Consider the following 72,089-nt stretch of genomic DNA (forward strand, 5'->3'; position numbering starts at 1 on the left):
GCAACAAGTACAGAGTGCACGGTTCAGAATTCAGCCATGTACAAGGTTCATGGGTGCGCTATGTACAGAATGCAGAATTCAGGGTTATGCTGTGTACAGAACTCAGAGTTCAGGGGTGTGCAGAGTTCAGGGGTGTGCTGTGTACAGAGTGCAGAGTTCAGGGGTGTGCTGTGTACAGAACTCAGAGTTCAGGGGTGTGCTACATGCAGAGTTCAGGGGTGTGCTACGTGCAGAGTTCAAGGGTGTGCTACATAAAGAGCACAGAGTTCAAGGGTGTGCTACATAAAGAGTGCAGAGTTAAAGGGTGTGCTATGTACAAAGTGCAGAGATCAGGAGTTCCCTATGTACAGGGTACAGAGTTCAGGGGTGTGCTGTGTACAGAGCACAGAGTTCAGGGGTTTGCTATGTACAGAGGGCAGAGTTCAGGGGTTCTCTATGTACAGGGTACAGAGTTCAGGGGTGCGCTGTGTACAGAGCGCAGAATTCAGGGGTGTGCTGTGTACAGAGCGCAGAGTTCAGGGGTGTGCTGTGTACAGAATGCAGAGTTCAGGGGTGTGCTGTGTACAGAGCGCAGAGTTCAGGGGTGTGCTGTGTACAGAGTGCAGAGTTTATATAGTTGTATATAAAACACACTTTATCTTTGAAAAAAGCGTTTCCCAGTGTTAAACCTTTCATCCAATTTCTAAATTACTGCATTTGTAAATGTCAAAATGTCAAAATCAGGGTTCTCAGATCACTTGTTACATCAGAGTTCCCCTTTACACTAGAGGCCACAATGTTCCCCCTTACAGCAGAGTCCTCTCCGTACATCAGAGTGCTCAGTGTTCCCCCATTAAATCAGGGTTCCCAAAGCATCCTTTAGTCCCCTGAGTTCTCCCTTACCTCAGAGTCTGCAGAATCCCTTACAGTGAAAGGGAACTCTGTGGATTCAGATGTAAAAGGGAACTGTGCGGATTCTGATGTAAAGGGGGACTCTTGTTATTAACGTTATATGATTAGAAATGTTATTTAAATGCAAAATATATGTATAGATTTACTGTAAAAAATAATAAATTGCTGTGCGCTGCATGTGTTCGGGTTTGATTTGAATAAAAGGTGGCAATGTTGTGAGGTAACTGCCTAATACGCCTAAGGACTGCTTTTTAAATAGTGCTGCAGGCTTACTGTACATAATACAATACAAATAGCAAATTTATATCACTATTATTTTATATTTGTTCTTCTATTACAATTGCAGGTCAATGAGTGGAAAGCTCAGGGAAAATGGCCGCCTCCTGCACTGAGGACTCTCTGATTAGGAGAAGAAGATAGGAGTGGTTACTAGTGCCAGGGATGTCATGACTGAAAAACCAATAGATTGCGACGTTTAGAGCAGCAACCCGGAAGTGGAAGCATGTCTCCCACGTGTGGTCTTCTCACCCTGTGTACCTATAGAAGTGAATGTGTATACAACAGGCAGCCGTGTTGTGATCGGACATGAGCCCTCTGCACCCCACCATCACAGAAGACATAGCCTGTCTAAGAGGTACACTATGCATGGTTGGGAATTTGGCTTTTTAAATGGATAAACAAGTTAATAACAGCTTTTATGCACATTAGCAATTAAACAGCACAGCTTACGCTTACCACGTACAAACAGAAAATACTTCTACTGGAAAAATAAATGTTTTGAATAAAAGTGACTATGCAGACAGGAGGCTCTGAAAAACTATCATTCTCATCAGTGATGTCACCCTTATGCCCGGTACACGCGATCAGATCGTATGAAAAATGCAGATTTCGGAGCGATCGTATGACAAACTGATCGTTAGTACAGATCTTTTGAGAGCCAATCAGGACAGTTCATGCGATATTATTTGATCGGAAATGCACAATTTTTTTTTTTTCGTACGATGTTCATTTAATCAGTACAGCTGTCGGAAAATGAAATACAAATGCATTACAACACACGGCATCATTTCTGAATTCTTATTCTCTCATACGAGAATTTTCGAGACTATCATGCAAAAAAAAACAAAAAACGCAGACAATCATTCGTCCCATAATCTCATTGTGTATACCAGGCATAACGGTGTATTTTGGTTTTGTGCTGCCCTAGGCAAGACTAAAATCTGGCACCCCTCCCATCTAAATTTGTCCCGGCCCAGCCGCGTATACCGTTTTTGTCTCGGGTCTCATGAGTAGGGATGAGCTCCGGCATGTTGGCATGCTCCACGCGCAGAGCCCACCAGGAAGTCGGCGCAGCGCTGCGCTAATCACAGGCAGTGAGACATTGCCCCAATCTCTGCAGCTGCGCATTGGGGCAATGTCTCACTGCCTGTGATAAGCACAGCGCTGTGACAACTTCTTAGCGGTCTCTGCACGTGGACCATGCGAACGTGCCTGAGCTCATCCCTACTTATGAGGAAGCTGCAGCCGTTCACAGTGAACAGCTGTGGCTTCCTCATCAGAACATGAGACATGATTCGTCCAAGTGCCACATATATAGTCAATAGAGCCCAGGGGGGGGTCAGCAGGGCAGAGGATGAGGCGGCACTGAGGAGAAGGCACCGATGGGCAATTATTGGTGGCACTGATAGGCAGCTCTGATTACCACAGATTGGTGGCATTGACAGGCACTGATTGGTAGCACTGATAGGCGGCACTGATTGGCAGTACTGAAAGGTGGCACAGATTGGCGGCACTGATTGGCACTGTTAGGACTGCACTGATGATCAGTGTAGATGTCCTTTTTTACACTTGCCGGTTACTGACTCTCTCCTCTACTAATGCTGTGACAGCGTGAGGAAAGGAATGCCTATATCCGGCAAATGTGTTTACATTGTGATCAGCTGTGATTGGATACAGATGATCATGTGGTAAAGGGCCGGTGTGATTGGCTGTTTACCCCGACCTGTGATCAGCTGTGGCTATAGCGCTGTCGCCTGGGAAGTGCCACTCTCCTATAGTTGCCATCTCGTCCCTTTAGGCTAGGTTCACACTATTGCGATGCGGGAACGCCGCGAATCCGCGGCGTTTTCCCGCATCGCTCACCTCCCGCCGGCAGTTCACACTGCCCTATGCGGACGGCTGGGGGTGTCAATGTTATGTTAATGACACCCCCAGATCCGTCGGCATATCGCAGTGCGATCTGCCGACTCGCACAGGAATCGGATCGCATGGTGTGAACCCCCATGCGATCCGATTCCGTTGCGGACCCAAAAAAGGGTCCTGTGCGAGTTTGCTGCGGGACAGCTGCGAGTTCAGCCATACTATCTGTATGGCTGAACTCGCAGTGCTACGGAGATCGGATGTGATTTGCTGTGCGAATCACATCCGGTTCTCCCCCCGCAGCGGTGTGAACCCAGCCTTAAACCCGAACACATATGAATTACACAGGTTCTGAGGCTAATTAAATGCAGATAAGGCACCGAGTGAGTTTAATTACCACCTTAATCAACCACAGAACCTGTGTAATTCATATGTGTTCAGGTTTAAAGGGATGAGGTAGCAACTCTACACCCCCCACCCCCCTCCTGAAAATTGCCACCCAAGAAAACGCCTTGTTTGCCTCCTGGCAGATACACCCCTGCACCCTTAACCCTTTTGTTAACAAAGCTGTTTTTGCACACTTTTGAGCCTGAAGGGTAAAACTGAAACAAAACTGAAAATACACAAAATTTTAGGTCACATGAACGCAATATATTACCCAATTTTTGGTAAAATAGAAAAGATAAGGTTGTGCCCAGTAAATAGATGCCCAACATATTAAAGCAGTGTTAAACCCAAACGCAAACATTTATTATATTACAGCTTACCAATTCTAATGCGATGGAAAATGTTCGATGGGAGCTTTTTTTGTTTTTTAAACATGTTTTTATTGAGGAAAATTAACAAAAGACATTTATACAGGTTACCATCATTCTTTTTCCGGGGAGTACAGCAGTGAAGTAAATGAAACAGAGAAAAGCACAAAGGGTATCATCTGAGCAGAGCACGTAAGGACAATTATCGGGACTGGAGTACAAGCCAGAGAAGTTAACCACATAGAAGGATAAATAGCCTGAGTAGCACAAGAAAGCTCATTTAGTGAGACCAAAGTAGTCTTTTTGCGAAAACATAATCAATACTAGAATACCGTATCTAGGCAAATAAATGATGCATAGAAAACTGGATGGATCTGTGTACTAACCACTGAGAAGCGGGAAACGATTGACATGATAGAAAAGGTTACAACTGGGGAGAACAGGGAAGGCAGGGAAGGGGGGGGGGGGGGGTTGCCAAATGGAGAAAAGTCCTAATGGAGTAGTCCCAAAGATATGCAAAGAGTGTTGAAACGACAACCAGAGACAGCAATGGGCAGAGGGAAACATGGGTGGCTGCTATTTTTCAGAGATCGGATCATCAAAGGAGAAGGATAGAGTAGGAAAAACTCGTTGGTCGTCTGAAGAGAGGGCTGAAGAAATAAATGGTTGCCATCGGAGAAAAAAACGGGATCTGGTACCTTTAAAGTCCGTAAGGAGATGTTCTCTATCCACTTGCCGACCGCCGCACGACGATATACGTCGACAGAATGGCACGGGCAGGCATATGGGCGTATATTTAAGTCCCTGCCTTCCCGCGGGTGGGGGGCCCGATCGGGCCCCCCCCCGGTGCCTGCGGCGGTCGGGAGCGATCCGGGATGAGGGGGCGGCCATTCATTCATGGCCACCCCCTCGCGATCGCTCCCGACGAATGGAAATCCTTCGTGACATCACTTCCTCTCCTGTAATGTAAACACAGGCAGAGGAAGTGATGTAATCTCTCCTCGTGTCGGTATTTTTCGTTCCGGCACCGAGGAGAGAGGATCGGTGAGTTGCACCAACACGACACTTCACAGTAGAACATGCCAGGCACACTCGCACCCCCCCTTTACCCCCCGATCACCCCCCCAATTACCCCTGCCCCCCCAGTCACAGTGACACCAATGCATTTTTTTTTTTTTTTTGCATTGGTGTCATTTGTGACTGTAATAACTGTTAGGGCAGTTAGGGTTAGCCCCCCTTTAGTTCTAATGTACCCCCCTAACCCCCCCAATAAAGGTTTAACCCCGTGATCACCCCCCGTCACCAGTGTCACTAAGGCTGGGTTCACATTGCAGCGGTTTATGAGAACGGATGTGATTCGCACCGCACTGAAGTGCAAATCACATCCGATCTCTGCGATTCGAGTTCAGCCATTCGCCGCACCCGCCGCAAATTCGCACGGGACCCTTTTTTTGGTCCGCAGCAGAATCGGATCGCATGGGTGTTCACACCATGCGATCCGAGTTTGCAGATCGCACTGCGATATGCAAACTGATCTGGGGGTGTCATTAACATTTCACTGACACTCCCAGCAGTTCGCATAGGGCAGTGTGAACTGCCGCCGGGAGGCATGCGATGCGGGAACCCGCCGCGGATTCGTGGCGTTCCCGCATCGCTCCAGTGTGAACCCAGCCTAATAAGCGATCGTTTTTCTGATCGCTGTATTAGTGTCACAGGTGACGCTAGTTAGGCAGGTAGGTATTTAGGTTCGCCGCAGCTTTTTATAGCTCCGGGGACCCCCATATACTACCGCATAAAGCCCCCTGATTGCCCCCTAGTTAACCCTTTCACCAGTGATCACCATATAACTGTTACAGGTGACGCTGGTTGGTTAGTTATTTTTTTATAGTTTCAGGGCACCCGCCATTTATTACCTAGTCTCACTAGTGTACCCGTAAATTTAGGGGTGTCTACTTTCCAAAATGGGGTCATTTGGGGGGGGGGGGTTTGTGCCATCTTGGCATTTTATGGCCTTCAAAACTGTAACGCCCTTAGAAAGCCTGAAGGCAGTGCTTGGTTTTCGGGGCCCCGTACGCGGCTAGGCTCCCAAAAAGTCCCACATATGTGGTATCCCCATACTTAGGAGAAGCAGCAGAATTTATTTTGGGGTGTCATTTCACATATGCCCATGGCATGCGTGAGCAATATATCATTTAGTGACAACTTTGTGAAAAAATAAAATAAAATAAAAAAGTTTGTAATTTTCCCGCAACTTGTGGCAAAATATAAAATATTCCATGGACTCAACATGCCTCTCAGCAAATAACTTGGGGTGTCTACTTTCTAAAATGGGGTCATTTGTGGGGGTTTTGTGCCATCTTGGCATTTTATGGCCTTCAAAACTGTAATAGGTAGTGAGAAGTGAAATCAAAAATTTACGCCCTTAGAAAGCCTGAAGGCGGTGCTTGGATTTCGGAGCCCCGTACGCGGCTAGGCTCCCAAAAAGTACCACATATGTGGTATCCCCGTACTCAGGAGAAGCAGCAGAATTTATTTTGGGGTGTCATTTCACATATGCCCATAGCATGTGTGAGCAATATATCATTTAATGACAACTTTGTGTAAAAAAAAAAAAGATTTTTTTTGTCATTATTCAATCGCTTGAGGCAAAAAAATAAAATATTCAATGGGCTCAACATGCCACTTATCAATTTCCTTAGGGGGTCTACTTTCCAAAATGGGGTCATTTGGGGGGGTTTTGTACTGCCTTGCCATTTTAGCACCTCAAGAAATGAGATAGGCAGTCGTAAACTAAAAGCTGCGTAAATTCCAGAAAACGTACCTTAGTTTGTAGATGTGACAACTTTTGTGCAAACCAATAAATATACAGTTATTGACTTTTTTTTTACCAAAGACATGTGGCTGAATACATTTTGGCCTAAATGTATGACTAAAATTGAGTTTATTGGATTTTTCTAATAACAAAAAGTAGAAAATATCATTTTTTTTCAAAATTTGCGGTCTTTTTACGTTTATATTGCAAAAAATAAAAATCGCAGAGTCAGTCAAATACCTTTAAAAGAAAGCTCTATTTGTGGGAAGAAAAGGACGCAAATTTCGTTTGGGTACAACATTGCATGACCGCGCAATTACCATTTAAAGCAGCGCAGTGCCAAAGTGTAAAAAGACCTCTGGTCATTTACCAGCAAAATGGTCCGGTCTGAAAGTGGCTATACAGGAGGGCAAGAGATTCATGCTTGAGCTGGGAGATAGTTGGGCATTGAGGAGAGATCCAATTCCTGAGGATAAGGCGTCTAGCGATGAGTAGGCAAATCAGGATCCAATCTCTGGAGGAAGGATGGACGGCTGTTCTTGTATGGGTAGAGGCCTTTGAAGATAAAGACCAGGGCAGCAAAATAGGATCCCAGTAGCCAAAGATCAGTAGGAGGGGGTCCTTGGGCAGTTTCAATAGGGTGATCTCCAGAATAAAGGCTAAAACCTGATCCCAAAAAGAGGAGATGAAGGAACAGGACCAAAATCGGTGGGATAGAGAGGGTCTGGAAGCCGAGCATAGTGGGCAGAGGGTTCCATCCACGTTGGATTTCGAGGAGAGGAAAGGGACATACGCCCGATGAACTATTTTTAGCTGGGTTTCTCTCCAGGTTTCATTAGGTGTAAGGCGGAGGACCTCGCGGAGGCCATGCAGGAGTTTCTCGACTAAGCCCGGATCCGAGATGTCTTTGCGCCAATTGGCAACAGATGAAGACAAGAGCGGTGGAGAGAAGTCCCATAAGAGAGGTTTGTATATATCCGAGATGGAGTACTGTCCAGATTGAAGCAGACGGTCCAGGAAGCTAGGTTTGAATCTCAGAGAATCCGCTTTACATGTGCTGGAGATGAAGCTGATGCATTGTTTGTAATAGAAAGCGTGTGAGGCAGGTAAGGAGAACAGAGATGCCACGGATGAGAAGGGCAGCGGTTTCCCAGGTGAGGGATTGCATAGTGTGGAAAATTTGGAGAGTCCATGTTGCTCCCATAACTCGTAGGATTTGTAGTGGAGACCAGGGAGAAAGGCTGGGTTCCCTTGGATCGGCAAGTGACACGAGATGAGAGCCGGGAGCTTGAGGAGTTTTCTGACCTCTCTCCAGGCCAGTGCTGTGTCCCGCAGCAGAAGGTTATGCTGAAGCGGGGGAGGGACCGTTTTCCACCTGCAATGGAGGAGGGCTACTAAAGAATAGGGGTGAGCCATAGCGGATTCCAGAGTAAAGTTAGAGTGACGTGATTGTTGAGCAATCCAATCAAGACTAGTCCTAAGTAAACAAGCAAGGTTATACATTCTAATATGAGGTAAACTAATACCCCCTTCACTCCTAGGAAGGTGCAGTTTCTTGAATGCTATATGGGGCTTTTTGCCATGCCATAAGAATTTGGAGATTTGCAAGTTAAGGGCCAAAACATCTTTATGTTTAAGCAATAAAGGAATAGTTTGCAGAGGGTATAATAGTCTGGCAAAGCTAATCATTTTGACCAGGTGGCACCTTCCCAGGAGCGACAAGGGGATATCCATCCAGTTAGACAACTCCTGAGTAAGTAGTAAAAAGAGGGGGGAAGTTGAGGTGGTAAAGGGAGGAGGGCAATTTCCCTATCTTTATTCCCAAGTAAGTGATATGCGTCGGAGCCACCTGGAAAAGGGTTTTTGTGCGTCCAAGGGGGTGAGGGGTGGGTACCAATAGGAAGGATTTCGCTCTTGGCATAGTTGATTCGGAGCCCTGAGCATAACCTGAAGGTGTCAAAGATATTTCTAATGTGTGAAATGTCAGCAGCAGGATTTGAGGTGAAAATGAGGATGTCGTCTGCGAAGAGAGATGTACGGAGCTCAAAAGATCCAAAAGAGATGCCTCGCAAGGGAGTGACCTGGGAGAGATATCTGGAGAGGGGTTCTAGGGCGATATTAAATAGTAAGGGGGACAGAGGGCAGCCTTGCCTAGTACCCTTGTGGAGGCGAAATTCCTCAGAGAGGAGTCCCGCTGCCACCACCCTGGCTGAGGAGGTCGAATACATGGAATTAATGAGATGACAGAAGGGACCCGAGAAACCCATTTTGGTGAGGGACAGTGAGAGCCAATCAAAACTTACATTATCAAAGGCTTTTTCTGCATCCAGGGTAATGATGGCGTAATCCCCCTTTGGGTCCCGTTTAGCTTGTTCAAGGGCCAAGAGCACCTTACGTATATACAGAGTGGGCGTGCGCCCCTTAACAAAACCGGATTGGGCAGGGTGTATGAGGTCAGGGAGGATGTCCGCCAGCCTAGAGGCCACGATTTTTGATAGGATTTTAACATCCAGGTTAAGCAATGAGATGGGCCTGTAGGAACCTGGTTCCAAGGGGTCCTTTCCTTTCTTGGCAAGAAGTTTGATAATAGCTTGGTTACCCGTGGGCAAATATGGACCTCCCGACCAGATGCCAGAGAAAACTGAGTGCATTATGGGTACAGTAATATTAAGGAGAGTTTTGTAGAACTCGCCGTTAAACCCGTCAGGGCCTGGGGCTTTGAAAGGGCGAAGGGTTTTGATGGTGCGTTCTATTTCGGCTAAGGTGATGGGGAAGTTCAAGGATTCTAGCTGGGCGGGGGAGATGTGAGGTAAGTGAACTTTGTCAAGGAAAGAGCGGGCGGTAGGCTCATCTATCGGATCTGGGCCATAGAGGGCTGAGTAGAATTCCAACATGGTCTTATTGATGGCGGGGGGGGGGGTGGAATGGATAGTCCCCGACTTGTCCCGAAGGGAAGTAATGTGAGTCGGCCGGGTAGGGCCTTTGCAGAGTCTGGAGAGGAGCTTTCCGGACTTGTTGCCAAACTTGTGTAGGGTGGCGTCAAAATGTGCTTTTTTAGTGAGCTCAAGGGTAGAGGCCCAAGCGTCAAAGGAGGATTTGGCGGCAGCCCATTCATCTCTGTCCGCAGAGGAGGTAGAGGTGTTGAGGGAGATTTGAGCTTTGTGCAAACGAGTACTGGCTGATTTAAACTTGATCATGGCATGGCGTTTAAAAGTAGAGGCATAGGAAATGATACGACCCCTCAGGAATGCTTTGCCAGCATCCCAAAGGAGGTTGGGGTCACCCAGATGGGGGGAGTTGGCCAGGGAACGTTCCATATAGGCCTTGAAGTCAGTGTTGCCGTGCAGGAATGAGGGGAAGCGCCAAATGTTGGGATGAGGCGGAAGATCTAGACGATCCAAAGTGAGAGCTATGGGGGCGTGATCGGAAATAGCTATGTCCCCCACCTCCGATTCAGAGATCAGGGGAAGAAGATTATCGGAGCCAAAAAAAATAGTCTATCCTGGTCAGGACTTTGTGGGGGTTAGAATAGAAAGTAAATTCCCTATCTATCGGATGGGATAGACGCCAGATATCTGTGAGGTGTAGTGACTCTATAGTAGAGGCCAAAGGGGAGAGGGTGGCTTGAGAGGGATTACAGGAGGGGGTCTTCGGGGAGGATCTGTCGACCGCCGGATCCATGATGTCATTAAAATCCCCACCAATTAAATGAGGAATATGTAAGGCATCAAGGAGCCAAGTGGATAACTGACAATAGAAGGCTTTAGAGGGACTGTTGGGGCCATATATATTGGAGATCATGAGTTCCTTTGACCCTATTTTTACTCGCGTCGAAAGAAACCGCCCTTGGTCGTCTGTGTGAGTGGAGATAACGGAACAGGGGAGGTTCCTGTGGATCAGGAGGAAAACACCTGCTTTGCGACCAACCGATTCTGAGCCCAATACTGAGCCCACCCACAGTTTCTGCATATGATGGAAATCAGAAGCCGGGAGGTGGGTTTCTTGTAGCAAGGCTATGTCAGTCTTTAATCGTTTAAGGTGGCGAAGGATCTTCATTCTCTTATGAGGAGAACGGAGACCCTTCACATTCCAGGAAACTACCCTAAGAGATCACAGTGAAAAGGGAATAATCAGAAAGGCCATTTGAGCATTGTTTCATCAAGGGGAAGGCATACGAAGTAATTAGTTGGGGCTAATTCAATATAGAGGCAACCAGCCCACAGGCAAAGGGCACCTGGGGAGGGGCAGGGTAGGGAGGGGGACAGGGGGAGGAAAAACAAAAAGGTCAGGGTGGGAAGGAACATTATACAAATTACAACATCTATTAGTGCAAGCTTCACTTTTTTCCGCATGAGAACACTGTGCGAGACTGCTCCCCACACGGGACCCTGTGCAAAAAGGGATGTCAGCATAGCCCGAGTACCCGAGAGCCACTGGAAGGACATAAGAGCAGTTTGGACCGGGTCCTCATGATAGGAGATGGCCGGGAACGGTGCACAGTGGACTCCTGTGGAAGAGACAAGGCACAAGTCTAACATAGATCATAGCAATACCTGTATGGCATAACTTAACAAGAGAGATAACTTTGAACCAAAAAGGATCTAACAACAAGTACAAATAAAATAAAATATAATATGATAAGGGGCCATGTAATATAGACTAGAGATACCGACCGAGTTGGCTACCAAGTATGGTTAGCTACTATCCCCAGGGGGGGGGGCTAAGCCCGGGACAAGACAGACCCCTTTAGTCCAGCAGGGAGCCGGAAGCAAAAAGTCAGATCCCGGCTGCAGCAGGAGGGCTGCAAATTCAGGTGGAGACTAATCAGTTGCTCTGGAAGAAGCAAATAAAGGGAAAACACATGAGAAAAAAGAACCAAGTCATACGACCTGAGGTAGAGAGGTGGAAGTCCAATGGGCGAGCCAATGGAGATCAGCGTAGGGTGTTGCGGTTCCGATGATCAGGAGCTGAAGGCCTGAAACGTTTAGGAGAATCTTTGCGCGGGCTGCGTTGATCCAGAGAGCGGAGGTTGGTTCCAGATTTGGAAGGCATATGGGGGTGCAAGTCCGGTCTGAGCGAATTAAGGTAGGATTCCGCTTCCGACGGGTCTTGGAAAGAAAGTTGGTCTCCTTTAGGCGACTTTATCCGTAAGGTAGCCGGGAAGGCCAGAGTAAACTTTATTTGTTGCTGGAACAATTCGGAGCAGATTGGCTGGAAGGCCTTCCTCCTCTTGGAGACATCGATGGAATAGTCAGCAAAAAGGAGTATTTTAACCCCATCAATGTAGAGGTCAGGAGACTGCCTGAATTTCTGGAGAATGAGCGACTTGTCAGCATAGTTGAGGTATTTCGCAATGATGGGACGAGGGGACTTTCGTTCGGCATTGAAGGAACCCATACGGTGAGCACGTTCAACCGTAAAAGGGCCCGGTAGGCCCATGGCTTCTGGAATGCGTTTGGAGCAAAACTCCGATAGGGCAGTTGCAGGGAGCGACTCAGGGATGCTGACAAAACGCAGGTTGCTCCGTCTGGACCTATTTTCCAGGTCTTCTAATTTTTGGAGGATGAACTGGTTGGTTTTATCTTGGGATTGTTCTGTGGCCTGAGCTTGGTAGAGTTCATCCTCTACCTCTGATACACGGTGTTCCAGTTCGTTAAGTCTGGTAGTGTGTTCAGTAAGTTGCGTTTTCAGCTGTTGCATGCCAGCGTTGACCGCCTTCTCCACAGAGGCTGCTATCATGGGGGTGAGGAGAGCCGCCACGGCCTGTGCAATGCGATGCGTGTGGCCTTCATCCCCGGAGGGACTGTGGGGAAGAGTGACCACTGGTGGGGCCTGGTGTTGAGCCAGTGAGGGATTCTGTCCCTGGGGAGGAGCGGAGCGGAGTGTGAGGAAGGGAGAGCCTGAGCGGCAGCGCAACTAACCTCCATGTCAGACACCTGTGCGTTCGTTCCAGCATTGGTGTAGGCCGAAGCCGGGGGCTCAATTTGCTGCCTGTCCGACGAGGCAGCCGCGGCCGCGTACGGACGGGTGCCGGTTTTCTCCACGAATCGGTCCATCTGTGCCCGGACGGTGAGGGGGAGCCACCGGAGATGATGCCTGGGCTGAGGGGCCACTCAGGCCGAATTTTTAGGCCGATTTAGGGAGCCCGGAGCGGGAGCTGTGAGAAGGCGCAGCTAGCACATGCGGCGCCGGAACCGGAAGTGATGGGAGCTTTTTGTCGGAAATTCTGACCGCGTGTAGGCTCCATCGGACAATTTCCATCGGAATTTCCGACACACAAAAATGTCACAACAACAAAATCCGTTGTCGGAAATTCCGATCGTGTGTACACAATTCTGATGCACAAAAGTCCACGCATGCTCAGAATCAAGCAGAAGAGCTGTACTGGCTATTGAACTCAATTTTCTCAGCTCGTCGTACGGTCACAGCGTTCTTGACGTTCAGAATTTCCAACAACATTGTGTGACCGGTAAGGATGAGCTCTGGCGTGTTTGCATACTCCATGTGCAGAGCCCGCCAGGAAGTCGATGCAGCGCTACGCTAATCACAGGCAGTGAGACATTGCCCCGATCCGCGGCTGCAGAGATCGGGAAATGTCTCACTGCCTGTGATTAGCGCAGAGCTGAGCCGACTTCCTGGCGGGCTCTGCACGTGGAGTATGCGAACATGCCGGAGCTCATCCCTAGTGACCGTGTGTATGCAAGACAAGTTTGAGCCAACATCCATCGGGAAAAAATCCATGGATTTTGTTGTCGGAATGTCCGATCATGTGTACAGGCCATTAGATGTGGTGGCTGCATTTGTTTATATTTTAAGGCTTTCTTTCTGCTATCTTATTCTGGTAAACCAGCTACCAAGTCTGTTGTTTTTCACAAGCTCAAGCTCTCCAGCAGAATATATTAATTTACATGGATGAGACACACCACTTAACACTGGCAGTGGTGTTTTTACAACGATAAGCTTTTATTTATTCATGCAAAACCTTTATCCCAGAAGAAAACGTTTTTCTTGCTGTATATAAAGCGTGAGCTGGAGTTTGGTTTGAATGTGTTGTATCTAAATCTGCTAATACATCCAATAAGTTCCCCCCCAGACTGTATACGCTGCTGTCTGCTGTGCCTCCTGTTCTCATTCCTCCAGAGTTGTGTCTCACGAAAACAGGAGGTGTGTTACTGGCCAAATCACCAGGATAAAACATAGGGGAGAATCCAAAGGAAAGAAAACTGATGTAGCCACCACATTTAATGATTAGTAAGCTGCAATATATTAGATATTTGCTCTTGGTTTAATACGTTTTTAAGTCTTAAAGAACAGCTCCATGAAAATGTTTTATTCTCCTGTGCAGTGGGGCTCTGTTAACGTCTCGTTTTGTATAGGAGTGCAAGGAAAAGCTGTATGTACCTAGTCCTTCGATCCTCCAGAAATCAGTGTTCCTTCATGTCCAGTGGTGGACTGTTCCTGCTGTCCTCACATTCAGATCTGATCTGCGGGTGTGATGACCTCAGGAACAGTGGGGGGGCGGGCAACGGGGATCGGTCTTGCAATCCATGCCATGTGGGCACAGCTCCACTGCATGGGAAAATAAAATTTTCCCCGGAGTTCTTCTTCAACTGCTGCACATCGATATACATCAGCACAATGGCAGCGGTGGGCAAATGGGAGTACCTGTATGTCCCCTTTAATTAGCGGGGCTACTGGGCACGCCCCCCGCCATGTACAGCGTGACCGTGCCCGCGGGTCCCGCGGACTCAATGTCCGCTGATGTCCCGCGATCATGTCACGGAGAGGCAGAACGGGGACATGCCTTTGTAAACAAGGCATTTCCCTGTTCTTCCTAGTGACATAACAGAGATCTACTGCTTCCTGTCATCGGGAGCGGTGATCACTGTCATGTCAGTGGTAGCCCACCCACCCCACAGTTAGAATCACTTCATTGCCCCCTGGTATTTAACCCCTTCCCTGCCAGTGTCATTTATACAGTAATTCGTGCATTTTTATAGCACTGATCACTGTATAAATGACAATGGTCCCAAAATAGTGTCAAAAGTGACCAATTTGTTCGCCATAATGTTGCAGTCACGATAAAAATCGCAGACCACCGTCATTACTACTACTAATAAAAAAAATTATAATAAAAATGCCATAAATCTATCCCCTATTTTGTAGACGCTATAACTTTTGTGCAAACCAATCAATATGCACGTATTGTGATTTATTAATATTTTTTTTACCAAACATATGTAGAAGAATACATATCGGCCTAAACTGAGGAAAAAAATAATTTTTTATATATTTTTTGGGGACATTTATTATAGCAAAAAAAAGTAAAAAAATATTGCTTTTTTTTTTCAAAATTGTCTCTCTTTTTTTGTTTATAGCACAGAAAATAAAAACCGCAGAGGTGATCAAATACCACCAAAAGAAAGCTCTATTTGTGGGGAAAAAAAGGACATCCATTTTATTTGATGTAACGTTGCATTGACCGTGCAATTGTCAGTTAAAATGACGCAGTGCGGAATCGCAAAAAGTGCTCTGGTCAGGAAGGGGGAAAAATCTTCCGGGGCTGAAGCGGCTAAAATTGCATGTACCTGTGAAATGGTGACAGCCCCCTATAGGTCATCACTTTAGAGTTTCAGGTGGTCAGACAGGCAACTTTAATATCTCCTCTGTATTATAAATCCTGCCTGTTCGCCAGTTTGGTTTTCTTTTCCCCAAAGTAACACTTTAACTTGTAGTAATATATATTGAAATAAAATCTGTTGTGCATTTCAGGCTGGTCAGCGGTTCTTCTATGTGGAGTCTATATGTCTACCCTGTAGAGTCGATATGAGGAAGAATAAAGGACGCACGGGCCGACGGAGGAAACGGAAACACATGGAAGTATCTCCAGGTAGAAGGACAAGCTCTGTTTTCTTCCATTCATTCCAAAGATTTTATAGTGGGAAGAGGAGAACTAAGAGAGTGTGATCCATCACACCATGATTTGGCAGCTGATGCCTTCATAAGCACACCAGAAGGTTCCTACCCTATTTACTGGTCTACTTTTCTGCAGATGCCTGACCTTAAGGTCGGGTTCACATATGTGCAACCGCGGGTTTGTGCCTGGTGGCCAGTACGTCCCTGTTTACCGGTTCAGGTGCGAATCAGGCCTGAATTTTTCGCCTAAATTCGCACCTGAATCAGACCCAAAGACGGACAGGACCCTTTTTGAATGCGAATTACGGCCGCCTCGGACCTGTGTGATCCCGCTCCTTTGCGAGGCGTTCAAACTCGCCTGTCATGCGAAATGGAATGCGGGAAAACCAGCATCCAATTCGCATATGTGTGAACCCAGCCTAAGCCTCATGCACGCTATCCTCTTCTGAAATGGTTTCTCCTGATAGGAGAAATGCAGCATAAAAATGTGACTAAAGCCATGGTTTTCAGACGTGTTTAGGCATATTTAACCATTTCAATACCGGACACTTTCCCCCCTTCCTGCCTAGGACAATTTTCAGCTGTCAGCGCTGTCGCTGTTTAAATGACAGTCATACATCACTGTACCCAAACTACGTTTTTATCATTTTGTTCCCACAAATAGAGCTTTCTTTTGGTGGTATTTGATCACCTCTGTGGTTTTTATTTTTTGCTAAAACTGAAATTTTTGAAAAAAATAAGTTTTTCTTGGTTTCTGTCACACAATTTTGTTTTCTCCTTCACTCAGAGGCACTGATGAGTTGGCACTGATGAGTTGGCACTGATGAGTTGGCACTGATGAGTTGGCACTGATGAGTTGGCACTGATGAGTTGGCACTGATAAGGTGGCACTGATATGTATAACTGATGGGCACTGATAGGCAGTACTGATGGGCACTGACAGGCAGCACTAATGGGGACTTATTGGCACTGACAGATGGCACTGATGGACACTAATAGATGGCACTGATGATGACATACTGACAGGTGTTACTGCCGGACACTGATTGGCACTGGGGTGGGCTCTGGCACTGTGGTGAGCACTGATTGGCACTTTGGCACTGACAGACTTTATTGATGGGGCAGTGACTGGCAGCTGATGGGCATTAATTGCCAGCTGATGGGCACATCTGGGGGGGGGGAGTGTGCTGATAATCAATGTGCTGATTATCAGCTCAGTCCCCCCCTCTGACAGGGAGAGCCGCCAATCGTCTCTCCTTGTCAGCGTGAACCAAGGAATGCCACTTACCGGCACTTCCTGGTTCACGTGCTGATCAGCTGTGATTGGTCATAGCTGATCACGTGGTAAGAAGCCTCTGTCAGAAGCTCCTTACTACGATCGGAGATGCAGTGTGTCAGACTGACCCCCGTGGGCGCGCGCCAGCATGTTATCCTGCTGGACGTCATAAGCATGATATTTTTTCATTCATATGATAAAAAAAAAAAAAAACAGTGATGTGCAAATACCACAAAATTAAAGCTTTATTTGTGTGAAAAAATATAAAAAAATTTCTGGGTGCAATGTTGCATGATCGTGCAATTACTAGTTTAAGTAGCGCATTTTTATATAAAATGGACTGTTCACGAAGGGGGTAAAATCCTTCAAGTGGTTAATTAATCTATTCTGCTCAGTTCATATGAGGATTACAGACACTGCGCAGTTTTCCATCTTCACCCTGGGCACCAGGTGATCTTGTCCCAGCACTGCAAATGACTTTTTACATCATGCATATAATCTTTCTTCTTGTAGTGAATCAAAGCTGTGACATCCAGTACGTTCAGCTGAGAAAATGGCTGAAGGACAGGGGCTTCTGTGACAGCCAGCTGAGGACAGCACATTTTCCAGGTAACATTTTCAGGTGCTCGTCAGTGGGAATTATTATTATACAGGATTTATATAGCATCAAGAGTTTGCATAGCGCTTCACAACATGAGGGCAGTCAGTACAGTTACAATACAATTCAATACAGGAGGAATCGGAGGGCCCTGCTCATTAGAGCTTACAATCTAAAAAGGAAGGGTCACATGATATAAAACGTTATAACTGAGGGGGATGAGCTGATGGAGAGGGACTTTCTCTATCAGCTCATGCCCCACATAGGGTTGCGGACAGTTCGGGTTTTCAATCATGTGTTCAGGTTTCAGTCCACCTGAAACCCGGACACAATATTCAGACAGGAATGTGGCTCAGAATAGGGCCCCATAGGAGGGTGAGGGGGCACTATGCATGCCACGTTACTATTCTCTTTGGAGCACCCAAAGGTGTCCCGGGTCTGTTACAATCCTATAGTCAGTGTATGCTAAAAAAATATATATTTTTGCTATGTGCCGCTAAAGTGTTCGGGTTTGGCTTGAAGAAAAAGTGGCGACCCTACCCACAGTTATTACACATTATATTACTTGATATACAGTTGTTAGATGGGGGCAGGATAGGCCTCTCTGAAGAAAGGGGGTTTCAGGAATCCCCGAAAATTGGACAGAATAGGAGATAGCTGGACAGATTGGTGTAGGGAAAGGAAGCCTTAGAACGGTTTGCCTTGGTGTTGTGGCGTGACCATAAAATGGTCTTTGAGAGGTGTGGACTTAAAGTAAAACCTGCACTTTCTTTATGCAGGGCAAATAACAGGTTATCTTTAATGCCACCCTTCCTAGCAGCCTATACTCACCTTTGTTTTGCTTCCCTACCCAACTGCTCAAACAGCAATATTCAGGAAATGATTCTACTGTTTTGGGAGATCTCATCTCATGGCATCTTTTTCATTTCATTTTTTTTTCTTTTAGATACTGGCAGGGGTCTGATGACAACACATCTACTGCAGGTTTGTGGTTGATATTGTTACACTACTTAGAAGATGTTTAATATTTCTATTTTTTTTTTATATATAGTGTGTATATATATATATATATATATATATATATATATATATATATATATATATATATATATATATATGTACATACCTTTTCACGTTATTAAATTCAGGTGCACAAAGCCAGCTCCATAAAGACATGGTTTGATGGTTGAGTTGGTTTGATTGAGTTAGGTGTGAAGGAACTAGGGGTGATCTGCACAGAGCCCTGACTTCAACTCTACTGAACACCTTTGGGATTAAATTTGAAGCTTGGTCTTCTAGACCAGAATCAATACAGGACCTTACAAATGCTGTTTTGGCTGAATAGACACACATTTCTACAGAGACACTCTGGTGGAAAGCCTTATGTTATAGCCACAAATGGAGGGGAGAGGGGGCAACAATGGCTATGGTTTTGGAATGGAACGACCAACAAGCAACTGCAACTTAGGTGTATTGTTCAAGTGTCCTTATTGGCCATATAGTGTATATCTGTATACTATTTGTATGTATGTGTGTATACACCAGTGTTTCTCAACTCCAGTCCTCAAGGTGCCCCAATAGGTCATGTTTTTTAGGATTTCCCTCAGATAAAACGGCTGTGGTAATTACTAAAGCAGTGAAACTGATCAAATCACCTGTGCAAAATAATGGAAAGCCTGAAAACATGACTTGTTGGGGCACCTTGAGGACTGGAGTTGAGAAACACTGGTATACACATTCACTGGCTACTTTATTAGATACACCTTTCTAGTACTGGGTTGGACACAGGGTTTGCAAACATTACATAAAATCAAAAATCAATTACTATAAATATGTGTAAGTCCATACAAGGAAAACAAAATGGAAGGCGCGCGCACTCTCAGAGAAGTACTTACCGATGCCGAGAGCGACTAAGCGCAGTTTGCCCCCTGGAGGTGGTACAGGGAGCAAATGGCACAAAGAGGCACAGGCTACCCAGATGGCAGGAGGAGCCTTGCGTGAAGGTCTGGTGGAGGTGAGCACCAGTGCAAAGACTGGCAGGGTGGCAGATGTAGCAGACAGGAAACCAGGCTGGGGGTCAAACACTAACAGTCTATGATGCAAACACAGGCAGAGATGTAGTGTCTTTGAGAGACACAAGCAAGTCCGGGTCACGGGCCGAGGGTCAGGGCAGGAGACCAGAGGCAGGTCCGGGTAACAGGCAGAGGGTCAAACACTGGAGAGAAGCAGAGTCCGTATAACAAAGCCAAGGGTCAAAGTCCAGGAGATAAGCAGCGTCAAAAACAATCCGGGTCACAACGGGTAATCAGATGCAAGGAACAGGTTCAAGTAGCAGGAGCTGAAGACAAACCAGCAATTGATCTGTGTGCCAGAGCAGCTTTTATACGCCGCCAGGGGGACACTAAGCGTGCGCCAGTGCACATGTGCGTGCCCCGGATCGCCGGGCCACGAATGCGCATGTGCCGAAGCGCTGTTCCGCCGTGCATGCGCGCAGGAACACGGCTGAAGCGCCTGGACATCTAATCCCCTGACACACCTAGTGCATTACCAATGATAATTTAATGATTTAAAAAAATTTGCAAAAGTGGGTACCTCAATAAGCCCTAAAAACACACAGTGTATGGACATGTGCAGGACCATAACACGGGGTACAGCTGACGTGTTTCGGGGCACACCCCCTTCCTCAAAGCTAGGCTACTCAGGTCCACCATGGGCAAGCGCTTTTATAGGAATTGATAAGATTGAGAAAAATGACAAATAGCCCCAGGTGAGGCGGAAAAAAAATATATAATATAAAAAAATATATTGGCTATTCGATAACATGCACCTTAATCTTAAGAGGAAGGTTTTAGGAAAAAAACGTAAATTTTAAACAAGAAATTTGAAGCAAAATATAAGTCAGTGCACATTAATGCAGCCTTATCAGTGCCCATCTGCAGCCTCACCAGTGCTTATAAATGCAGCATGATCAGTGCCCATCTGCAGCCTCACCATTGCAGCCTGATTAGTGCCCATCTGCAGCCTTGCCATTGCAGCCTGATCAGTGCCCATCTGCAGCCTCATCATTGCCCATCAATGCAGCCTGATCAGTGCCCATCTGCAGCCTCACATCAGATTACATAGAGTGAGGATCTCCTGTTTACTTGGCGGCCTCTGTAATATGAATTCCCGCCTCCTGGAACAGCTCCTATGATAGACAGAACAGTGGTCCAATACCGGTCCAGGAGATGGGACTTCCTATTACAGAGACAGCCAAGTAAACAGGAAATCCTCACTTTATGTAATCTGACAGCGCTCGTCCCCTCCCCTCCTCTTCCCTTCCGGGACAGCCAAATGCAAATACCGGCATATAACACGCACACGTTAGTTGCACCCGATTTCCAGGGAGAAAAAGTGCGTGTTATACACAGATAAATACGGTAAATACTTTGTTATATGTGTTTGTGTGTGTGTGTGTATATATATATATATATATATATCAGGGCTCGACAAAACCCGGTCGCCAGGTCGCATTGGCAACTAGAAATAGCGACCTCGCGCCTGGGGCAGCACAGCTGGGGGTATCCTGTGTCTGTGGACCCCCCCAGCGTGATCGCGTCGGGCCGTTCCGCCGGCGGCCGAAAATTTAGGCCGCGGCTTTGAGGCCTTCTGCGGTCCTATGATTCCTTATGGAATCTGGCGTCCTCTTGTGGTCGCCGTTGGTATGACAAACCAGCAATGTTAATGAAGATTCCTCTGCCTGTATTATATTACCTGCCTCTTCTTCCCTTTATTTAGAACCCCCTAAACATTATATATATTTTTTATTCTAACACCCTAGAGAATAAAATGGTGGTTGTTGCAATACTGTCTGTCACACCGTATTTGTGCAGCGGACTTACAAGCGCACTTTTGTTGGGAAAAATAATTTAGTTAATAAAAAAATAAGACAACAGTAAAGTTAGCCCAATTATTTTTTATATTGTGAAAGATAATGTTACGCCGAGTAAATTGATACCCAACATGTCACGCTTCAAAATTGCACCCGCTCATGGAATGGCGACAAACTTTTACCCTTTAAAATCTCCATAGGCGACGTTTAAAAAAATTCTACAGGTTGCACGTTTTGAGTTACAGAGGAGGTCTGGGGTAGAATTATTGCTCTCGCTCTACCGATCACGGCTCTACCTCCTATGTGTGGTTCGAACACCGATTTTTATATGCGGGCAGGACAGGGCGCGTTTAAAAATTATTATTTTTTCTGCTTTATTTTAACTTTTTTTTTTCCACTGTTCTTTTAAAAAAAATGTTGTGTCACTTTTATTCTTATTACAAGGAATGTAAAAATCCCTTGTAATAGAAAAAGCATGACAGGTCCTCTTAAATATGAGATCTGGGGTCAGAGAGACCTCGGATCTCATATTTACACTAAAATGCAATTGAAAAAAAAATTGTCATTTGAAAAAAATAAAATGTCCCTCTAAGAGCTATGGGCAATGACTTGGAGACAGGGGGGCGGCGACGGCGCTGCTATCTTCCCCTCACTCGTCTCCATGTCAGGCCAGGGACAGGTCCGGATCGTCGTCACGGACCTGGCTCCTAACTTTTTAAGCTAATTTGTCAACCCCTGATATATATATATATATATATATATATGTCACTGAATAATAGTATAATAAAATATGTATATGGTAATTTTGTTCGTATATAAATAAATAAACAAATGATCAAAAGAACATGAGAGTTAGTTAAAGAGGAAGTAAACCCTGATGAGTTTACTTCCTCTTTCATTCCCTGCAAAGGCAAAGCATAATGGACTACTATGCATCGCATAGTAGCCCATTATGTGTCACTTACCTGACACAGGAGCCAGCGAAGTCGCCGCTGTCCCCTGTAGTCCGCCGCATCCATCTTGTTGGTTGGGTCTCGCAGCTCCGCCGCTGTCATTCGGCGAAGCCACAATGACGTCACTCCTGCGCATGCGCACGGGAGCCGACACGCGCGGCAGCTCCGTTGCTGAGAATGCCGCGCTCAGTGCGCCTGCGCGCCGCTGTCTACGGCGCATGCGCCGTAGACAGCGGTGCCTGTTTTCAGGCAAATATCTCCTAAACCATATAGGTTTAGGAGATATTGCTTGGACCTACAGGTAAGCCTTAATCTAGGCTTACCTGTAGGTCAAAGTGGTTTGTAAGGGTTTACAACCACTTTAATTGATCATGTGTATGTCCATGTATAAACCAATTGTGAAATACCATAAATAAGTGAATACAAAATAACAATATAATATGAATAAGCGGGGAATCGGTTCTCGCATACATTTCCCGCTCAGCATTCATGTGTGGACCCAAATCACAATAATAGGTAATGCTGAAACCAAAACCTTATATCAAGAACCTTGCTGGGTTAAATATGAAAAAAACTGAGATAGTAATGAAATGATAATGAAAAAATTCCAAAAATAGTGTCCTTAGGATCATCCGGTAAAAACGTCCTCCTGCATAAATCACACGATAAGTATAAAGTGTAGATGCACACTCACCAGACGTTGATTCCCCTGTCTTATGACAGAAACGGATCAAATAGGCTTGTGGGTCTCCTTAAAACCCTTCAGGCAATTCCTTGGAGTGATACACTGTACATCTTCCACCTGGGTAAGCTTGGACACAGTCTGGCATGTGATCTTACCCTTGGTAGACTCCTGCCACCAAGGGATGGTGAAGAAGTGTGGTTAGTAAACCTTGCTGGAAGGGGACTATCAGCAGACAGTGTCAATTTACCCTGAATGGGCAAAGTGAGGTTGTCTCTTTAAGACCCCTTTCACACTAGGGTGCTTTTCAGGCACTTTAGCACTAAAAATAGCACTTGTAAAGCACCTGAAAAGCTCCTCTCAAGCCACCCCAGTGTGAAAGCCTGAGTGCTTTCACGCTGGGGTGGTGCACTTGTAGGACAGGAAAAAAAAGTCCTGCAAGCAGCATCTGGGACAGTGCGGGAGTGGTGTATACACTGCTCCCAAAACGCCATGCCCATTGAAATGAATCAGCAGTGCTGTTGAAGTGCCTGAAAATCGCATCGGCAGCGCTGCACCACGAGCACTATTAACCCTTTCTTCGGCCGTTAGCGGGGGTTAAAAGCACCCCGCTAGTGGCCAAAATGCGCCACTATAACAGCGGTAAAGCGCCCCAGTTTGGAAGAGGTCTAAGGGTGGCCATAGAAAGGTAGTTAAGCTACCAAGAATTGCTAAAGATTTGCCTACCCCCAATGAAAATGTGTTCCAGCTTGGCTGATAAGTATAGTGCCTTGCAAAAGTATTCACCCCCCTTAGCATTTTACCTAATTTGTTACACTACAGCCTTTGGCTCAATGTTTTTTTAATCTGAATTATATGTGCTGGATCAGAACACAATAGTCTTGGTGAAGTAAATTTAGAAAAATATATACATAAAACTATTTTTCAGAAATAGAAAACTGATAATTGGCATGTGCGTATGTATTCACCCCCTTTGTTATGAAGCCCATAAAAAGCTCTGATGCAACCAATTACCTTCAGAAGTCACATAATTAGTGAAATGATGTCCACCTGTGTGCAATCTAAATCCTCATACACACGATCGGACTTCCATTGGACTTTTCCGTGGATTTTTGTCCGAATGGGCATTGGCCGTGAATTGCATACACACGGCAGAACATTTTCAGCCAACTTTCACCAAATCACGTGTTTTTTCAGCTCTTTACCGCCACCCTTTGGGCAACTTCTGCTATTGTTGGCTGATGTTTAGCATTGGTTCTGAGCATGCATGTTTGTACTTTGGACTTTAGTCCAATGGACTTGTGTACACACGATCGGATTATCCTCCATCTGACATTTGTTTGAACATACAGACGGTCGGATTGTCCGATAAAACAGGTCCGTCGGACCTTTGTTGTCGAAAAGTCAGATCGTGTGTATGGGCCTTTATTGTCGCATGATCTGTAATTACATATACACACCTTTTTTAAAGGCCCCAGAGGCTGCAACACCTAAGCAAGAGGCAAAACTAACCAAACACTGCCATGAAGACCAAGGAACTCTCCAAACAAGTAAGGGACAATGTTGTTGAGAAATATAAGTCAGGGTTAGGTTATACAAAAATATCCAAATCTTTGAGGATCCCTAGGAGCACCATCAAATCTATCATAACCAAATGGAAAGAACATGGCACAACAGCAAACCTGCCTGCGGCCACACACCAAAATTCCCGGACCGGGCAAGGAGGGCATTAATCAGAGAGGCAGCACAGAGACCTAACCCTGGAGGAGCTGCAGAGTTCCACAGCAGAGACTGGAGTATCTGTACATAGGATGACAATAAGCTGTACGCTCCATAGAGTTGGGCTTTATGGCAGAGTGGCCAGAAGAAAGACATTACTTTCAGAAAAAACAAAATGGCACGTTTTGAGTTTGCGAAAAAGGCATGTGGGAGATTCCCAAAATGTATGGAGGAAGGTGCTCTGGTCTGATGAGACTAAAATTTAACTTTTTGGCCATCAAAGAAAATGCTATGTTTGGCGCAAACCCAACACATCACATCACCCCAAGAACACCAACCCCGACTGCTGAAAGACATCCCCACAGCATGATGCTGCCACCACCATGTTTCACTGTGGGGATGTTTTTCAGCAGTCAGGACTGGGAAACTGGTCAGGCTTGAGGGAAAGATGGATGATGCTAAATACAGGGATATTCTTGAGCAAAACCTGTACCACTCTGTGTGATTTGAGGCTAGGACGGAGGTTCACCTTCGAGCAGGACAATGACCACAAACACACTGCTAAAGCAACACTTGAGTGGCTTAAGGGGAAACATGTAAATATGTGGGCATGGTCTAGTCAAAGCCCAGACCTCAATCCAATAGAAAATCTGTGGTCAGACTTAAAGATTGCTGTTCACAAGTGCAAACCATCCAACTTGAAGGAGCTGGAGCAGCTTTGAAATGAAGAATGGGCAAACGTCCCAGTGGTAAGATGTGGTAAGCTCATAGAGACTTATCCAAAGTGACTTGGAGCTGTGATCACTGCAAAAGGTGGCTCTACAAAGTATTGAGGGGTATATAGTTATGCACATTGACCTTTTCTGTTATTTTGTCCTATTTGTTGTTTGCTTCACAATAATAAAAAAAAACATCTTCAAAGTTGTGGGCATATTCTGTAAATTAAATGATGCCAATCCTCAAACAATCCATGTTAATTCCAGGTTGTGAGGCAACAAAACAAAAAATACCAAGGGGGTGAATACTTTTGCAAGGCACTGTAGATGTGGCACATGTGCATCCCCATTTCTGTGGAGGAAATGAATGATTAGTATATACACTGGAAAATCTTTCAGTAATTGGAACTTGGAGTGTTTAGAAGTGCTCGTTATTGATCTTTTCTTAACCACCTACACTCTCCACTTGCTAATAGAGCTGAGATTAGTCACACATCTTTCATTTCTAATGGTGTTATAGAGCTATTAGGAATTAGGGTCTCTTCATATTACACCGCTGAATAAATGCATCAAAAATGCATTTTTCTGGAAGCCTATTACCTAATATGCGTTTGTAAAACTTGGACATGCGACTCACAATAATGCACCAAAAACACAACGCAGGTGTGTTTCTTTTATGTGCTTTTTGCCACAATTTTGGTGCGTTTTCTATTCATTTCAATGGGGACCTGTGCTTTTTGTGTGGTTTTGAAAACCGCACCAAAGATGCAGTGTTTTTTTTTTTAGCAAAGAAAAAACGCAGCAAAAGTGTTTAAGTGTGAAATGATCCTTAGAGTGCTCTGTAAAAATAAAGATCATAACGAACCTCAAACAGCTATTTTTATTTGATAAACTTTGACATAGGAAGCTAAGATGGCTTATACAATATCAGCCAATCTCTTTGTCTCTTCTCAGCCCGGAGATCTGATCATTTCCTTGCCGGAGTCCTGTCTTCTTACCACCGACACGGTCCTGGAAAGCTACCTTGGCGATTATATCAGAAGGTTGGTATTATAATGGCAAGTCTCCGTTTTTATTTTAATTCCTTGTAAATATGACATTTCAGTTTTCCAATGTGCAAAGTTCCACCTCCTCAGTGTAAATGTGCGGTTGCTGATGGGAGTGAACTCTCTCCATCTACAACTCTAATGCCCTATACACACGGTCGGAATTTCCGATGGAAAATGTGCGATTGGATCGCGTTGTTGGAAAATCTGATCGTATGTGGGCTCCATCTGACTTTTTCTGATGGAATTTCCAACACACAAAGTTTGAGAGCAGGATCCAAAATTTTCTGATAACAAAATCCGATCGGAATTTAAAATTTCAATTCCGATCGTGTGTAGCCAATTCCGACTGACAAATTGCCACGCATGCTCAGAATAAATTAAGAGACCACAGATATTGGCTACTGGCCCGTTTATAGTCCCAACATATGCGTTTTTTTTTACGTCACCTCGTTAAGAACGATCAGATTTTCTGACAACTTTGTCTGACCGTGTGTATGCAAGACAAGTTTGGCACAAAATCCGTCTGAAAAAATCAGATGGATTTTGTGATCGGCATGTCCGACCGTGTGTACAGGGCATTAGAGCAGTAGATGCCGACTTGTAACATCACAGTTCTATAGGTGGCCTGCCTGCACATTTGCACTGAGAAGTTAGAGCTTTGGTGGCTACATGGCTGCACAATAATAAAAAAAAGGCATTTATGTAGCAATTTATGCTAAAATGCATGCAGATTTCTGCAGCATATTTGGCAAGTACAGAATCACAGTATATATATATATATATATATATATATATATAAATATAAATTAATATTGAAAGATGTTTTTATTACAAATTATGTGAGCAGACTGCAGTTCCTCTTTAATGGAAAGCATCATTTTAAAGTAGGTTTATTGTTTGGCCTTTTACTTCTGCTTTAACCTTGTTTCCGTTATCTGCCGCATTCACTTTTTCTTAAATCACTTTACTGCAAGAGTCTTTTGGCCCCTTTCACACAGGGTTGTCCAGCAGCTGTGTGTCCCTCCTAGTTTTAGAAACAAGATCCAGGATCAGATCCTAATCACTTGTACATGTGTATAATCTATTAGGTGCTAAAGGGGTGTGACCCCATGTTAACACTAGAAATTCTGGATGAACCCTCTACACGCTGCTATATATACTTTCTGGCAAATTTCGCAATTAAAAACAGGGATTTTTATCTCACACATATTGCAATACACATTTAAGCTGGCCAACTGCATCAAAGTAATCCCTTTTATGGCCAGGCCTACTCTGATTTGCCAATGCAAATGCTAAGGTGGACACAATGCCAACATGGGGTAAACAGACACCAGGTGGGGGAGAGGTGCTACCCTGTTTCCCCGAAAATAAGACCAAGCGTGATTGTCGGTGATGGCTGCAATATAAGCCCTACCCCCCAAATGAGGCCGAGTTAAAGTCATTGTAGGTCTTATTTTCAGGGACACAGGGTAGGGCTTGTTTGGGGGGTGGGGCTCATATTGCAGCCATCACCGACAGGCATGCTAGGTCTTATTTTCAGGGAAACAGGGTAGGTTTAGGTCTGGTCACTGACCCGCATTGCAACAGAAATAAGGTATATCTGTGCTATATACCTGGCATGGTGTCCAACGTAGTATTAGCATTGGCAGAGCAGAGTAGGACTGGCCATAAGAGGGAATAAAAGAGAAGTATGGGAATATGTTTTTTTCCCACATTCATACTTACCTAGGTGGATGCTGCACCTGCCCCCAGCGTCTCTTCACTGAGAACGATCAATCGAACATCGCCAATGGCTCAGTTCTCTCACCTCCCTGAGTGGAGAGCTGCTGACTGTTAGTCAGCATCTCTCCTGCTCTGCTCCTCCACGCTCACTGGAGCACTCCGCTGTGGAGGGGTGGGGAGTGGCCATCTCAGCGGCTCGCTGAGAGGCTGAGACTGCCATCATTCCAGGCAGCTGGCGGATCCAGACTTTCTAAGTTGGGATGATGCGGTGCCTGGACTGATCCTGGTGACGTCAGCAGAGAGTGGACTTCACTCTTCGCTGAAAATGTGTCACAGGAGTTCAAAACGAATTGCACTCCTGTGACCCGTAGGAAAAGCCCAACCTAAAAAGCTCAGGCTGGACTTCTCCTTTAATTTGACACAGTTGGCCAGCTTAAATATGTATTGCAATATGTGTGAATGAAAAATCCATGTTTTACATTGCAAAGTTTGCCAGAAAGGGTATATAGCAGTGTGTAAGAAGGTTCATCCTCGTTTTAGTGCTCCCAGGAGGGGAATGTCCTGGAGACTGCCCTGGACTGACTGGATCAGTTGCTGGTCATGGGTGGGTGGTGGGTAAGTAGATGGGGATTCCTCCATCGGGTTGTGCCCAGTATTTGATAATGGCAATAAAACCTCCTGGGGTTTGGGATGCTGCCTTTTTGGTACAGCCTTATGGTCGTTTCCATGTGTAGACTTAGAAAAGTAGGAAGGAAGGAGCGCTGGTGTCCAAAATGAAATGTAAATTGTAAGGTAGGTTAAAAGTTGTTTATTAAAAGTAGCAACAAGTACATTGAGCCAGCGCATTTCGAGGGGAAGGTTTCCCCCTTGTCATTCTGTCAGTCTGCTCTTTGATACTACGCAAAAATATATCCCACTTGGGAACTGTTTCCCATTTAATAGCATGCAGCAACAGCCCCGAAGAAGGGGGAGTCCTTTATCATGAAACACATTGGCTTACTGTACTTGTCGCTACTTTCAATAAACACTTTCTAATCTACCTTCCAATTTACATTTTTTTTGTTTGGGCACCTGGTGCTCCTTCCTACTTTTCCATGTGCAGAATCCACCCTTGTTGCCTGAAGCCTGTCAAAGTATTAGGCAGGCTGCGGCAGTTCAAGGAGCTCCTTGATTCCAAACTTAAAGAGGAACTGCAGTCTTCTCACATAATTTGTAATAAAAACATCTTTGCCATTCTGAAGCTTCCCTCCAACCACTTTGCATATTTTATATATACTGTTAGCCCTTGTACACACGGTCGGAGATTCCGATCGGACCGTTTTGTCGGATCATCGGACTGTTTCCATTGGAGTATCCGACGGACCAAGTTTTCCAACTTGTTGGTAAAATTTTCAGACAAAATGCTCCGATCGGACATACTCCGATCATGTGTAGAGAATTCCGATCGGACAAAGTGCCACGCATGCTCAGATCAAATTCCTACATCAAAGCTATTGGCTACTAGCCTGAACGTAGTCCCGTCGTAACGAAATAACGTCATCACGTTTTGAACTATCGGATTTTCCGACAACTTTGTCTGATTGTGTGTATGCAACAGTTTCGGACAAAATCCGACGGATTTGGTTGTCGGAATGTCCGACCGTGTGTACAAGGGCTTATTCTGTACTTGCCAAATATGCTGCAGAAATCTCCCTCCACTGAGTCTGGCTGCATCCATTTTAACCGTGGGCAGCTGAAGCTGCTGCCTGTTCACTTCCTGTATTTACACAGACACACAGAGGCACACCTCCAGCTCTGCAGCTTTCATTGGCCCTCTTATGACTCCCCCACCCCCCCCTTCCTGGCAAACTCTCACAAGAGCCAAGAGCGAGAGAGCGTTGTACATGATGTCATAAGCCTAGGCTTTTTACCAGACAAGAAACTGGCAGAAAAAAAATGTTTTACTATCCAAAGTTAAAACAACAAGGACAGAAGATTTAATAGATGGAAAGATGAAAAAAAGAGTGAAGTTCCACTTAAGGGCTAGTTCACACTGCCAGGAATCCTGCAAATCCACTGCGGGTTCCCGCATCGCATGTTTCCTGGTGGCAGTTCACACTGCCCTATGCAAACTGCTGGGAGTGTCAGGTAAAAGTTAATGACACCCCCAAATCAGTTTGCATATCGCAGTGCGATCTGCAAACTCAGACAGGAATTGGATTGCATGGTTGTGAACACCCATGCGATCCAATTCTTCAAGTTGATGCAAATTCAGCCATACGATCTTTATGGCTTAAATCGCATCGCACAGAGATCACATGCAGTGTGCTGCGAATCACATCCATTCTCTGACATCACACCAGTGGGAATGGTCCTTAATCTGCAAGTGGGCCTGGGATTCACTTCAGCCTGGAGCTCTACTACCCCCTTCCCTTCTGCCATCATGTAGCAAATTTTCTTTCCCCATGCCTGCCATCGTTATGCCTTCTGGCAATATGGATGGCTTTACGTAAAAGTGGAAGTACATTTTAAGCTGCAATATTCAAATAATTACATGTTTACTATTTTGTCATTATGCTTAGGTGGCGTCCCCCTGTCTCCCCTTTGTTGGCATTGTGCACTTTCTTAGTCTCAGAGAGATACGCTGGTGACCGGTCCCTGTGGAAACCATATCTAGACGTATTACCCAGCAGTTATGACTGCCCAGTTTATTGGGATCCAGAAATAGTGATGCTCCTTCCAGAACCTGTCAGAGAAAAAGCCAAGCAGCAGAGGAGCGTCGTTCAAGAGTTCTACTCTTCCCATGTATCGTTCTTCAGATCACTGCAGTCCTTGTTTCAGGAGAATGCTGAAAGCATCCTGACCTATGACGCCGTGCGCTGGGCCTGGTGCACAGTCAACACTCGTACAGTATATATGAAACACGCACAGAGAGACTGCTTTTCTTCTGAACAGGATGTGTATGCATTGGCACCATTCTTGGATCTGCTGAACCACAGCCCTGGTGTACAGGTAGGATCCCACATATTTCCACAGCTTGTTTTCCAGTCATTGGCTCTGGTTTACTCAGTAGGCATATCAAACACTTTAAGGATAGATCTACACTGGTGTTTGCATGATACCAAGCCACATCTGTTTTGACGGGGGGGTGAGGTGCCCCACTCCCCATCCGCTGCCTTTTGTGTTCAGTGACTGTTTTTCTGAGCACATTGCAAAGTACCTGAACATGAACACATCTACTATTTAGTCAGCCCTAAATTCAGCAGACAGGAGCGCTGTTCTGCTTTCTGTTTGGGGGTCACTAAACACAGCCAGAGATGGACAAGGTCCTTATACACCTTTCCTAATTTAAAGTTGTAGTAAACCTGCACTTTAAAAAAAAAAAAAAAAAAGGAAAAAAAAACAAACCCTGCAAGGCAAAGGTATAATGAGCTAGTGTGCAGCGCATACTAGCTCATTATCAAATACTTACCTCAGAACGAAGCCCCGGTATCGGTGCCCGGTCTACACTGAGGGAGCTGACATCTTGCCCTCGGCATGACTTCCGGGTTCGCGGCTCCAGCGCTGCGAGTGGCCGGAGCTGTGATGACGTCACTCCCGCGCACGCTCGCAGGAGTTTTCTTCCCAGCGAGGTCTGGCAACGCTGCCGGACCTCCAGTTGGGGCATTCAGAGCACATGCGCCGCTGACGTCAGCGGCTGCATGCATAGGGAATAGCTCCTAAACCGTACAGGTTTAGGAGATATTAATTTTACCTACAGGTAAGCCTTATTATAGGCTTACCTGTAGGTAAAAGTGTAAAATTTGAGCATACAACCGCTTTAAGGAAGAGAAAAGAGCACATTTTTAATGATGACATCATCGGAGTGCAGACGTCTCCTTTCATGCAAGTTCAAAGAGCAGTTATGATATAGCGTGACCACCCAGAAATCATCTGTACTCAGTGAACTGAAATCTGATTGGTTTTCATGGGCTTTGCACATTTAAAAAAAGAGTCTGCCCTTACCTCCAATGACATCACCTGAAATCAACTTTATTATTGTCAGAAACCATGAAATCAGACCAAGACAGAAGTGCAGTTAAATCACACTTGTTCAATATTAAAAGTAAAAAGAACAAACGTAGTCAAAACATAGCCAAATTCAGTAACTGGAACAGATAGTCAGCCAAGCCAGAAGTCAGGGATGAAAGTAGTGGAACAGCAAGAAGTATCCAGATCCAGAAGGGATGTCAGTAAAGCAAGCCTTTAAATAGGGACGCAGGAGAGGTTTCTTGTGATGTTTACTAAGGCGAAGGCAGAGATCCTCTGGACTGGACAGCTTAAGGCTCCATGCACACTGAAGCTCAAAAAAGCTATTTCTGGATGCCAGATTGCTGGCAGAAAACGCTGGTTGAAAAACCTGCTTTTACAGCGTTTTATACTAGCGTTTATGAGCGTTTTACAGCGTTAGCGTTAATGGGCGTTTTTTATAAAAATACACAGAGGACACTCCAAAAATCCCACAATGCATTGAAAAATAGAATGCCGAACACTAATGAACGAGCGTTTATGAGCGTTTACAAGCGTTTATGAGCGTTTATCAGCGTTTGTCGTTTTTTGGCGCTGAAAAACGGCACTTTGAACGCGAATTTCTGGCGTTCAGAAAAAAGCCCATAAACTCCACTGCTCATTAAAGCTGAAAAATGTGTGCATGGACACATAGGCTAACATAGAGTGGAGTTTATGGGCTTTTACAAAAAACGCCCAAACTCCAATAAACTGCAGTTTATCAGCTTCAGTGTGCATGGAGCCTAAGTAGGCAGGACTGACGAGCAGGATATCATCAACAGCTGAGTCACTGTGGAGAGAGATGGGACCTGGCAATTAGCCAACAGCTGAGTCCTGACAATTATTCTGCACAAAAGGCACAGAGATCGTCCCTGGTCCTCCTCAGCTAACACCTTTTACCCAGATAGGGCTTGGTCATAGACATCTATGACTAAACCCTATCTGGGTGAAAGTTAAAGTGCGGAGTGTCTGGGTGGACTTTCTGTATCTTATCAATAAATTATTGGATCAATAAATATGATTTCCGATGATGTGATTGGCAGTGTGGCCGGACTTTTAGTGTGTACATTTGCAGAGCATGGACAAGCTCCATTTGACCGCCACCTATACGTACACACAGCTAGATACAGGTCTGCACAGTGGCAATTTTCTTTACTTATTCGTCAAGCTTTTGTGATGGACAAAGTTGCCTTATTTACTTTCTATAATTTGTTCCATTCAGGTAGAAGCTGCATTTAATGAGGAGATCAGACGTTATGAGATCAGGAATAAAGTGCAGTATAGGAAGTATGAACAAGCATTTATTTGCTATGGACCCCATGATAATCAGCGACTTCTGCTAGAATACGGATTTGTGGCAGCTAATAATCCCCATCAGAGTGTCTATGTGACTCCAGGTAAGAGTATGCTAGGGCTGGATCTTCTGGCCAAAAAAAAAAAACAACACAGGAAGGTGCATTTACTAAAGGCAAATAGCCTCTAAACGTTGGAAGTACGTTTCACTCATTTTCCCAGAGTGTAGTAAATGTGGTAAAGCTCTGCTGATTTCCATCATCCAATCATGTTCAAGCAAAATTGCTGCTTTTTTTTTATTTTTATGTTCCTTGTACTTGATTGGGTATATTTTACGAAGTGAAGCTTTAACGCATTCACTAAGCACTGGAAAAATGTTGTCCAACTGCACTTGCAAGGTGTACAGTCTATTTGTCTATAGTAAATCCACCCCATATTGTCACTGGTTTACAAAAACTACAGGCTAGTGTAATTGTGACCTTTATTGTAGTAGCCAATCACCTTCCTGTTTTCGAAGTGCATGCTAGAGCTTCCCATCCTGTTTCCATATATCTATCAATTGACTTCTAATGAACAGGTACAGCCATAGAGGGATGAACCGGCTGAATTTTGATCCATCTATGACTGACTTTAGTTTACCCTTCATCCAGGGCATGACTGACTATCTGCAAAAACCAAACAGTAGTCCTTGATGGGGGGCAATAGAGTCCTGCAGAAAGGGTGACACTAACAGGGTGCTACAAATTTCCCGGCCTGACAGCTGGAATCTGATTGGTTACTGCAAATATACAAATTTTCTTTTGACCATTTTTCCTAGCTGTTCTGACAGTGTTTTGTTGTTCTCCACTTTTGTAGATGTCATCCTCCGATATTTATCTTGCACAGACAAACAGCTACAGAAGAAATGGTCACTACTGAAGGAAAATGGATTTTTAGAGTAAGTTGAGGGTTTTGCTGGTTGCATTGAAATTAAAGTGATTGCAAAGGTTTCTTTAAAGTGGTTGTAATAGTAATCTGGCCCGTTATAAAATACTTACCTTAGATCAAAGCTTTTGCAGTGGCCCCACACACCGCTGTCACTAGTGAATGTCTCCCAGAGTTATTTCTGTGTTCCTGGGCTCCGGCGCTGTAATTGGCCAGAGCTGCAATGAGGTCACTCCTGCACATTCGCGTGGGAGCTGCCGGGCACGGCTGCTGAAGAAACGGCACGAGCTGTCCGTTCCTTCAATGTGCATGCGCCGATAACGCCGGCACAAGCGTATATGGTAAATGTCTCCTAAACTGTGCAGGTTTAGGCGATATTTACAGTACCTACAGGTAAGCCTTATTATAGACTTACCTGTAGGTACAAGTGGTGTAACAGGGTTTACAACCACTTTAACATATTATACTTACCTGCTCTGTGCAATAGTTTTGCACAGAGCAGCCCCGATCCTCCCCTTCTCAGGACCCCTGCCGTTGCTTCTGGCTCCCCCCCATAGACAGCCACTTTCTATGGGGGCACTCATGCAGGCTTGCTCCCCAGCCACCCTGACTGAGTCTATTAATAGACACAGACAGCGGGGCTCTGTCCCACCCCGCTCTCTTGTCATAGAATTTGATTGACAGGAGCGGGAGCCATTGGCTAACAGTATGCCCAGTGGGGAGGGATATAGTCGGGAGAGTCACTGCTTTTATACACATTGCTGAATCGAGATTGGACTCAGGTAAGTATAAGGGGGACTGGGGGGGGGGGGGGCCCTTGGCAACAGAAGATTTTTTACCTTAATGCATAGAAAGCATTTAGGTAATGATTAGGTAAAATCTTAGAGGAGCTCCAGGCTCCTTCAGAAAAAAATAAAAGTCACTGTAGCTACCAACTTTTAATATTAGGTCACTTACCTGTCCAGGAATCCAGCAGTGTCCTCACCTGAGCTGATTTTTCAATCGGCTATTGGATGCTGGCACCTTGTGGCTTCACAACCGGTTTCCTACTGCGCATGCGCGAAGTGTGCTGTGCTTTGTGAATGGGCCGGCTGTGGTGGAAGGAGGAGGAGGCCAAACTTCCATCTCAGTTCGCCGTGGCGAACTGAGCTGAAAGTGGCAGCGGGTACATGTCAAAACCAAGTACCCCCCAAAAGGTGCCAAATGTGGCAGCAAAGGGGGGGGGGTGGGGAGGCAAACAAGTGGTGCTTCCCCTTTTAGTTGGAGCTCTGCTTTAAGGCTTTAGAACCACTATAAGTGAGCAAAAAGGTGACTATACTGTATGTTGCTGAGGAAATAGAAAATGATGAAATGACAACTTGTACACTGATAAATTACTGTGCTGATAAAAATAAAAATATGAAGGGGGTGCTATTATAGTGATGAATGGACCCTAAACCCCAACATCAGAAGTCATATAACAAAGTATGTTAGTAAAATGTTAAACAATACTGTGTGAAAATGAAATCACAATTAGTAGTGACACTTTAAACAAATTCAATATAATTCAATATAATAGTGTCCATAATAATAATGTCCATAAAATCTTATAATTTTTTTTTTACAGTGTACTCAGCTAAATGTGCATTTACCAAGACAATATTACTTCACACCCAATAAATCACTTATCGAAACACAATGACCTCTTTAGCTAAATAGTAGGTCACTATGTGCTTGTCTCTTTAAATCCTCCTCTGCTTATATGTGATAGTGGGTTTCCACTCCATCAGTCATACTGGACCCTTTAAATATGGCCAATCGATTTTGCTGCAAAGTATTCCTCTTGCTTTACAACAGGGTTTAGATGTCTCTCCAATAGTGTCTCCTTCATTCCACCATAGAAATCAACAAATATTAATACAGTTGTGCTCATAAGTTTACACACCCTGGCAGAATTTATGATTTCTTGGCCATTTTTCTCAGAATATGAATGATAACACAAAAACTTTTCTTTCACTCATGGTTAGTGTTTGGCTGAAGCCATTTATTATCAATCAACTGTGTTTGCCCTTTTTGAATCATAATGGCAACAAATCGCACACACGACATCCTTTGACAATTCTTTTGCTTTCACCATGACTCAGAATCCAGAAACATCAGTGCAGCACTGGATGAAAGATGCAAGGGTCTGTCAGGAGTCCAGAAACTCATTGACCTTTTATACACACTAATTACAAGCAAACAGATCACAGATGAGGATGATTACCTTTAATAGACATTCAAACCCCTTTGTGTCAACTTGTGTGCATGTTATCAGGCCAAAATCACCAGGGTATGTAAACTTTTGATCAGGGTCATTTGGCTAGTTTCTGTTGTGATTATGATTTAAAAAGAGTAAACACAGTTGATTGATAATAAATGGCTTCAGCCAACTACTAACCATGAGGGAAAGAAAAGTGTCTGTTATCATTCATATTCTCTAAAAAATAACCAAGAAATCATAGATTATGCCAGGGTATGTAAACTTATGAGCACAACTGTATATAGGGGCTGATTTACTAAAGTCAAATAGACTGTGCACTTTGCAGATGCTCCAAAGCTTAATAAATGAGCAGACGCTCTGTTGACTTCCATCATCCAATCATGTGCAAGCAAAAATGCTGTTTTTTAAATTTTCCTTACATGTGATTGGATATTCTTTGCAAAGTAAAGCTTCATCTCATTTACTAAGCTCTGGAGAAACTGCACTTGCCATGTGTACAGTCTATTTGCCATTAGTAAATCATCCCCTTAGCATGGTATGTGTATTTAGCAAAAATAAGAGCAAGTGTTTAAAATAATGCTCACATTAAAAGGTGCCTAAATCGGCACATATACAACCCGCCTGTGTTAATATTGAAAATGCCGTCGCTACGCTCGTGTCCTGAAGCTGGCACGCGTTCCACCGACCGGATGTCCGGGACTGAAAATGAACCGCCGGATGTTCCACCTCTGCGCATATTTCCTCAATCTGTCGTCATCAGGAAGCTGATGTGTCCTACTAATTTATATGAAGGATTTTTTTTGTTTGTTTGATTTCAGTCCACTTAAAATAATTGTCAATGTCATAGGGGGAAATAGAATATGTTAAAGAAATTATTCTAATTATGTTCTGTTTTAGAAATTTGACATTTGGACAGGATGGACCCTCCTGGAAGCTTCTAACAGCTCTCAGACTGCTGTGTCTGGGTTCTGAAGAATTGTAAGTTTCTTTTTCAATTTTATATATATATATATATATATATTATTGTTATAGTATGTGTACGAGTGTACAAAATTAATCTCAAGATTGACATATTTCTAATTCATTATAAAATGAAAAATATTTCAAGGCTTAGTTTACTTTTGTATTTGGTCATTTATAGCTAAACTATGTGCCAGTAAAATTATATAGTATGTCTTTCCCAAGATCACTATCATTATTACACATGATTTATATAGTGCCATCAGTTTGTGCATTGCTTTACATACAGTGCCTTGAAAAAGTATTCATACCCCGTGAAATTTGCCAAATTTTTTCATGTTACAATCAAAAAACGTAAATATATTTTATTGGTATTTTATGTGAAAGACCAACAAAAAGTGGCACATAATTGTGAAGTGGAAAAAAAATGATAAATGGTTTTCAAAATTCTTTACAAATATTTGAAAAGTGTGGCGTGCATTTGTATTTAGCCACCTTTACTCTAATACCCCTAACTAAAATATAGTGGAACCAATTGCCTTCAGAAGTCACCTAATTAGTAAATAGCGTCCACCTGTGTGTAATTTAATCTCAGTATAAATGCAGCTGTTAAGCCCTCAGAGGTTTGTTAGAGAACCTCAGTGAACAAACAGCATCATGAAGGCGAAGGAACACAACAGACAGGTCAGGGATAAAGGCGTTGAGAAGTTTTAAAGCAGGGTTAGGTTATAAAAAGAATATCCCAAGCTTTGAACATCTCACGGAGCACTGTTCAATCCATCATTCCAAAAATGGAAAGAGTATGGCACAACTGTAAACCTACCAAGACATGGCCGTCCACCTAAACTGACAGGAAAGGGAAGCATTAATCAGAGAAGCAGCCAAGAGGTCCATGGTAACTGGAGGAGCTGCAGAGATCAAAAGCTCAGGTGGGAGAATCTGTCCACAGGACAACTATTAGTCGTGCTCTCCACAAATCTGGCCTTTATGGAAGAGTGGTAAGAAGAAAGCCATAAGAAGTCCCGTTTGCATGTGAGGGACACAGCAAACCCGTGGACGAAGGTTCTCTGGTCAGATGAGACCAAAATTGAACTTTTTGGCCTAAAAGAAAAATGCTATGTGTGGAGGTAAACTAACACTGCATATCACCCTGAATACAACATCCCCACCGTGAAACATGGTGGTGGCAGCATCATGTTGTGGAGATGCTTTTCTTCAGTGGGGACAGGGAAGCTGGTCAGAGTTGATGGGAAGATGGATGGAGCCAAATACAGGGCAATCATAGAAGAAAACCTGTTGGAGTCTGCAAAAGACTTGAGACTGGGGTTGAGGTTCGCCTTTCAGCAGGACAATGACCCTAAACATACAGCCAGAGCTGCAATGGAATGGTTTTGATCATAGCATATTCATGTGTTATAAAGGCCCAGTCAAAGTCCAGACCTAAGTCCAATTGAGCATCTGTGGCAAGACTTGAAAATTGCTGTTCACAGACGCTCTCCATCCAATCTGACAGAGCTTGAGCTATTTTGCAAAGAAGAATGGGCAAAAATGTCACTCTCTAGATGTGCAAAGCTGGTAGAGACATCCCCAAAAGAACTTGCAGCTGTAATTACAGTGAAAGGTGGTTCTACAAAGTATTGACTCAGGAGGGCTGAATACAAATTCACACCACACTTTTCACATATTTATTTGTAAAAAAAAAAACACTATTTATCATTTTCCTTCCAATTCACAATTACGTGCCACTTTGTGTTGGTCTAGCACATAAAATCACGATAAAATACATTTACGTTTTTTTGTTGTAACATGACAAAACGTGGAAAATTTCAAGGGGTATGAATACTTTTCAAGGCACTGTATACAAAATATGACAATAATTGTCAAACCAATGCCTAAGTGCTGGACCAGGCCACTGGGGGAGATTTACTAAGGCTGGTTTCACACAGGCATTTCCGTTGTCCGCAACCACCTGCTCAGCAGGGGATCTCCCCGCTGAGCAGGTGGATGACAAGTCTGTGTCCACTCCACCACGCGGAGCAGACATGGACAAATCCCCGCTCTCCTTTATGGGCCAATCAGGTGGAAACGGACTGCCTGTCCATTCCCATACGTCTGTCATTCGATTCACTGTTTTCGGCAGACAGGATCGGATTGGATGGCGATGGATGTCATCGGACTTGTGTCTACTGACATCTGCTGCTGCACAGGGGAGACTGGAGGGTATGATCAGGTCTTCCTGAAAAACTGACATGTGGACCTGATTGGAAAGCCTGGGTGAAACCAGCCTAAAGCTGCGTACACGCGACCAGACTTTCCGACGGGAATTGTTTGAAGACAGGCTGTTGGCGGAAAATCTGACTGTGTGTATGCTTCATCAGACAATTGTTGTCGGACTTTCCAGGGACAAATGTTGGCTAGCAGGTTTTCAAAAGTCCAAAGTACAAATGTGCATGCTCTGAAGCAAGGATGGACCAGAAGCGGTCGGTCTTGTAAACTAGCGTTCATAATGGAGAATTAACAATCGTGGCGTGGCAAATTATGGAATATCGAAATGCAGCGCACAATTCTCTTCTTCTATAATGGGATAATAATGAAGCTACTTTGCTGGTGATACTGATGGAGTTCTGCTGAACGTGTTTAAAATGGCTTTTTTTTCCTAGTGATATCAAGAATAATATTTTTTATTTTTTTTATTTTGTTGGTCAAGTTACCACAACACCATTATCCCGTAGTTTTTAAGCTCAAAGATACAACTATGTTGGTGTCCCTTATCAATTTTGCATTGTTTTTTCTTAAATGTAACCGCCTATTCCCAAACTGTCATTTGAAGTAAAATACATAGCCAAGTATTATTCTACACAATTTTTTTAATGTGCATTAAAAAAATAAAACAAATAAAATTAGACATGCTATCTGCCAATAGAACTTAATCAAAAAGTGTATTCTAAGCATCCAAAAATATAGAAAATATACCAAATCATTATTATTCAACCAAAAAATAATGTCAAAGCAATAACTCCAAGGCCAATAATAAATAGCACGTTATCTCCTCCGATTCCTCAACATGTCTGGTTGACGAAACGGCTGTTCAGAAACTAAATGAAAAGCGAAATGAAAAGCATGAATCAACACTCACCAAACTTCTACTAACACGAAATTAGCAGAAGGAGCCCACAAGGTCGCGCTAAAGAGCTGAAAAACCACGTGGTATGTCATTACGTTTGTAATTGTTGGCCAACAATTGTGTGCTGTGTGTATGCAAGACAAGTTTGGTCCAATGCCCTTCAGACAAAAGTCCACGGTTTTGTTGCCCAACAATCCGATCGTGTGTACGAGGATTTACACTGGTGCAACTGTGCATAGTAAACAATCAGCTTCTAACTTCAGCTTGTTCAGTTAAGTTTTTACAATATGGCCCATTTCACATGGGACAGATCCGTGATGATCTGCCCCGTGAACATCCGCTTGCTCAGCGAGGATCACTCCGTTTATCCCTGCTGAGCCGGCGGATGACAGTGTGCAGGGACCGCCCTGTCAGATCTCCGCTCTCCTCTATGGGGGATGGGATGAACACGGACCGTCTGTCCATGCTTATCCGATCCGCTCTGCAGACGGATACAAAAATAGGATTTTCCTCCGTCTGCAGAATTGGACCATATCGGAGACAGATGATATCGGGTGTCAGCGGATGTTCATACGTAGACAACCGCTATCCCATAGGGATGCATTTATGTCCGTATTTCATCCGAAAGCGGATGGATGAAATACGGACATACGGTCCGCACGTGTGAAAGGGACCAGCTGTTACTATACACAGCTGCACCAGATTTGTGTGCACCAGTTTCTGTAACTCTCCCCCATTGTATCTCTCAGTTGCTTGCATTCAAACACTCATGCCGCGTACACACGATCGGAATTCCAGCCAGAAAAAGACCAATGAGAGCTTTTCATCTGAAAATGCGACCGTGTGTATGCTCCATAAGAATTTAGCTGTCCGAATTTCCGCCACCCAAAAATTTAGAGCATGTTCTCAATTTACCAGACGCAAAAACTTTCTATCGGAAATTCCGATTGTGTGTATGCAATTCTGACACGCCAAAAATCACGCATGCTCTGAAGCAAGTACGAGACGGAAGCTACTGGCTATTGAACTTCCTTTTTCTAGTCCCGTTGTACGTCACCGCGTTCTAAACGATCGGAATTTGGTGTGATGTGTAGGCAAGACAGCTTGAGCAGAATTCCGTTGGGAAAACCATCAGAGCTTTTTCCGGTGAGAATTCAGATCGTGTGTACGCGGCATAACAAGATAAGGGTTAAAAAAGGGCTCATCTGTATATGGTATCTCTCTTGGCATCCAAGGCGGGCATCCACGCATTGCAGGGTGTCCGCTGTTGGTTGTGTGGCCTCTAGGAAGTCGGTTGGAAGGTTGCAATAGTAGATTTTAGCTGAATGGTTGGGGGGGACAGAAAAGAAAAACATGACTCAACTTTTTTTTTTTTTTTTTTACCACCCACTGGCTGCCTATTTGAAAGATCCCCTATTCTGTAATCCATTATGTTTTACAGGAAGGTAAAATTAAGGGGATGCGTTTTGCAGTAAATATAAAATTCACTATAAAACCAGCCTGTTTTTCTTTCCACTGCAAGATCTCAGTATAGTTTTGGAGACTATAATCTCTCTGTGTTGTTTTAGCACATACTGGAAAAAAGTTCTTCTGGGAAGTTTTGTGTCGGAGTCCAACGAGCGGAGCTGCATGGAACTTGTGAGGAAGATTTGCCAGCACTTACTAGAACAGACTTCATGGGCTCTACAGAAGGTGAGTCAGGCAGACGCTGGAATACAGCGATCGTCTTTAAGTGGGCATTTGGCTCGTTCCTGAAAGTATGACCTAAAATGTTAACCCTTCAGTACATCGGCCTGGCGTTTAGTGAATCTATAGGGCTGCCTTTGGGAGTATTTGTACTGCAGTGAGAAGCAAAATGCTGTGAATGAGGACAGAAGAGGGCAGAGGCGCTGTAGCTGTTTTATCTAATGGTGATGAATTTAGCATTGCTAAGATCCAACATCTCCCCAAAATCAGGAAACAAACATGAGGCACTGAACAGAGCGCTTGTGTTTATATAGCCACAGCACGTCCGGAAGATTTACCCCCTTTCCTGACCAGGCCATTTTTTGGGATACGGCACTACGTTATTTTAACTGACAATTGTGCGGTCGTTCGACACTGTACCTAAACAAAGTTTATGTCCTTTTTTTCCCCACAAATAGAGCTTTCTTTTGGTGGTATTTGATCACCTGTGTGTTTTTTATTTTTTTTGCTCTATAAACAAAAATAAAAAGTCAGACAATTTTGGAAAAAAATATATTTTTTACTTTTTGCTCTAAAACATATCAGATAAAAAAAAAATCCAATTTTTCATCAATTTAGGCCAATATGTATTCTGCTACATATTTTTGGTAAAAAAAAAAAAATCCCAATAAGCGTTGATTGATTGGATTGCATATAAGTTATAGGGGTTAAGGATGAGCTACGGCATGTTTGCATGGTCCACGTGCAGAGCCCGCCAGGAAGTCGGCGCAGTGCTGCACTAATCACAGGCAGTGAGACATTACCCCGATGGGCAGCTGCAGAGATCGGACAAAGTTTTACTGGGTGTGATTAGCACTGCGCCGACTCCCTGGCGGGCTCTGCACGTGGACCATGCAAACACGCTGGAGCTCATTCCTATAGGGGGTTATTTACTAAAGGAAAATCCACTGTGCACTGCAAGTGCACTTGGAAGTAAAGTCGCTGTAGATCCGAGGAGACATGCAAGGAAAATAAAAATAAAAAAACAGCATTTTAGCTTGCACGTGATTGGATGATAAAATCAGCAGAGCTTCCATTCATTTCAGATCTACCCCTTAGATTTAGAGCGACTGCACTTCCAAGTGCACTTTCAGTGCAAAGTTGATTTGACTTTTGTAAATAACCCCCATAGTGTCTACAAACAATGGGGTATATTTATGGACTTTTTATTTTTCTTTTTTTTTTTTACTAGTTCTTTTTTTCCTTTTTACTAGCTCTTTCACACTGCAACTTCACGTGACCAGTCGTACCCCATGATTTCTAATGAGTACTGTTCATATCGGTGCGACTTCAAAGTAGTCCCTGTACTATTTTGGTCTGACTTTGATGTGAGTTGAGGTCCATAGACTTCAAGTTTGCACAGACATTCGTGGCAAAATCGCTTCAAAATCGTGCGACTTTGAAATTGCGGTAGTGTGAAAAGGGCCTAATGGCGGCGATCGACCACTTATAGCAGGACTGCGATATTGTGGCGGACAAATCGGACACTGACACTTTTTTGGGAACCAGTGACACTAATACAGTGATCAGTGCTAAAAATATGCACTGTCACTGTACTAATGACACTTGCTGGGAAGGGGTTAACAGGGGCAATCAAAGGGTTAACTGTGTGCCTAAAATGTGTTTTGTAACTGTGGGGGAGGGGCTTTTACTAGTGAAAAGCATGGATTGGTGTATCTGCTTTACAGGAACACAGGATCCATGCCTTCTCTACTGCCATAACAGCAATCTGCCTTGTTTATATAGGCAGACTGCCATTCTGTCTGTGTACAGAACAAGCAGCGGGTGCCAACGGGCATCGGGTCTGCGGGACCCACTGATCAGCTTGCCCTGTATGGAATCACAGTGGGAGCGAACCGCCACCGGTGCGTGTGAGCCGCCCGATACCCAGAAGTACAGGATCACGTGTATATACACAAGTGATCCTGCTCAGCATGGCCACCCTGTAGCAGTAGATGTGCTATGGGGCAGTCGGCAAGTGGATAGAGAAAGCAGTCACTAAATTCTGAAGCTCTTTTTACTCTTTGTATGTAGCACAAGGGTTGATTTATTAAACCCGAAAAATGCAAAATCTGGTGCAGCTGTGCATGGTAGTCAATCAGCTTCTATCTTCAGCTTGTTCAATTAATCTTTGACAAAAAAACAAAAAACAAAACTGAAAGCTACTTCTATGCTCAGCTGCACCAGATTTTACACACTCCAGTTTTAGTAAATCAACCCCATATTATATGTGTGTGTGTGTGTATATATATATATATATATATATATATATACATACATACATACATACATACAATATCTCACAAAAGTGAGTACACCCCTCACATTTTTGTAAATATTTTCTTATATTTTTTCATGTGACAACACTGAAGAAATGACACTTTGCTACAATGTAAAGTAGTGAGCGTACAGCTTGTATAACAGTGTAAATTTGCCGTCCCCTCAAAATAACTCAACACACAGCCATTAATGTCTACACCGCTGGCAACAAAAGTGAGTACACCCCTAAGTGAAAATGTCCAAATTGGGCCCAAAGTGTCAATATTTTGACATATGGCCACCATTATTTTCCAGCACTGCCTTAACCCTCTTGGGCATGGAGATCACCAGAGCTTCACAGGTTGCCACTGGAGTCCTCTTCTACCCCTCCATGATGACATCACAGAGCTGGTGGATGTTAGAGACTTTGCGCTCCTCCACCTTCCATTTGAGGATGCCCCACAGATGCTCAATATGGTTTAGGTCTGGAGACATGCTTGGCCAGTCCATTACCTTTACCCTCAGCTTCTTTAGCAAGGCAGTGGTCATCTTGGAGGTGTTTTTGGGACCATTATCATATTGAAATACTGGCCTGCGGCCCAGTCTCTGAAAGGGGGATAATGCTCTGCTTCAGTATGTCACAGTACATGTTGGCATTCATGGTTCCCTCAATGAACTGTAACTCCTCAGTGTCGGCAGCACTCATGCAGCCCCAGACTATGACACTCCTAGCACCATGCTTGACTGTAGGCAAGACACACTTGTCTTTGTACTCCTCAACTGGTTGCCGCCACACATGCTTGACACCATCTGAATCAAATAAGTTTATCTTGGTCTCATCAGACCACAGGACATGGTTCCAGTAATCTATGTCCTTAGTCTGCTTGTCTTCAGCAAACTGTTTGCGGGCTTTATTGTGCATCATCTTTAGAAGAGGCTTCCTTCTGGGCCGTGCAGACCAATTTGATGCAGTGTGTGGAGTATGGTCTGAGCACTGACAGGCTGACTCCCCACCCCTTCAACCTCTGCAGCAATGCTGGCAGCACTCATACATCTATTTCCCAAAGACAACTTCTGGATATGACGCTGAGCACGTGCACTCAACTTCTTAGATTGACCACGGCGAGGTCTGTTTTGAGTGGAACCTGTCCTGTTAAACCGACGTATGGTCTTGGCCACTGTGCTGCAGCTCAGTTTCAGGGTCTTGCCAATCTTCTTATAGCCTAGGCCATCTTTATGTAGAGCAACAATTCTTTTTTTCAGATCCTCAGAGAGTTCTTTGACAAAGAGGTTTCATGTTGAACTTCCATTAACCAGTATGAGAGAGTGAGAGCGATAACACCAAATTTAACACACCTGCTCCCCATTCACACCTGAGACCTTGTAACACTAACGAGTCACATGACACAGAGGAGGGAAAATGGCTAATTGGTCCCAATTTGGACATTTTCACTTAGGGGTGTACTCACTTTTGTTGCCAGTGGTTTAGACATTAATGGCTGTGTGTTGAGTTATTTTGAGGGGGCAGCAAATTTACACTGTTATACAAGCTGTACACTCACTACTTTACATTGTAGCAAAGTGTAATTTCTTCAGTGTTGTCACATGAAAAGATTAATTAGAATAAAATATTTACAAAAATGTGAGGGGTTTATATAATATAATATTTTTTTCCCAGATCTCTGCTTGGAAAAAAGAACAGACAACAAATCATCTTGCCTTAGTGGAAGAATTACGACTGGAAGAACAGAGGATTCTGCAAAGTTCAGACAACCTTCTACAGAACGGGGTCCTTCTGCCACTGTAGATCTGTGCCTGTATGTGATGTTTACATATCACACCCTTTTTCAGCATACCTCACTTTAAATGTAGCTGTAACTATTTTTATGTTGGCGGCTGCACTACATAGAAAGTAACACAGCAAAGAAGAGTGTAAATAAAAAAGGCCAATGCCCATCAAGTTTTATTACTGTTGATCCAGAAAAGGGCAAAGCTAAACTGCAGGGGGGAGGCAGCTGTCAATTTATTCCTACAATGGAAAAAATCATTTCCCTCTTGACCCTGGACACATCATTTCTATAGATGTAACTTAAAGAGACCCTGTTAAATAAGTAAAATATTTGAGCAAATCACATACCTGTAAAGAAGAAGCAGAATACTTACTTTTCCTTCAGCCCACACTGCGGTACTCTGCTCTGATCCTCAGTAATCCTCAAATGAACACTCCTGGGAAAGTGACAGTTCTGGGAGTGTCAATCTCCTTCTTCCCTCGCAGCTCTCATTGTTTTGTCCTGCCAACCTCCCCATCATCACTATCTCCTGTAATTCATGGCGTTCCCAGGAGAATCAGTAAGGGGACCAAGCAGATTCAAATTCCTTTAAAATTAAAATCTGCAATACTCACCTCCCCTCCAACAGTCCGACATCCGCGGGGGTCCCTTGCCAATGCTGGCATCTTCTCCCTTGCTTCTTTTGGGTGGCTATTGTGAGATGATGCAACTTCTGTGCATTCGCAGCTCAGTGTACATTTTAAAGAAGAGTGTGACCAGGCAGGTATATTTATATTATTGCAGAAGGGACATTGCATGTCTCATTTGCAATAAGGAGCCCGTCTGCTCATAATTCTTTTATTTTTTTAGACCTTCGTTCCACTTTAAGTGTTCCTTAGCCAGTGGACTTTGTGAGACCAACAAGGGTAGGCCCTAGTAGATGATAGGCTCAGCATTGGCATGCAATGCCAAGCTGCTGCTAACAAAGCAAACAGAATATTGGCATGTATTAAAAAGAGGATCAACTCCAGAGATAAAATGATAATTCTCCCGCTCTACAAGACTCTGGTCCGGCCGGCACCTGGAGTATGCTGTCCAGTTCTGGATACCAGTTCTCAGGAAGTATGTACTGGAAATGGAGCGAGTACAAAGAAGGGCAACAAAGCTAATAAAGGGTCTGGAGGATATTAGTTATGAGGAAAGGTTGCGAGCACTGAACTTATTCTCTCTGGAGAAGAGACGCTTGAGAGGGGATATGATTTAAATTTACATATACCATACTGGTGACCCCACAATAGGGATAAAACTTTTTTGCGTTGGGGAGTTTAACAAGACTCGTGGCCACTCATTAAAATTAGAAGAAAAGAGGTTAAACCTTAAACTGCGTAGAGGGTTCTTTACTGTAAGAGCAGCAAGGATGTGGCATTCCCTTCCACAGGCGGTGGTCTCAGCGGGGAGCATTGATAGTTTCAAGAAACTATTAGATAAACACCTGAACTACCACAACATACAGGGATATACAATGTAATACTGACATATAATAATGCTCATAGATTGGACTTGATGGACTTGTGTCTTTTTTTTCCAACCTCACCTACTATGTAACTATGTAGCAGAACAGAGTTAAAGAGGTTGTTAAGCCTAAACATTTGTTACCTTACATTCCATGCATTAAGGTAAAAAATGTTTAGGTAGGTGTCAGCATCCTCCCCCCCCCCCTTTTTACTTACCTGAGCCCTAATTCGATCTGGAACCATGCACGTCTGCAGGTCTTCTCTCCCCTCACTTCCCAGTCTCACTGGCTTTGCTGGAGAACCAGGAGCCTGGAGCTGTGTCAATGGATGCAGCAGTGGGGCTCGGGTTCGAGCATGCACGAGCTCCCCTATGGGAACTGGACAGAGGGGAGAGGGGTCAGGAGGGCTGGCGGGAGACCCAAAAAGAAGAGGTTTGTGGCCGCTCTGTGCAATTCCATTGAACAGAACAGGTTAGTTTAGACATGCTTGTTGTTTAAAAAACCCTTTAAATCACTTTAAATAGTGTCAGGAAAGGGCTAGGTAAGCATCCTATTTCTTCTTTACAGGTGTGTAGTTTACCCAAACTTTTTACTTGTGTGACAAGGTATTTTTAAAGAGTAATTCCAGGTATTGATGTTTTATACATAGCTACATATCACTTATCACTGAGTGGACACCACTACTCCAGTGATCTCCAATTGCTGTTGTCTTGCTGCATTCTGAACACAGGAGGTCGGCCGCTTGAATCGGGCGCCATTCTGAAAAATGCTTTGCATTTGTATGTTTTATAGCCATTTTAGATGTTACTATAAATATTTAACAAATGTTTTTATAAATAGATTTTATATATCAATAAAAAACAATAAAAAAACCTTGATTTAGCTTTTCTTTCAGTGAACACAACCTCTGGGGTAAAATTTGCTCCTGGACATAAAGAGAATGCAGTAGGAAGACATTCAGGTATTTTCACCTCCAGTGTGGAAGATTTCAACTTCTTTCTTTAGCTTTACCGATCATTCCTTTATACCCCAGTGGGCAGCTCTACATTTGAAACCTCTGGTAAATATAGCCTTATGCCCCGTACACATGAGTGGAAATTCCGCCAGCAAAAGTCCAGTAAGAGCTTTTGGTCCGAAAATGCGACCGTGTGTATGCTCCATCTGACTTTTGCTGGCGGAATTCCAGGCAGCAAAAGATTGAGAGCAGGTTCTCAATTTTTCGGTCGGAAAAAGTTCCGATCGGAAATTCTGATTGTCTATACCAATTCCGACACGCAAAATTCCGACGCATGCTCGGAAGCATTGAACTTCATTTTCTCGGGTCGTCGTAGTGTTGTACGTCACCGCATTCTTGACAATCTAAAGTTCAGCGAACTTCTGTGTGACCGTGTGTATGCAAGCCAAGCTTGAGCGGAATTCCGTCTGAAAAACCATCCAAGATTTTTCCGACGGAAATTCTGCTTGTTTGTACGGGGCATTAATGGAAATTTGTCCTAATTTCTTGTTCCTTTGGAAGCAATAACCATAATGGAAGTACAGTATCTCACAAAAATGAGTACACCCCTCACATTTTTGTAAATATTTTATTCTATCTTTTCATGTGACAATACTGAAGAAATGACACTGCTACAATGTAAAGTAGTGAGTGTACAGCTTGTATAACAGTGTAAATTTGCTGTCCGCTCAAAATAACTCAACACACCGCCATTAATGTCTAAACCGGTGTCATGTGACTCGTTAGTGTTACAAGGTCTCAGGTTACAAGGTTGGTGTTATTACTCTCACTCTCTCATACTAGTCACTGGAAGTTCAGCTTGGTTCAGCTTGGCACCTCATGGCAAAAAAAACCTCTGAAAAGATGATGGACTGGCCAAGCATGTCTCCAGATCTAAACCCTATTGAGCATCTGTGGGGCATCCTCAAATGGAAGGCGGACGAGCACAAATAATAATCTAATATCCACCAGCTCTGTGATGTCATCATGGAGGAGTGGAAGAGGATGCCAGTGGCAACCTGTGCAGCTCTGGTGAACTCCATGCCCAAGAGGGTTAAGGCAGTGCTGGAAAATAATGGTGGTCACACAAAATATTGACACTTTGGGCCCAATTTGGACATTTTCACTTGTGTAAGTGGTGTACTAATTTTTGTTGCCAGCAGTTTAGACATAAACACACAAGTCCAGCCTGGGCCCGTTTGGCTGGGCTTCTTCTATGGATCACAGAAGTTCAATTCATTTTGCTCTCCTGTGACCTGTTTTCAGCAGACGTCTGCTGATGTCACATCTGCTGATGTCACAGGAATCAGTCCAGGCACCGTGTCATCACGACAATATAGTCTGACCCACCAGCTGCCTGACTGATGCCTGTCTCAGCCTCTCAGCGAGCAGCTGACAGCCTGAGACAGGCTCTCCCCACCCCTCCACAGCTCAGCGTGAAGGAGGAGAGTGAAGAGCTGCTGACTGCGGCGGCAGCAGGGGGACCACGGCAGTCTTATAGGTTACAGCACAGGTGGCCCCCGGAGCGTAAGAGCGCAGTGGGTATAGTGTCGGTATCGGCAGGCAGACCGGAGGAGCATGGCATAAGTGACACTGCGGAGAATGGCACGGTCGGCGCTGTAGAGCCTGGCACGGTCGGGGCTGAAGAGCATGGGCTGCGCTGGGGGAAGGCAAGGCTGCTAGGACAAGAGAAGAAGGCGGGCCTATTCCCCATCTCACATTCAGAGCGGCATCAGCAGGCCTGGGATGAGTGACACTCCATTGGAACACCGGGCCCTGCCCCCTAGAGCCTAATGCGCTCCGGTCCCTCTGAGAAGCTGGGCAGGGAGACGCCAGGCGCTTGTAGATCTTGATGGATGGGTAGCCACTCCTCCTGGTTCCCCTGCTGGCTCTATGGGAATCCAGCCTCAGCAGACTGCCAATGCTGCTCTGGCGCCACCTGCTGGAGCTCCTGGTGAGTTAAGTATGCTTACCACATTGTTATCTTCTTTATCTAATCTAGTTAGGATTTGTGTGTCCGCTAATGGGCATGCTGCTGCTCCTGCATCTGTATGGTCTCCAGCAGCTGCGGCAGTTAACCCTTTGGCATCTAGGTGTTCCTCAGTACTGTCCCTCTTCAGGGCCAGATTAAGAACATCATGGGCCTGGTGCTGAGGATTTTGGTGGGGCCTTTTATAAACAATAAATAAATAAAAATGCTATTTTTTTTTTACAAATTCAATTAAAGAGAGAGAGTAAAAAGAGAATAATGCAGGATAAAACATTTAATATCGCCTCTTGGAATGTCAGAGGTTTGGGATGCCCAGTTAAAAGAGCGGCAGTGTTCTCTGCGCTGGAGCGATACGGGATTGGACTGGCCTGCCTGCAGGAGACACATCTAACTAAAGCAACTATACCCCTTTTTAAAAATAGGAGGTATCAAAATCAGTATCACTCTACCCACACATCTTACTCGAGAGGAGTGAGTGTGATAATTGGAACAGGGGTGAGGTTCTCCTGCAGGCAGGCCAGCATTGATGAACTGGGTCGTTATGTCTTTCTGTACGGTACTTTGGAGGATAGATTATATGTTTTGGCGAGTGTATATATACCGCCTCCGTTTAAAATGGAGGTGGTGTGTAGACTCATGGATTTTATGGTTGATAAGGAGGATGTACCAGTTATGATACTGGGAGACTTTAACGAAGTGTTGGATAGTCGGATTGATAGATTCCCTAGTAAAATTCAAACCGGGGAAATGGGGACAACGAAGCTAAGCCACTTCCTGAGGGAGGTCGGTTTTTTGGACATGTGGAGGGTGAGGAATGCGGGCGCGAGGCAGTACTCCTGTTTCTCGGGCTCGCATTTAACACTCTCCAGAATAGACCTGGCTCTAGATAACGAAGAAGCATTGCAAAGCGTGAGAAAAATAGAGTATATGCCAAGAGGGGTATCGGACCACTCGCCTCTGGTAATGACAGTGTGTATAGGGGGGGGAAAGAAAACATCGGGGTGTTGGAGAATCAGCCCATTCTGGCTTGAGTTAATAAAGGATGTCGATGACATCTTAAAGAACTTAAAAGAGTTTATAGCGTTTAATAAAGACACCGCCCCTATAGACACAACTTGGGATACACTAAAAGCATTTCTCAGAGGCATTTTGATTCAACACGTGGCTAAAATTAAACAAAAATCTAGGAGCTGGGAGGGAAAAATTAGGAAAGAAGTCATTGAGGCAGAGGTTAATTATATTAAGGACCCGACGCACGAGAAGCAAGAAATATGGTTAAATAAACAACAGGGGTATAAATTGGTAATAATCAAAAGAGAAGAAAATAAACGATTATTTCAGAAAGTGTTGTTTTGGGGAAGGAGAGGGAGTGGGAAGGATGCTGGCCCGATTAGTGAAAGCTAATTCCCCCCCTTCTACTATCCCAATGATCAAATCCATGAATGGGACAGTTATTACCAACGGGAAGGAGATAGTTGAAACATTCAGGGCCTATTATAGGGAATTATATAAAACACGTGACCGGGGGAAGGAAGAAGACATGGCGTCATTCTTGGAGAAAGTGAAAATTCCAACTATCACTCAAGAGGAGAGGGAGGACTTAGAGGCCCCTATAACCCTAAGCGAACTACACCAGGCGGTGGCCGGAATGGCCTCCCAAAAATCTCCAGGCCCAGATGGACTCCCGATGGAGATATATAAGAAATACGACGAGACTCTACTCCCGGAGCTGCTTAGGACCCTGGAAGGGGCAAGATTAGAAGGGAAATTACCAGCATCCATGATGGAAGCGACCATCATTGTGATACCCAAACAAGGAAAGGATCCCCAAGACTTGGCCTCATATAGGCCTATATCGCTTTTATGTTCTGATATTAAAATATTGGCCAAGGTACTCTCAAACAGGTTAAATAAAATCATCATTAAGCTCATACATCCAGATCAGACAGGATTTATAACAGGGCGTTCAACTAGCATGAACATAAGAAGGGCATTCCTGAATATACAAGCGCCAGGGGTGGAGGGGGGGTCAAGAGCGATTTTATCTTTGGATATGGCTAAGGCTTTTGATAGTCTAGAGTGGAAATATTTATGGTATGTCTTAGAGCTATGCGGATTTGGTTCCACGTTTATTGGATGGGTTAAACTGATGTATAGTGCCCCCAGCGCAAGATTAAGAATTAATGGAGAACAATCCGAAGAAATAGAAATGAGCAGGGGGACAAGGCAGGGATGCCCACTTTCTCCACTGCTTTTTGCAATTGCAATGGAACCGTTGGCAATAGCTGTTAGGTCACATGCCGATATAGTTGGATTCCAAAGGAAGGGAGGGAGGAGAGAATCGCTTTATACGCGGATGATGTCCTCCTCTTCCTAGGAGATACTGGGCAATCTCTTGAGAAGGTAATTAAATTAGTGGAAGACTTTGGAGACTTTACGGGTTTGGTAATAAACTGGGGGAAGTCAGAGCTGCTTCAAGTTGACAACTTGAGCACTGTGACGGCACAGGGGATCCCACATAAAGAAGTGGTAAGCGCACTGAAATATCTCGGCATATACTTAACAACAAATGTCGGTCAGTATGTGGACAAAAACATAGTTCCGCTACTGGGGAAACTCAGGCGGAGCTGCGATGCATGGAGCTGGCTTCCGCTATCGGTAGCAGGCCGATGTAGCCTGATCAAGATGATATGGTTACCACAATTACTATATGTATTACATAATGCCCCGGTTTGGTTGCATATGAAGTGGTTTAGGAAACTTGAAACCCTTTTTCGTGAGCTGATCTGGAAAAAGGGGCAAGCAAGGATCCGGCTCCGGGCATTACAGTTACCAACAGAAAAAGGGGGAGTGGCAGTACCGTGCCCTAGGAATTACTATTTAGCAGCGCAGCTGCAGCATATAGTGAGCAGGAGGGGAAAAACAACTTGAATACTGGAGCAATGCTGATAGAGGCTCCACATGAAATGCTGGGGGATGTATTAGAGGCACGCTCCTTTCAGCGTAAGGATCCTACAATAGAAATGATGAGTAAAGTATGGAAGATCGCAAAAAAACAGATGGGGTGTACAGAGTGGTCAAAACATACGCCCCTATGGGATAACAAGAACCTTCAGGAAGTATTATTAATAGGGAAAATTAGGACCTGGGAGGAGAAGGGTATAACGAGGCTGGGTCAAATATATGAGGGCAGAACCTTGAAAACATTTGAGGACTTAAATAGGGATTATAATATACCGCAGCAGACATTCTTCCGATACCTACAGCTACGACACGCTCTAGAAGCACAGTTTGGCTCCCAGATGCCCGAGCTAGATAAGACATCTTTGTCACAGAAGTTATATAAGATAAACAAGTCTAGGGGGTTCATATCCACTACATACGAACTGCTAAGCATAGGCACCGGTACAGAACTGGATTTGGTTAAGCAGAAGAAGAAATGGGAAGAGGATATAGGAGAAATCACAGAGGGACAGTGGAGGAGAATACTGGAGCTAGGCCCACTTACATCAGTCTCTCCATCACAAAAAATATCACACTTGATGGTGATACACCGCGCTTACTACACACCTAAGAGGCTGCATGCGTTTGGTAAGAGAACGGATGCCAACTGCCAGAGATGCAGGGGCTTTGGAGACCTTATACATATGCTGTGGAGGTGCCCAAAGCTGTTTCGTTATTGGCAAAAAATAGTTGAAACTATAAACAGGATCTTTGGGACTAAGCTGGACTTGGACCCCAGAACCTGTATTTTAGGTTACAGGAGAACTCAGGGGGAGCGGAGGAGTACAACCATTGCTGTTATTAGATGCTTGTTTCAAGCACGGAGACTGATAGCACAGAAATGGCAGGCAGCAGGAGCACCTCTCTCAAGCGAATGGACTCAGGCCATAAATGACCTAGTGTGGAAGGAAAGGACTACATATATACGTAGGGGCAACCTCAGAGGATTTGAGAAAATATGGGAACCGTGGTTGAAGGAAATAGAGTGCCCACTGGATTAATAATAACAGGCGAGGATAAAATCAGGCTTGTGATAAGACATCTTAGTAACTGGATATGAAATAACTGTGGTTATAGCGAATAAGAGGATAATAAACTGGCAGTAGGAAGGGGGGGAGGGGTGGTTGGGGTATGAGGTGATAAACAGGTATTATGTATGGGTTGTAGAGACCTCTGTTTTTAGTTCATATGCATTTTTTAAACTGCACTTTGAATCTTTTTTGTATGACAATATGAAATATAAATAAAGAGAAATTAAGTATAAAAAAAAAAAAAAAAGAGAGAGAGGGGATGAAAGAGGGGTGAGGGAGGGAGGATGAGAGAGAAAGGGGGGGGGGTGGGAAAAAGAGGATGCACATGAGCATGTGTGGGAATGACATCAACGCAGCCTGGCCAAGGCAAGTGACCGAAGGCACAGAACCCAGAAGGAAGACCGGGTGAAGATGGAAGTGCCCGGGCCTCGCCGAATTGATCACAGCACAGCACTGGAGGGCTCAGTCTGATAATTGAAGTGTACCCTAGTGTGTTAATATGCTGTGCATATTTGTACATTATGGCATAACCTACCCCAGGGCCTCTAAAAAGTAGTAATGTTAGAAAAGTTTACTACCGCTTTAATATCACAGGAGCCTCTCATGGGGTCCCCTACTGACCCTGTGGCAGTACCTAAGTGCAACATTTCAAAAATATTTTCAGGGACGCTTTTTTTTTTCAAGTGCTATATTTAGAGTAGCTGACATCCCCTATGTTCCTATATACATCACAATAGTAATTAAAAAATTAAATAAGTACTAATAATGGGGCAGAACAAATATGAGGACTGTCAAAAGTGCCCATTCTAGAGCTGGTAACATTGAGGATATTCAGTATAATTTTAAAGAACAGTTTTTGTGGGTAAGAGGCATAGGGGAGGAGTATGGATGGTATAAAAGTGGGCAGTATGTGCAGGTGAGGGAGAGGAATGTGGGGGGTCTAACAGTGGGCACTATGTACATGAGAGGAGTGCAGAGGGTATGGCAGAAGGCACTATGTACAGGAGAGGAGTGTGAAGGGTATGACAGTGGGCAGTATGCACAGCAGAGGAGTGTAGAGGGTATGACATTGGGCACTATGTATAAGAGAAGAGTGTGGAGGGTATGGCAGTGGGCACTATGTACAGGAGTGTGGAGGGTATGACAGTGGCCACTATGTACAGGAGAGAAGTGTGGAGAGTAGGACAGTAAGCAGTAATTACAGGAGAGGAGTGTGGAGGGAGGGTATGACGGTGGGCATTATGTGTAGGAGAGGAGTATGGAGGGTATGAAAGTGAGTAGTATGTACAGGAGAGGAGTGTGGAGGGTATGACAGTGGGCACTATGTATAGGAGAGAAGTGTGGAGGGTATGACAGTGGGCACTATGTATAGGAGAGAAGTGTGGAGGGTATGACAGTGGGCAGGGTATGACAGTGAGTAGTATGTACAGGAGAGAAGTGTGGAGAGTATGACAGTGAGCAGTATGTATAGGAGAGGAGGATGAAATAATCTGGGAAGGAAAAATGTAAAGGTTTGTGGACGGATATTTAGGGACTGCGTAGTGGTTAAGCGGGCCATACATGGATTGAAATTACACCAATTAAGCAGAGACCAGCCATAGTCGATCTATGTATGGGCTAGCTGGTTTTACAACCTATTAACCCACTTGAGTAGAACCAGCCTGTCAGGTTTTCCTCAAAACAATCAGTGCTGCCAGCTATAGTTAGCAACACTAATCATTGTATTCACTGGCAGAACACAATAACACTGTGGGAGTGATTGCCCCATTCACAGGTCAGCAGGTGAGAGGGTGTGTGGGGACAGGCTGGGGAGAGATACTAGTCAGTCCCTGGGTAGGCACTGGTTAGTATCAGAGCCAGATACACACAGGTTACATACGCCACGATTGTTAGAGCGAGAGCAATAATTCTAGCACTAGACCTCCTCTGTAACTCTAAACATGTAAGCTGTAAAAAAATGTAAAGCATCGCTTAGTACACAACAAAAAAATTGTGCTAACTTTAGTGTTTTTTTTATGAATGAAACAGTTTCTTTCCAAAAAAAAAAAACGTTTGAAAAATGCTGCGCAAAGATCGTGTAACATAAAAAGTTGCAAAGACCACCATTTTATTCCATAGGGTGTCTGCTAAAACAATATATAATGCTTGAGGGTTCTGAGTCATTTTCTAGCATAAAAAAATGATGATTTTTACATGTAGGAGAGAAGTCTCAGAATGGGCCTGGATGGCAATGGGTTAATTATCATAAGTAATATACAAATAATTATTATAAGCTCTGTGAGGTCATCCTCTCAGTCTGCTGCAGAGTGTTCCAGCTTGTATTTAAACTGGCCGCTCTGTATGTAGCTTCTGACAGGCTGCGCAAGGAGCCCCGTACCTCCGGAACTATAGATAACAGCCCCATATTTTAACCAGTACTGGAGTGGGTCTTTAGCTACCTACCCCCCAAATGTGGGGTCTCTATGACTCCTGATCGCCGAGCTACAAGCCTCGAAGTCAATCCTTTTTTTTTTTTTTTTTTTTTTGGGCAAATGTGCCTATCTTGAGAAAGGGGCCTGGAGATGCAGCTCCAATAGCCCCTATGTTAATCCGGCCCTGTCCCTCTTACCTTCCTCTAAAGAATTTTTAACAAAGATGGATAGGAAAGCTGAAGAGAAGGGTGATGAGGATAGGCGCAGGCCCATTGGGAGATCATTCAATAATTGGTTACAGGCATACTGTATTTTTTCGAGCATTGTAGGGGAAAAACATCCGGAAAAGTGTAGTGGGTTGTTCCAGCATTTAGAGAATATGCTGGAAGCTTACAGGAGCTTTGGGGGAACTGGCTGGTATCAATATGATGAGTCTTTCAGGCAAAAAATGTACATTTATCCCAATTTAAAATGGGGCATGAAAAACTTAGGCCTCTGGCTAAATTTGATTGTTCCCAGGAAACCCCCCTTTTCTAAACAGCAGCATTCTGTTAGCAATTTTTCCCTACAGGAAAGGTGTATGCCAGGGATATGCAATTGGCGGACATCCAGATGTTGCAGAACTACAGGTCCCACGAGGCATAGCAAGATTCTGACAGCCACAAGCCTGACACCCAGAGGCAGAGGCATGATGGGACTTGTAGTTTTGCAACAGCTGGAGGTCCGCTAATTGCATATCCCTTGTGTATGCTATACGTTCAATGAGAACCATTGCAAATTCTCAAAATTTTTGCACTGGGTGGTTTGAGTTTTGAATCGGGTTTTGACAATGTCGTCCACTATTTAGATGATTTTTTTGTTGGGCCGGCTAAATCCTCAGTTTGTTTTTACTCCTTGAAATTTTTTTTCGCTCATTATGAGCCATTTTTGTGTTCCCCTGGCAGAGGAAAAGACTGTTTTTCCTTCCTCGTCGTTGCAATTGTTAGGAATTCATGTAGACACGAAGTTGTCAGTATTTAGTTTGTCCATAGAAAAGATAGAGAAGGTGAAAACTTTGATATATTTTTTGATTAGGAAACGGAAAGTCTTACTGAAAGAACTTCAGTCGTTGTTAGGGGTTCTAGCTTTTGCATGTCGCATTATGCCAGTTAGAAGAATTTTTTCTAGGAGGCTTTATTTACTAACATCAGGTATAAAGTTCCCTTTTTCCCCACATACGTTTGAATAATGACCTTAAAGCAGATTTTTTTGATTTGGTCATGATTTTTGGATACATATAACGGGAGGTCTTTCTTTCGGGAGGAATTCATAGATGCAGCTGGTTTCGAATTGTTTATGGATGCGACAGCTTCCAGAGGTTTTGCGGCAGTTTGGCATAGCCATTGGTGCTGCGGAAAGTAGCCGCCCTCTTGGATACATTGTTCTTCTGGAACTTTTTCCAGTCATTGGGGCGCTGGAAATCTGGGGTGAATTTTTCATTAATAAGTGCATTGTCATTCAATCAGATAATAAAGGGGTAGTTTTCGTAGTTAACTGCCTTTCCTCTAAATCCCCTCCGGTTATTAAACTCCTGTGGTATTTTGTGTCTTTATGTTTGCGTTTAAATATTTGGGTTAAAGCGAGTTATGTACCTGGGTCCCATAATGTTATCGCAGATGCTCTGTCTCGGTTCCAGATGGTCCGTTTCCGCACCTTACTTCCCAGGGCAGATCCAGCTGGCTTTCCTTGGCTGGACCATATGTGGACTTTGATTTGAGCTCCATTAGTATCACTGTTCAGAATTCTGTCACCCCCGAAAACATGGGCTGAATCTTCAACCGCATGGAGGAGATGGAGATTTTTCAACGATACTTTGAGTTTTTGTTATGAGGTACCTTCTGAGAGAACTATTTTAGCGTTTTTATGTAGTTTGTTTGAGGAAGCTATATCTCACAACCAGATATCTAAAATATTGGTGGGTATTTCTTTTTTCTTTAAAATGATGCAATTTCCAGCATGCTGTAGTTTCTTTTTTGGTAAGGCAGGCCGTTAAGGGGTATAGACAATCTCACATGGTTTTGGATGACCGTAGGCCATTACATTTGAGATGTTAAAAAAAACCTGACTTCAGTTGTGTCAGTAGTCTGCTATTCATCATACGAAGCTCTGCTTTTTAGAGCTTTGTATGTAGTAGCATTTTTCAGGGCTTTACGGCTATCGTATAATGGTACCTAGTAATAAGAAAGGCTGTTCAGGTTTGTTGTCCCATCATGTGCTGGTCGGGGATTCATCAGTGAAAATACTTATTGCCGAATCCAAAACTGACCAGTTGGGCAAGGGCGCTTGGATTGCGTTGTTTTCGTGTTCAGCTCCAGCTATTTGTCCAGTTTAGGTAATTCATGACTTCTTAACCCCTAGGCTTGTTTATTCAGGTCAATTTTTTATTTATGCCGATGGATCTCCTGTGACCAAATTTCAATTTGTTTCAGTGTTCAAGAAATGTATTCAGTGTTTAGGTTTGCAGGAATTCTGTTTCACACTCCATTCCTTTAGTTTTGGGGCTGCAACGGAAGCAGCCAGGCTTTGGCTTGATGAGTCCTTGATCAGGAAGCTGGGAAGATGGGAATATATACGCGTTATCATATTTATGTCTGCCTTAACCTTTTACTTTAAATTTTAGGTAAGAAAATTATGTTTGGATAATCGGACATTCTTAAATTTTCTGGGCGCATAAATGGGCGTCTCATCGCTGCCATACTGCTAACTTGAATCTCAATCCCGAAACTTGTACCATTCTGTGGAAAGGAGTAAGCCCTTGTACACACGGTCGGACATTCCGACAACAAAATCCGTCGGATTTTGTCTGACGGATTTCGTCCGAAACTGGTGTTGCATACACACGGTCGGACAAAGTTGTCGGAAAATCCGGTCATTCGTAACGTGATGACTTTATTTAGTTGCGACGGGACTACGTTCAGGCTAGTAGCCAATAGCTTTGGTCTAGGAATTTGATCTGAGCATGCGTGGCACTTTGTCCCATCGGAATGCTCTACAAACGATCGGACAAAGTCCGATCGGATCATGTTGTCGGAAAATTTTTATATCCAGCTCTCAAACTTTGTTGGTCGGACATTCCGACAGAAAAGTCAGATGAAGCCCACACACGGTCAGATTATCCGACAACACTGTCCGATCGGACATTTTTCGTCGGAAATGTCCGACCGTGTGTACAAGGGCTTAGGGGTTTGCAATGGTCGAATTTATATTATTATATTTCTAAGTTATGTTTAGTGTGGCCATCACCTTCGGTGTTGATTATTCACCTTGGTGGGAATGATGTGGGTCATACGAAGACCTTGGATTTGATCTACAAGGTCAAACATGACCTGCACCATTTGAGCATGTCATCTCCAAACACAACTATCATTTTTTCTGATATCATTCCCAGACGACTATGGTTGTCACAACCCAAGTTTAAGAATTTTGAGAAAATAAGGAAGAGGGTGAATCACTCCGTTGAGAAGTTTATGCGTCTTATAGGGGGTTATCCTTTCGGGATTTCGATTTGGAGGGTAGTTTTCAGGGCTTGTATCGGGAGGATTTGGTCCATCTCTCCGATGTAGGCCTGGACATTTTCAACTGGGGGTTGCAGAGCATGACTGAAATGGCTACAGGTTTAGGGTAGGTCAGTGCTTTGGCCATTAAATGGGCAAAGACCCAACTTTGTGGGGCCTTGTTATTATAAAATTGATGACATGTTATTTGCTTGAGTCATAAAGGAAGCAATTTTGTGAAGGATTTTTTGATTTGACTTAGAATTGTGATATGGTTATGAACAGTTATGAATTTATTTGAAAACCAATAAAAGTGCCGCGGCCAATTTATTCCAATATTTGAGTGTGGTGTTCATTATTTGTCTATTGTGTTTGGAGATGGGGGGGGCAGAGTGCAATCCCATGCAAGCAAGCACTTTTTGTCTTTCCAAATTAGACAAATCCCAAAATTTTCGTAAGTGTCTACAATTTTTTCCACTAGCGTACATACTTAATACAGGTTTCTATTAAGTGTTAGGGCCAAGAACCATCAGTTTGAGGAAAAGTATGTTCAGGAACACTTATGCCGCGTACACACGGTCGAACTGTATGACGTACTTAGTCCGTTGAAACACATTTCAACGGACAATCCGCTCGTGTGTGGGCTTCAGCGGACTTTTTCAGCGTGCAGTCCGGAGTACTAAGAATTTCGGTTTGCTCAAAAATCTTTCCGTCGTACTTTGGTTTCAGCGGACAATACAGTCGTCAGTATGCTAGTCCGACGGACTAAGAATGGCGCATGCCCAGAAAGGATTTACAGGGCTTTGCTGTGTCTTGGACTTCCTATTTCTAGTCCCGTCGTACGTGCTGTATGTCATCGCGCAAGCTTTCGTCGGACTGTTTGTGTATCCGTGTGTGGTCAAGTCCGTTCAGTGGAAAGTACCCCGGATTGTCCGTCGGATTGTATGATGGACTAAGTACGTCATACAGTTCGACCGTGTGTACGCGGCATTAGAGACACTGCCACCTTGTCGACATAGAGCAAAATGACTGTTTTTGGAAAGGATCTTGCAGTTCATTGCTCCATCATAACCACTCACAATTCCCTGCACTTCCAGGTTTGGAGGAGCAGCTGACCTCCTCCTGTGTGACACTGCATGGGTGTTGGTATTTGATCCCCACTGTTTTTTATTTTTTGTAATATAAACAAAAAATGATTGTAAATTTTGAAAAAAAACAACAACTATTTTCTTTTTTTTTTTTCCCCAAAAGATTTTTATTGAAAGTAAAGGACAAGCATAGTAAAATCTAATACAAAAACATAAAATAAATGGTATAAGACACATTTCGTTATCATCATAACCATAAAAAGTTTAACCACTTCCCGACCAACCGTGTCATTATACTGCGGCAAGTCGGCACAAGCCCGCAAATCGCCACAGGTGAACATCGGCTCTGGTACTCGTTTTTGTGGACGCCCGCAGATCACACAGCTCCTGTCTTTCTGCTATGCAGGAAGAGAGATCTGTGTCTTTCCCCAGTCACACAGTCCCCCATACAGTTAGAAAACACTTGCAGGGAACACATCTAACCTCTTGATCGTCCCTGATGTTAACCCCTTCCCTGCCAGTGTCATTAGTACAATAACAGTGCATATGTTTGTCACTGATTACTGTAATAATGTTACTGATTCCCAAAAAAGGGTCCAAAATGTCAGTTATCCGATTTGTCCACCGCAATGTCGCAGTCCCGCTAAAAATCACTAATCGCCACCATTACTAGTAAATAAATAATAAAATCTATCCCCTATTTTGAAGACATGATAGCTTTTGTGCAAACCAATCAATATACCTATATTGGGATTTTTTATTACCAAAAATATGTAGCGGAATACATATTGGCCTAAACTGATGAATACATTTTGAGTAAATGAAAAAAAATAAAAAATCAATAAGTGTATATTAATTGGTTTGGGCAAAAGTTGTAGCGTCTACAAACTTTGGTATATATACACTGGAATTTACTTCGGTATGACACTATACTGGTATTGGCGGCAATCAGTGACTTATAGTGTGACTGTAATAGGGTGGCGGGCAACCTGGAGCTAGCTGACGCTGGCTGGGGGGGGGGGGGGGGGTACACTGACATCAATAGTGACACTAATAGGGATAATACTGTACACTGTCACTGTACTATTGACAATGGCTGGGAAGGGGTTAACATCTAGGGGCAATCAATGGGCTAACTGTGTGAGTAACAATGTGTAATGTATGTAATATGTGCTGCTTTTATATCGCTGTTCGCAGTACACATACTGTAGTTCTGGGTTTTTGTGTATGATTGGCCACAGCTGATCAGCTGACTTCAGCCAAATTCTTTGGCTGAAATCAGCTGCAAAAATCATGCTGTGTCCAATCACAGCAGAATCAAACCTGGAAGAAAGACTGCAACATACAGGTACGTCACTTGGAACTGCCGCCCGCTCACAGTACAACTACTGTGGGTGAGCGGCAAGCAGTTAGTATTCGCCTTGTTTTTTTTTTTCACAAGAAGCCAAGAAATACTGCGCCTATCAGCATGAAGAATGCCAGCCATGGAGCATGCACCTTGTAAAGCAAAACAGCAATGGCAGCTCCTATATTTCTATCATGACAATTTCCCTTTCAGGTGACACATATGTATCTATACATTTGCCTGCCTCCATATGTTTTAAAAAGGTGGGCTGATGGCACTGGTATTCTGGAGTTTTAAAATAGAGCTCTGTTTACTACTTGTTTGTGCAATGCCTGTAATCGCACTGTCATTAGACACCACTGATTACAGGCAAAATGCACGGAGCCAATTAGAGTGGCTCTGTGCTTAGTGAACTCGGTGTTAGCCAATCATTGTATTCACACATGTAAAATAGTCAATGTGTACTTTTGAGAGCCCAGCCCTTCCTCTCACATCAGAGAAAGGGGAGGAAGGATGATCGTATAAATTAAGGATTTAATTACTGAAAGTTGGGCAGAAGCAGACTTGATGCATTTTCATTTTGGATCATTTCTTAACCATCCCCCCCACACTCCCCCCACTCCTCTCCTCCACATCTCTTCTCAATCCTGTCGATGTAGTGCCAGTATAGTAAATCTTCACCTCTCTTTTCCTGCACATTAACACCCTCATCTCCAGCCTCCATTTGTATTTGACATGTGCAATTCATTTTGTTTCAAATAATTTTTTTTGGAAACATTCGAATTAACGAAAACCCGTTTAACGAATTTGTCCGAATAACTTGAAAGAAAAACAAAAAATAAAAACGAATGAAACGAAAACGAACACATTTTTCAGCAGTGCGCATGTCTACAGGCATACCCCACTTTTAAGTACACAATGGGGTTTATTTACTAAAGCTGAAAAGTGCGAAATCAGGCTCACATAGAAACCAATGAGCTTCCAGGTTTTGATCCCAAAGCTTAATTGAACAAGCTAGGGTTAGAAGCTTATTGGTTTCTATGCAGAAGTGAGCCTGATTCTGCACTTTTCAGCTTTGGTAAATAAACCCCATTGTGTACTTACAAATTACAGGCATACCCCACTTTTATGTGCCCTGTATGTAATGCGGTACAAAAGTAAACATATTTGCATATATCAAATTACAGCTTACCAATTCTTAGACGTGATATCTGCATTTGTTTTCTATTTAGGCCTTCTTTCCTTTATTTACAGTGCCTTGAAAAAGTATTCATACCCCTTGAAATGTTCCACATTTTGTCGTGTTACCACCAAAAATGTAAATGTATTTTATTGGGATTTTTTGTGATAGACCAACACAACGTGACACATAATTGTGAAATGGAAGAAAAACGATAAATGGTTTTCAATTTTTTTTTACAAATAAATACCTAAAAAATGTGGCGTGGATTTGTATTCAGCCCCTTTTACTCTGATACCCTTAACTAAAATCTAGTGCAACCAATTGCCTTTAGAGTCACCTAATTAGTAAATAGAGTCCACCTGTGTGTAATTTAATCTCAGTATAAATACCGCTGTTCTGTGAAGCCCTCAGAGTTTGTTAGAGATCCTTAGTGAACAAACAGCATCATGAAGGCCAAGGAACACACCAGACAAGCCAGGGATAAGGTTGTAGAGAAGTTTAAAGCAGGGTTAGGTTATCAAAAAAATTATCCCAAGCTTTGAACGTCTCATGGAGCACTGTTCAATCCATCATCCAAAAATGGAAAGAGTATGGCACAACTACAAACCTACCAAGACATGGCAGTCCACCTAAACTGACAGGCCGGAATTGTATGAGCAGCCAAGTGGCCCATGGTAACTCTGGAGGAGATGCAGAGATCCACAGCTTGCAGTTTGCAAGAAGCCATGTGGGGGGACACAGCAAACGTGGAAGAAGGTGCTCTGGTCAGATGAGACCTACATTGAACTTTTTGCCCTAAGGAGGAGGTGGGGGAAAATTAACACTGCACACCATCTTGAACATACCATCCCCACCTTAAAACACGGTGGTGGTAGCATCATATTGTGGAGATGCTTTTCTTCAGCAGGGACAGGGAAGCTGGTCAGAGTTGATGTGAAGTTGGATGGAGCCAAATACAGGGCAATCTTATAAGAAAACCTGTTAGAGTCTGCAAAAGACTTGAGAATGGGGCGGAGGTTCACCTTCCAGCAGGACAATGACCCTAAACATACAGCCAGGGCTACAATGGAATGGTTTAGATCAAAACATATTCATGTATTAGAATGGCGCAAAGTCCAGACCTAAATCCAATTGAGAATCTGTAGCAAGACTTGAAAATTGCTGTTCACAGACACTCTCCATCCAATCTGACAGAGCGTGAGCTGTTTTGAAAAGTAGAATGGGCAAAAATGTCACTCTCTAGATGTGCAAATCTGGTAGAGACATCCCCAAAAAGACTTGCAGCTGTAATTGCAGTGAAAGGCGGTTCTACAAAGTATTGACTCCGGGGGGGCGCCATACAAATGTACCCCACACTTTTATCATATATTTAATTGTAAAAAAAAAAAAAAATGAAAATCATTTATCATTTCCCTTTCACTTCACAATTATGTTCCACTTTGTGTTGGTCTATCACATAAAATCCCCATAAAACACATTTATTTTCTTGGTTGTAACATGACAAAATGTGGAAAATTTTGTGGGGTATGAATACTTTTTCAAGGCACTGTAGAGGAATGACACAAACCACTTACCATTACCACTGACAGGGTGCTTAAAATAATAGCTTTTATTTATTTATGTAAAACCTTTATCCCAAAAGGAACACAACTGTTTGTTGTAACGGCTTATAAAGTGTTAGCTGGAGTTTGTATCAGTGTATCTTAGTCTGCTAGTTTATCTAATGCTATCCCCCGATTAACAATGCTGCTGTCCAAAGGTCCCCCCTGTGCCCCTTCATCCAGAGTGTAGCCACTCTACAGTAGGTAGTGTGTTACTTGCCAGATCACCAGGTAAAAACTTGAAAAAAACCAAAACCAATGCAGTCAACACATCTAATGATTGGCATTATATTACATTTTTGCTTTTGGGTCCAATACCGCTTTAACCCCATTCACTTCTGTATCGAATGCACCATTGCCAAACTCCATGTTTGAACTTCCTCAATACCAACATAGTTCTTCATTTCCCAAAAAATGTGGCAAAACAATAGATCACCTTGTGGTATCTACTTTCCATTTTGGTCACTTGTACTAGCAATTTTATATGTTTTGTACAGAAAGTAAAGCAAAGTTTGTTTTTTGTTTTTTCAAAATGTTTGGTCAAAACTTAATAGATATTTAATATCACCAAAAGAAAGCTTTGTCTAAAAAAACAAAACAAAAAAATAAACAAGTAAATAAACAAAAGAGTATATTAAGGACTGGTACTCAATTGGTTACAATTACATAACCATATGTAGAGCTTAAAACAGTACAGTATATTTTTGTTCTTTTTATGTTGCACAGCATTTTGCCTTTTCACCACTAGATGGCACTGTTGACTTTGGATTTCTGCACCCCACACACATTGCACAACCTTTGAACTTCTGCAATTTATGAGGAGCAAAGAGAGGAAATGTCTCACACATTATAAAGTATGGAGTGGAGTTTCAAGGGCTTCCCATGATGTCAGACTAATAATAAATTGCCCTGTATATTTCTGCATTTTACCGAAGAGTTTGGCAACACTGTGCCTTTATATTTGGCAGGCGCGAGCAGCTGAGCTACTGTCTGCTGTAAGGTGAGGGATGGAGAGTGAGGTCAGAGGCTCCGCGGCGCGGGAGCAGAGAAGGAGCAATGGAGTCATACCAGGGACAGGCCACTGGCTCCCATTTCAGACTACAATGTTAATATATTTAAAGAAGAACAAATTTTTAGCTCTATGTGCTATTTAAAGCTAAACTCAGAGCACTAAAATGTTTCTCTAAATATATTCCTTCATAGTCACAAAGAATATAAATGTAGTTTGTATGTAACAAATGCCTTTGCAAAGCTAGATATTACCTTGGAAGGGGAGCGGTGACATCATCAGAGTTGTAGGAGGGGCCCAGCAGGTTCCGCCCACTACAGGCTGCCTGCAGAAAACTACAGAAGGGGGCAGAGACAAGACCAGTCCCCCTGCACAAGGGGAGAGAACAGCAGGAATCGGTCTTTATTACAGGAAGCTCCTACACAGCAGGAAAGTATCACACTGGATGAGTGCACAGATCTAGAAAAAATACGCAGAGCACACAAGAATAAAGAGAAAGCACACATGCGGAATGCATTTAGACAATATTTACTTATTCTGAAGTTCAACTTTAACCCCCCTGGCGGTATTCCCGAGTCTGGCTCGGGGTGGAAGTTTTGTACCAAAAGCGGTAACCCCCGAGCCAGACTCGGGACCGTATCGCTGTATGCAGGAGGAGGTTACTTACCTTCTCCCTTGGATCCAGCGATGTCCCCCCGCTGTACGAGCGGCTCGTCCTCCGCCGGATCTATCACGGAGCCGATCTCCATTCCCTGCGAGTGTTGCGACGCACGGGGACGGAGATCGCGCCAAATTCAAAGAGTGAAACACACACATTACATACAGTATAATGTAATCTTACAGATTACATTGCTGTATGTAATAATTTCACATCCCCTTTGTCCCTAGTGGTCTGCCCAGTGCTCTGCATGTAGTTTTATATTATAAAAACTGTTCTTTATGCCTGGAAACTAGAGATTGTCCATAGCAACCAAAACTGTCACTTTACATCAAAAATGATTTTAGACCAGCTAGAAAACAGCGATAATAAATTGGAATCACTCGCAGAATTGAGGGATAGCGATTTGTGGGGAGATCCGTCATCAAATACTGAAAAGTAATGACAGCGACAATTCTGCAACTGAGCAAATTTCAGTGTTTTTGATTTGATTACATTATTGAATAATTTTTATTATTGTTATATTATTATTTGGTATATTATATATTTATAGTTATTTATTATATTATAACTTATGTTTTCATTTTTCAAAATTTATCATACCCGGGATGGGATGTCTGCTAGACTCTGGTTTGAACAGATTTAAGGGAGTTATTCCTAAGAATTACAGGACTACAATATAAAACGCCAAATTTTCATGCAAAATAATTGTACCGCTTTCAGCACCTAAAATCCGAAATAATCGTACCGCCAGGGAGGTTAAATAACCACTTACTGTATGTATAATAAAGGTGGGGGGGTTATAATATCTATTATTTAACTTTCTGTTGTTGGAGTCCTGTTGGAGATATTTCCCCTCTTTTCCTGTCTCAGAGGACAAGTGTCAGGTGTCCTTATTAACCACTTAAGCCCCGGACCATGTGGCTGGCCAAAGACCAGACCACTTTTTGCGATTCGGCACTGCGTCGCTTTAACTGACAATTGCGCGGTCATAAAACGTTGCACTCAAACAAAATTGACGTCCTTTTTTCCCCACAAATAGAACTTTCTTTTGGTGGTATTTGATCACCCCTGCGGTTTTTATTTTTTGGCGCTATAAACAAAAGAAGAGCGTCAATTGTGTAGAAAACGCATTATTTTTTACATTTTGCTATAATAAATACCCCCAAACATATATAAAAAAACATTTTCTTCCTCAGTTTAGGCCGATACGTATTCTTCTACATATTTTTGGTAAAGAAAATCACAATAAGCGTTTATTGATTGGTTTGTGCAAAATTTATAGCGTTTACAAAATAGGACACAGTTTTATGGCATTTCTATTAATAATTTCTTTTTACTAGTAATGGCAGCGATCAGCAATTTTTATCATGACTGTGACATTATGGCAGACACATCGGACATTTTTGACACATTTTTGGGACCATTGAGATTTATACAGCAATCAGTGCTATACAAATGCACTGATTCCTGTGTAAATGACACTGGTAGTGAAGGGGTTAACCACTAGGTGGCAGTGTAGGGGTTGAATGTGTTCTGGGGAGTGATTCTAACTGTGGGGGGGCGTGGCTGTGTGTGACACATCACTGATCTCTGCTTCCGCTGACAGGGAGCAGAGATCAGTGACACTGTCACTAGGCAGAATGGGGAGATGCTTGTTTACATTAGCATCTCCCCGTTCTTCCTCCCTGTGAGATGATCGCAGGTATCCCTGCGGCGATTGAGAATCTCTCCCAGATGGAACACAGACAAGGGTTCTAACTTCCTACTGTACCCAGGTGCTTGGCTGAGAATTTGAGAGTGACAGAAACACTGGCTACAGCTGCTCTCTGTAGCTGCTGCCCTGTGGTGCTAAACTGGTTAACAGCTGTATCAGAATGAGGAAGGAGCTGCTGAGTAGGAAGCGTTCAATAGATTGAATCAGGCAGCAATGCAGTGTGGGAACTGTACTCCAGAGGATATAGACTCCATTGCAATCAAGAGCTTTTGAACTGCTTTCCCAAGAGGGAGAATGCCAGGAGGGGGTGAAGGAGCTGCATTTTCTCAGGCAGTACAGAACACAGCATCCTCTTGCAGAGGGAGCCAGGAGTGTGCACATTGCTGTCCAGTGTGCACCATCACTGCTGCTTATCGGCAGCCTGAGTGGGATCTGGAGTGCCGAGTTCAGGGGTGCCAACAACCAGAGTCATCTGGGTGCAGTGCAGAGAGTAGACTAATGGCTGTGTGTAACCGGATGGTGAGCTGCAATATCTCCAGGACTGGTGAGCTGCTGCTGTGGGGATTTGCTATATGCTGCTAGAGAGAGAGCCAAAGCCCCTTAAAACTGACCATACAGCCATCTAGTAGCTTTATTGCTGCCTGTAGCCTTGATTGGGACTATTTTTATGTGCACCAATAGTACAACTGGGCCCCATCGCTAGCTGGCTGAAGAGTTAGGACTAAAGACTGTTCCTTTACAGCTACCACACAGCAACCTTCACCTTTTCCTTATGCTAAGAGGTGCCTCTCAGGGAATATTGCACCATATCCTAGCCATTTACCTAGAGTACACTCTAGGTTAGTTATAGTATTATTGTTCACATTGCAGTTAATGCTTATATGCATTGTTTAATGCTGACTTTGCAGATTTACAGTGCCTTGAAAAAGTAGTCATTCCCCTTGACACGTTCCACATTTTTGTCATGTTACACCCAAAAACGTAAATGCATTTTATTGGGATTTTATGTGATAGACCAACACAAAGTGGCACATAATTGTGAAGTGGAAGGAAAATGATAAATGGTTTTAATTTTTTTTTACAAATAAATATGTGAAAAGTGTGGCGTGCATTTTTATTCAACCCCCCTGAGTCAATACTTTGCAGAACCTCCTTTCACTGCAATTACAGCTTCAAGTCTTTTTGGGGATGTCTCTACCAGCTTTGCACATCTAGAGAGTGAAATTTTTGCCCATTCTTCTTTGCAAAATAGCTCAAGCTCTGTCAGATTGGATGGAGAGCGTCTGTGAACAGCAATTTTCAAGTCTTGCCACAGATTCTTAATTGGATTTAGGTCCAGGGCTGGACTGGGACAAAAATTTGGCCCTGGACTTCATCCAGACCGGCCCACTTTAATTTTGCAAACACGCAAAAAAAAGTATATAAACTATAAATCAGGGTCCCCAGAGAGCCCCTCTTACATCAGAGTCCCCAGAGATCATCTGCCTTACATCAGGGTCCCTAGAGAGCCAACCCCTTACATCTGGGTCCCCACAGAGCCCCCCCTTACATCCAGGTTCACAGAGAGCCCCTCCTAATATCAGGGTCACCAGAAAGAGGGCAGGTAGTGGGCTGAGACCTTGTGGTTGGGGACTCCTGCACTGACTCGGGGCTATGGGCCCCAGATTCAGGGCTATAGCCCCAAAAGTCCCCCCCCAGCGATGCCACTGGCTGTCACTGAAACCGGCCCACTGAGCCATCGGCCCACCGGGAAACTCCCTATAGTCCCTATGGCCAGTACATGCCTGTTTAGGTCTGAGCTTTGACTGGGCCATTCTAAGCCCTTGTACACACGGTCGGACATTCCCACGGAAAACCATGTTGTCGGATAATCCTACATTGGACTTTTTCCGTCAGAATGTCCGACCAACAAAGTTTGAGAGCTGGATATAAAATTTTCCGACAACATGATCCGATCGGACTTTGTCCAAACGTTTGTAGAGAATTCCGATCAGACAAAGTGCCACGCATGCTCAGATCAAATTACGAGACCAAAGCTTTTGGTTACTAGCTGCAATGTAGTCCCGTTGCAACGACCGAATGTCATTGCGTTCCGAACGATCTTTTTTTCTGACAACTTTGTCCGACTGTGTGTATGCAACACCACTTTCGGACAAAATCAGTCAGAAAAAATCTGACACATTTTGTTGTCGGAATGTCCAACCATGTGTACAAGGGCTAACACATGAATGTGCTTTGATCTCAACCATTCCAATGTCAGAGACCCCATCCGAGTCTAAGGCAATGAAGAACTGATCTTGTGATATTTTGTATTTACTAATTCTCTATCAGAAACAAATCACCAAACAGAATATATATATTTCCATGCACACATGTAACAAGACATTCGGTGATTCATATTTATGCACACACACACACACACACACACACAGACGAGGTGAGCTGAAGACGAATGACAACTCCTATAACCATTTAGAAAATACTGCCCTAAATCCATCATTTTATAAAATACAAGAAATTCAGAAATATAGAAATAATTTCCAGCAATGAGCCCCTAATAAACTTAGCAGCTCTGTGTCCTGGACAGGATTA

General features: G+C 43.8%; 1 protein-coding gene across 2 annotated transcripts; it reads left to right on the forward strand.

The window, feature by feature from the left end:
- The first annotated feature begins 1,359 nt into the window (after positions 1–1,359).
- SETD4 (SET domain containing 4) lies at positions 1,360–48,751 on the forward strand. 2 transcript variants are annotated; one of them, XM_077479927.1, is made up of 12 exons: positions 1,364–1,525; positions 7,427–7,562; positions 15,370–15,487; positions 17,303–17,398; positions 18,334–18,371; positions 26,283–26,371; positions 30,661–31,090; positions 33,348–33,522; positions 34,274–34,355; positions 37,482–37,562; positions 42,237–42,360; positions 46,331–48,751. In XM_077479927.1, the coding sequence occupies exons 2-12, from the start codon at positions 7,524–7,526 to the stop codon at positions 46,457–46,459; spliced, it is 1,401 nt and encodes a 466-aa protein (XP_077336053.1). In that variant the 5' UTR covers positions 1,364–1,525; positions 7,427–7,523; the 3' UTR covers positions 46,460–48,751. The 2 variants fall into 2 exon arrangements, with proteins under 2 accessions (XP_077336054.1, XP_077336053.1); XM_077479928.1 differs by lacking the exon at positions 7,427–7,562 and having other exon boundaries at positions 1,360–1,525.
- The last annotated feature ends 23,338 nt before the right edge of the window (positions 48,752–72,089 follow it).

Source organism: Lithobates pipiens, unplaced genomic scaffold, assembly GCF_037356315.1.
Source record: "Lithobates pipiens isolate NorthernLeopardFrog02 unplaced genomic scaffold, aLitPip1_a1.2 Scaffold_16, whole genome shotgun sequence".
NCBI classification, from domain to species: Eukaryota; Metazoa; Chordata; class Amphibia; order Anura; family Ranidae; genus Lithobates; species Lithobates pipiens.

Coding starts and splice junctions, on each gene's coding strand:
- SETD4 (XM_077479927.1), top strand. CDS start 7,524: ATGAAGACAAGAGCGGTGGAGAGAAGTCCCATAAGAGAG. Junction 17,399..18,333: donor GAGGACAGCACATTTTCCAG/GTAACATTTTCA, acceptor TTTTTCTTTTAG/ATACTGGCAGGGGTCTGATG. Junction 26,372..30,660: donor CTTGGCGATTATATCAGAAG/GTTGGTATTATA, acceptor CATTATGCTTAG/GTGGCGTCCCCCTGTCTCCC.